The 72,089-nt window shown below is 42.2% G+C and overlaps 5 protein-coding genes and 1 non-coding gene across 6 annotated transcripts; 1 reads left to right on the top strand and 5 right to left on the bottom strand.

Annotated features, from left to right (window-relative positions):
• The first annotated feature begins 3,258 nt into the window (after nt 1-3,258).
• On the top strand, nt 3,259-4,292 carry LOC138360072 (uncharacterized protein DDB_G0287625-like). The gene has a single exon (XM_069320021.1). It carries the CDS (start codon nt 3,272-3,274, stop codon nt 3,707-3,709), a length of 438 nt encoding a protein of 145 aa, XP_069176122.1. The 5' UTR covers nt 3,259-3,271; the 3' UTR covers nt 3,710-4,292.
• Nucleotides 4,293-5,852: 1,560 nt separating this feature from the next.
• Nucleotides 5,853-29,158, bottom strand: LOC123747300 (probable serine/threonine-protein kinase samkC). Its single transcript, XM_045729395.2, has 5 exons — nt 29,006-29,158; nt 11,475-11,721; nt 9,591-9,695; nt 8,160-8,627; nt 5,853-7,232 (listed from the first exon to the last, which is right to left on the bottom strand). Exons 2-5 carry the CDS (start codon nt 11,703-11,705, stop codon nt 7,179-7,181), a joined length of 858 nt encoding a protein of 285 aa, XP_045585351.1. The 5' UTR covers nt 11,706-11,721; nt 29,006-29,158; the 3' UTR covers nt 5,853-7,178.
• LOC138359994 (ribosome-binding protein 1-like) lies at nt 21,813-22,412 on the bottom strand. Its single transcript, XM_069319873.1, has one exon. The coding sequence runs from the start codon at nt 22,410-22,412 to the stop codon at nt 21,813-21,815; it is 600 nt and encodes a 199-aa protein (XP_069175974.1).
• A 5,778-nt stretch (nt 29,159-34,936) lies between the features above and the next one.
• On the bottom strand, nt 34,937-35,008 carry TRNAE-UUC (transfer RNA glutamic acid (anticodon UUC)). Its single transcript has one exon. It is a non-coding gene; the product is annotated as a tRNA-Glu (tRNA).
• Nucleotides 35,009-41,927: 6,919 nt separating this feature from the next.
• On the bottom strand, nt 41,928-57,396 carry LOC123747301 (kynurenine aminotransferase). The gene is given in 12 exon segments (XM_045729397.2): nt 41,928-43,100; nt 44,401-44,564; nt 46,551-46,662; nt 46,665-46,739; nt 47,352-47,518; nt 47,887-48,007; nt 49,549-49,671; nt 50,552-50,661; nt 50,986-51,112; nt 53,091-53,244; nt 53,470-53,682; nt 57,371-57,396. Coding segments are annotated over 12 exon segments (1,452 nt in total). The 5' UTR covers nt 57,382-57,396; the 3' UTR covers nt 41,928-43,025.
• A 2,891-nt stretch (nt 57,397-60,287) lies between these two features.
• On the bottom strand, nt 60,288-71,082 carry LOC123747302 (LHFPL tetraspan subfamily member 2a protein). The gene is made up of 5 exons (XM_045729403.2): nt 70,951-71,082; nt 68,300-68,545; nt 64,363-64,499; nt 63,099-63,237; nt 60,288-61,246 (listed from the first exon to the last, which is right to left on the bottom strand). Exons 2-5 carry the CDS (start codon nt 68,517-68,519, stop codon nt 60,990-60,992), a joined length of 753 nt encoding a protein of 250 aa, XP_045585359.1. The 5' UTR covers nt 68,520-68,545; nt 70,951-71,082; the 3' UTR covers nt 60,288-60,989.
• Nucleotides 71,083-72,089: the final 1,007 nt, after the last annotated feature.

The following is a 72,089-nucleotide window of genomic DNA, read 5'->3' on the forward strand; positions in this document are numbered from 1 at the left end:
GGTAGGAGTGAGAGATGAGAGAGATACGAGTGAGAGATGGCAGACAAAATGAGAGATAAGAGATAGGAGTATAGCATGAGAAGTATCAATTTAATTTTTAATATTTAAATTATATAGACAGAAATGAGAGACAAGACGTAGGAAATGTGAGGAAATACAGGAATGAGATGCATGAGGTGAGGATGACAATGAACAAGAATACATTAGTAATAATAGGTTGAAATGAGAAGAGGGAATGATAAGTGACTGGTGGAGGTCAAATAGTGTGAGGATGAGGAAGAACAGTATGAGGATGAGGAAGAACAGTGTCAGGATGAGGAAGAACAGTGTCATGATGAGGAAGAACAGTGTCAGGATGAGGAAGAAAAGTGTGAGGATGAAGAAGAACAGTATGAGGAAGAACAGTGTTAGGATGAGGAAGAACTGTGTTAGGATAAGGAGGAACAGTGTGAGGATGAGGAAGAACAGTGTGAGGATGAGGGAGAACAGTGTGAGAATGAGGAAGAACAGTGTTAGGATGAGGAAGAACAGTGTTAGGATAAGGAAGAACAGTGTGAGGATGAGGAAGAACAGTGTTAGGATGAGGAAGAACAGTGTGAGAATGAACAGTGTTAGGATGAGGAAGAACAGTGTCAGGATGAACAGTGTTAGGATGAGGAAGAACAGTGTCAGGATGAGGAAGAACAGTGTCAGGATGAAGAAGAACTGTGTGAGGATGAGGAAGAACAGTATGAAGAAGAACAGTGTTAGGATGAGGAAGAACAGTATGAAGAAGAACAGTGTTAGGATGAGGAAGAACAGTGTGTGGATGAGGAAGAACAGTGTTAGGATAAGCAAGAACAGTGTGAGGATGAGGAAGAACAGTGTGAAGATGAGGAAGAACAGTGTAAGGATAAGGAAGAACAGTGTTAGGATGAGGAAGAACAGTGTCAGGACGAGGAAGAACAGTGTTAGGATCATGAAGAACAGTGTCAGGACGAGGAAGAAGAGTGTTAGGACGAGAAAAAACAGTGTGAGGAGGAGGAAGAACAGTGTTAGGATGAGGAAGAACAGTGTGAGGATGAGGAAGAACAGTGTGAGGATGAGGAAGAACAGTGTGAGGATGAGGAAGAACAGTGTTAGGATAAGGAAGAACAGTGTGAAGATGAGGAAGAACAGTGTTAGGATAAGGAAGAACAGTGTGAAGATGAGGAAGAACAGAGGGTGGGGATGAGGAAGAACAGTATTAGGATGAGGAAGAACAGTGTGAGGATGAGGAAGAACAGTGTGAGGATGAGGAAGAACAGTGTGAGGATGAGGAAGAATAGTATGTGGATGAGAGGGAACAGTGTGGGAATGAGGAAGAACAGTGTGAGGATAAGAAAGAACAGTGTGAGGTGAAAGTCTAACAAGAGAAGAAGAGGAAGAGGAACAAGAATAACAAGGATACTACGATAAGGGGGAACAAATACAATGAACAGAGCAACAATTACAATAGAATAAGCAAAAGAATAAGTAAAAAAATAAAAATTAAGAAGCATAAAAGAGAAACATTAAAAAATATAAGAAGCGAACAAGAGAAAATAGTAATACTGATAAAACCGAATACCAAAAGAAATGAGAAGTAGTGAAATGAGAAAATTAAGAAGATGAAAAATGAAATAAAAAAAACAGAGACAAGTAACAGGAGAGAAACCAAATGTAATGAAATAACAAGAGGAATAAGAATACGAAACAGAATAAAAGAAGAATGAGATGAGGACCATTAGAAAAATAATAAAAATTAGAAAACGCAAAAACAAGAAAAGAAAGAGGAAGAGGAAGAAAATGGGAAATAATTGGAAATTGGGACATGTCGAAGACGAACAGGGGAGAAGTAAAACAGGTGCGAAAAGGCATAAAAGAAAGAACGGAAAGGAAAGGAATGAGAAAAAACAGAAAGAACGAAGAAATAACAAAACAGAAGAAAAATAGAAAGAACAGGAACAAGAAGAGAAGCAGGAATAAAAGAAAGGAATGAAGAGCAATAAGATAAAGAGTGAGAATTAGCGGCAGAGAAAGAACGACATACAGGAGAAGAAAACTAAGAATTATAAGAGCAACATGAAAGAAAACAAGAAGCGTAACATGAAGGAAAACAAGAAGCGTAACATGAAGGAAAACAAGAAGCGTAACATGAAGGAAAACAAGAAGAGTAACATAAACAAGAATAGTCAAATGCATTACATAAAAGCTTCCTGAAGGCATCACTTGTTGCAACGAATACCTCACTCCAACGAATACCTCACTCCAACGAATACCTCACTCCAACGAATACCTCACTCCAACGAATACCTCACTCCAGCGAATACCTCACTCCAGCGAATACCTCACTATGGCAAGTACCTCACTCTGGTGAATGCCTCTCTATGGCAAATACCTCATTCCAGTGAATACCTCACTCCGATGAATACCTCTCCAGCGAATACCTCATTCCAGCTAATACCTCACTCCGGCGAATACCTCACTCCAGCGAATACCTCACTATGGCAAATACCTCATTCCAGCAAATACCTCACTCCGACGAATACCTCTCCAGCGAATACCTCACTCCAGTGAATGCCTCACTATGGCAAATACATCACTTCGGCAAATATCTCACTTCAATGAATACCTCACTCCAGCGAATCAAGAATGGTCACAAATACTTCACCAGATCCAAGAATAGGAAAGTGAAGAACAAGAAGAGCAACATGAAGAACAAGAAGAGCAATATGAAGAATAAAAGGAGTAACATGAAGAACAAGAAGATCAACATGAACAAGAGGAGGAACATGATGAACAAGAAGAGCAACATGAAAATCATGAAGAACAAGAAGAGTTACATGAAGAACAAGAAGAGCAACATGAAGAACGTGAAGAACAAGAAAAGTAACATGAAGAACAAGAAGATCAATATGTACAAGAAGAGCAACATGAAGAAATGAAGAGCAACATGAAGAACATGAAGAGGAACATGAAGAACAAGACGAGCAAGATGAAGAACAACAAGAGTAACATGAAGAACAAGAAGAGTTACATGAAGAACAAGAAAAAGAAGAGCAACATGAAGAACAAGAATAAAAAGAGCAACACGAAGAACAAGAGGAGTAACATGAAGAATATGAAGATCAACATGAAGAACAAGAAGAGAAACGTGACGTACAAGAAGAGCAACATGAAGAACATGAAGAGCATCATGAAGAGCAACATGAAGAACAAGACGAGCAAGATGAAGAACAACAAGTGTAACATGAAGAACTAGAAGAGTAACATGAAGAACAAGAAAAAGAAGAGCAACATGAAGAACATGAACAAGAAGAGCAACACGAAGAACAAGAAAAAGAAGAGTAACACGAAGAACAAGAAAAGTAACACGAAGAACAAGAACAAGAATAGCAACACGAAGAACAAGAACAAGAAGAGCAACACGAAGAACAAGAACAAGAAGAGCAACACGAAGAACAAGAACAAGAAGAGCAACACGAAGAACAAGAACAAGAAGAGCAACACGAAGAACAAGAAGAGCAACACGAAGAACAAGAAGAGTAACACGAAGAACAAGAAGAGCAACACGAAGAACAAGAAAATAAACAACAGCAGCATGAAGAAGATAAAGAATAAAACCAAGAACAAGAACAGCAACATGAAGAACAAAAATAATAGTAAAATCAAGAGAAAAAGAAGAACAAAACACGGATGGAGAACATAAGAACAAAACAAGAGAGAGGAGCACGACTGAGGAACAGAAGCAATTAGAGAAGATACAAGAACAGAAACAATAAAGAACGAGACATTGAATCCAAAGAGAAACGAGGAACAAAGTTAAAAGGAAGAACAAAACAACAATAAAACTATAAATAGGAGGCAGGGAAAGAAGATAGAAATGGAAGGAGCAATAACAACGAGAAGATAAACAAGGAGTAAGAAGAGAGAAAAAACATAGCAAAAGGAGAGGAATGGTGAGACGAAACTAAATAGAAGCAAAGGAACAAGTAAACTAACTGAAAAGAAATAGAGAGTAACAATGAGAGGAAGAGACGAGAAGGAGAAAAAAATGGTAAATAGACGAATAAGATAGTCAATAAGAAGATAAGAATATGCGAAAGAAGGAACAAGATAGGAATTGAAGAAAGATGATAAGAAAAGAAGGAAGAAGGAACAAGAATAGGAGGAAGAGGGGAACAAGAATAGGAAGAAGCAGGAACAAGATAACAATATGCGAAAGAAGGAAGAAAAAAGACAATCAAGAGAGGAAGAGGAACTAATAAAAAATCAGTCAATAAGGTTGCGGATAATTGAATAAAATGAAGATGTGAAACAAGGAAAAGATAATAAGACAAACATAAGAAGAGAGAAGCAATAGAAAATGAGGAGCAAAAAACAGAAAACAAGGGAAAGGGAGAAGCAAGAAGAGAAACAAGAACAAAGAGAAGATAACAAAATCATGTAAACAATAAGATAATTAAAAGGAGATGAAGATGATGAGAGAGTAGCTAAGACAGGATACCTGGATGATGACAGGTATACAGGTAATAACAGGTGTAGACAGGTATCCAAGTGTAATGACAGGTACACAGGTGTGGATAGGTGATGGCAGGTATCCAGGGGCCAGATTCACGAAAGTACTTACGCAAGCACTTACGAACCTATACATCTTTTCTCAATCTTTGGCGGCTTTGTTTCCAATTATTAAACAGTTAATGAGCTCCGAAGCACCAGGAGGCTGTTTATAACAATAACAACAGCTGATTGGGAAGTTTTCATGCTTGTAAACTGTTTAATAAATGTAACCAAAGCCTTCAAAGATTGAGGAAAGATGTACACGTTCGTAAGTATTTGCGTAAGTGCTTTCGTGAATCTGGCCCCAGGTACAGACAGTCAAACATGTGAAGACTAAGACGCGCACCAGCATGCACACACACACACACCACAGGACAAGAAGCACGTACCCCAAGACACAGGCCAGCAAAACTACTCCTCCGGTCTAACTGGCCACACGACCGGCCACGTTCCCCCGTCGTGTGGCCAGAGAGACGTCGAGCTACGCATTCAATCATCACAAGGAAGAGGAATTTGATTCTTTAATGGAAAGAGTTTGTTTTCGCTATCATTACCCCTTCTACTACTACTACTACTACTATTACTACGGCCCTGGGGATGGAAATCATGCTGGGAAAGCATTATGGGGTCATGAGAGATGTCAGAAGCATACCACAGGAGATGATCTGTAGGTACTGGAGAGCCACTCGCCATGCTCCGCTTGAGTGAGGGGTGACATCCTCTTCTGGGAAGGAAGAGGAGGAGGAGGACCTTGGAAGCTTTCGACTGAAACCATTGCATTGTAGGGAGGTAATTGGGAGAAATAAGATGTTTGCCACTTATTAGGTTTCTAAGCAGATAAGGAGACTTGCAGTTTTGGCAGTAAGGATCTTTTTTTTTTCTTGTGCTACATGTGAGACTGGATCTATTACTGTTTTACACAGTGACTTTTGGGGGAAAGCAGCGAAGGAATAGATTTTTTTGGGGGGTTGCTGGGGGTATATAAAGTTCATTTATGAAAGGAGTTTGGTCAACCTGATCCCCCAAAAGCCATATAAATATATATATATATATATACGGTCCTCACGAGCTTCATCAGTGGAAGGTTAGAGATGAAGGCAAGAGGTGATTGTTTCCACACACCACAGCAACTGGTAAGAGTTTCTTTTCTTTGACTGTTTGGCATGCAGATGAAGCACAAGTGGGCGGGTGGGTACTGTGTGGAGACCATAGCTAAACAAAACACAGGCGAGGGGGGGGGAATGATTAATAAAAGCGTGGAATGTGTGTTACAGGAAATGGAAATACAGAGAGGAATTATAGATGTTTATTATGACGACTTTCAGTTTGATAGTAGGAAGTTGCCAGACTGGAATGGCAAGAGGTTTGGGATGTGGCTGGTAGGAACGCCTCTCTGGGCTGGCAGGAATCACCACGAGTAACAGGTGGAAACAGATGACAACAGATGGAAACAGGAGATAACAATAGGTGGTTGGATAACGTGTTACGAAGAAAACATACAAGTAACAGAAGAGTACCAAGGGAAACTGTCACAGAATTCAACAGTCAAGAGGGAATAACTTTAAAAGACGAGACGGTGATGTTGGGGGGACCCTAGTCTTAGATGGTAACATAATACGCATGTTTAGTGGCTAGTGAAGTCTGGAGAAGCATCATATTAAGGTGTTCTCTGTAACATCAGGTGGTTTATGAAGATAGGGGCGTCATTAGCGTTACGTCGGAAGTGATAAGTCATATCAACATGTATCTTGGCCAGCAACTTCACTTGCAACTATCAAATGCCATTGTGTCACCATCTGTGGGTGACGCTGGAGAACCAATCTACGGAGGAACATTGATGAATTAAATTGATGAATTTGGCTGTCTGGTAAGATAGCCCCGAAAGGCAGAAATTTATATAAAGCCTCACAAGGACGTACAAACTCCTCAAAAACAGAGACAGGTAGTTATCCAGATGTTGATGATGCTATGTACACAATGTATGAGAGTAAATTAGAGTTCATGTCCAGAAAATCCTAGAGACGAATTTAGTTCAACATTATCAACGAAAATGGTGTATGACAACTATCGAGGTTTTACTGAAATATATAGCCAACAAACATTGAAATACTATACAAAAAAAATAATCTGTCTGGGATGAGTGCAGTTGTCTCTGAAAATATCATCACTGGAGGGAAGAGGCGAGTTGAGATGGACTTAAATCGAGATGAGAACTTTTGGTATCGAGACCGCTCGGATTGCTGGCGCGTTGATGAACATCTGGAATTAGAAAGCCAAGGGTCTGAGACCTGCAACTGGAAGGCTATGTAGAGCCACTTAGAACTTGGAGACCAGGGCAGTAAGAAGAGCCACCTAGAACTAAGAGGATGCGGAGGGCCTTCTTGAGCTAGGAGACCAGACTTGGTTGCTGAGAGAGAGAGAGAGGCCAGCTGGGCTCTAACGCAAGGTGGTTCAAGAAGTCCACTTTAGAATTAGAAGCCGGAGAGCTAGGAAGATGAACCCAATAGGGCCAGCTGAAGAGAGCCAGCGCGCTGAAGGCCAGCTTGGGCGAGAACTAGATGGGGATAGGAGAACCAGCTGGGCCGAGAGCCAGCTAGTCTTAGAAGTACCAGCTGGGACTAGGATATGACTCGCCCACGGGAGGTGATGCGACCTCGTCTGTCGCCCAGGTCCTGATGAAATCAAGAAACATCAGCTAATATTAAGACAAGTCCCTAAGAAAAGAAATATAAATATAACTTTGAATATTACTTTGTTATGAATATTACCATTATGCCAGTAAGTGTTAACATATTTAGTTATTTTCAATCTATATTTAAATGCAGCTATGTATATATATATATATATATATATATATATATATATATATATATATATATATATATATATATATATATATATATATATATATATATATATATATGCGAAAAGTCCACAGAGAAATATGAAATGAGGTGAACGTTTCGGCTTTGTTAAAGCCTTTGTCAACACCAGACTGACTCACTCTGATTCAGTCCATTTTAAGTTTAGGACTCCGGCTAAATCCGCCTCGCTAAACATCCCGACGGTGGCGGCCCCAGAATCAGACTGACTGATTCAGTCAGTCTGGTGTTGACAAAGGCTTTAACAAAGCCGAAACGTTCACCTCATTTCATATTTCTCTGTGGACTTTCCGCATAAAATGATCAGTGTTTTGTGATCGTCAATTGAATATATATATATATATATATATATATATATATATATATATATATATATATATATATAGAATATATATATATTTAATACCTTCGTTAGATGAGACTGAATAAGTTCAATAACTCTTACTAATGTCATTCATCCTCCTTAAATTAACTCAATTAATAAATTATTCTAATCAGGAGTTCCCTTTTCTATTTAAATTATTAGCAAATTTACTTATTCCTAGTGACAGAACTATGCATAACAAATACACTGCATACCAAGTGACAAATACTGTGTATAAAAATACTGGTGACTCTACATATGTTCGAATGTTTCACTCAGACTTCTCTCTCCTCCGCCAGGCGTCACGGGAAGCTGGGACTCTTGTGGAGACTTAATGTTTACAACATTCTTACCTGTGCTGGTCGACGGCCACCTTGCTGCCGCTGTCGAGGTCTGGGTTGAGCCCTGGCTTGTGGCGGAGCCTTCCTGCCGCGCTGAGCAGGAGCCTGGGACACCGGAGCCTGGGACACCGGAGCCTGGGACACCGGAGGTCGGGACACCGGAGGTCGGGAAACCGGGGGCTGGGAAAGTGCCGGCTTCACTACTTCTGGTTCGATTTCCGGGGGTTGAAACGCATCGAAGACGGCGGTGTCCTTGGCTTCGGATGCTGCTCCTTCGTTGTCGTGGAGCGTCGGGGAGAATTGACTCTTGGGCGCCCCTGGCTGTGAGACCTTGGCATTGTCTAGCGTCGCGGCACTCTGGCTCTTGGGCCTCCCTGGTTCCGAGGACTTCAGGCCCGGGAACCTCACCGGCTTCGGGGCCGCCACCGTCGGGATGTTTAGCGAGGCGGATTTAGCCGGAGTCCTCACCGGCTCAGGTGGCTGTCGGAAGAAGGTCGGTTACACACACAACACTGACGCGGCTCACTTGACATTAATTATCAACTTCACCCATCATTATTACCTTTATTATTATTATTATTATTATTATCTGTGAGTAATGTTGACATTTTCGTGTGTGTTCCAGGTGTGTTTGAGCAGCACATGTGTGCCTGTCTGCTACATGTGTGTGCATGTGTACCTGTGTGTACCTCACTTGGTGTAGCGTGTGCGAAGTGTCCCGCATTTCCAAACAACTCAAGACAACAACAACATTGGGTGTGTACGAATGAGCATCTAGTTCTATGATGCATCGTGGCGTCACTACAACACAGAGGATCCACTCACTAGTCACTTGTAATTAATGATTCAGGTGCAATTTACTGGTAATGGTGCGTGAGGGAGGGGGGGGGAGGACATGTATGTGCGCATGGCCATGTGTGCGTGTGGGTTCATGCATGTGTGAGAGTGACAGAGGGAGAGCGCATGCGTAACGTTCATGAATGGAGCCGCGTGTGTGTGTGTGTGTGTGTGTGTGTGTGTGTGTGTGTGTGTGTGTGTGTGTGTGTGTGTGTGTGTGTGCGTGCGTGTGATTATCTTCTAATCCGTCGACGCTCTAGTCATGTGGTGTTACGTCACTCCCTCATTGTATGCTTGTGTGTGTGTGTGTGTGTGTGTGTGTGTGTGTGTGTGTGTGTGTGTGTGTGTGTGTGTGTGTGTGCGCGCGCGCGCACACACAGTAGCCTCAAGCCAGTAGAAAGACACTTCAGATAGATTAACAGAAAAATAGATATACAAGTTAAAACGCATGTAATCAAATTGCATAAAAAATATACAACTCAAGTAGACACGCTGGAGAGTAAGTGGGAAGGTAGATGATTATGTAGATTAAGTGAGTGAGTAGATAGGTAGATCAGGACGAGGGGGGGGGGCGAAGCAGCAGGGGAAGCAGGGCAAGCAACTGACCTTAACCTGGGTGCTGAAGGTGGTAATAAGATGGCAGCAGTCGGTGAAGGAGGCGCAGCAGTACTCAGGGAAATATTGGTCTTTGGCTGTTATGCTCGAACATTTCTGAACCAACCCACCAACAGCAAAAATATAATAAAATAATGTGACGATTGAAATAAAGATAAAAATATGTCAAAATACTAATAATAATAATAATAATAATTGTAATAATAAAAATCATAGACAATGTATGCATGATTTATATGTGCATAACGAATATAATTTATATAGAAAGACACACACACACACACACACACACACACACACACACACACACACACACACACACACACACACACACAGCTTTCCAATCCTAGAAAGTAACAAGCACTCTCTCTCTCTCTCTCTCTCTCTCTCTCTCTCTCTCTCTCTCTCTCTCTCTCTCTCTCTCTCTCTCTCTCCCTCTCCCTTCTGTTAAGATCAATTTCCATCATGCGTGAGTAAGTTACATCACAGGTAAAACCCGGTAAGGTAGCTACAGACAGGAGCCACTGAAACTTACTGCTCAGCAGCTGGAGAGGACCGCTCTCACTGGAACGGTCCAGCTGTACTACTGTTGTGAGTTCCAACACCTCCACCACCAACAACAAGTCCCATTGTTCCCATATTCGTGGCAGTTGGCCTAAAGTGTTCTCCGAGTTATGGTGGTGTTCTGGGTGTTATGTGGAGGAGAGATCGTGTTCAGTCTGAGGAGGAGAAGAACATTTAGTTCATAACTCCTGGGTACAGCAACGGCCATGGCAATGTTTGTACAGGGACTCGACATGTAAAGAAGGAATATTTTTCGTTAAGAGTTTAAAGTTATATATTTTGCCTCGCATTTATTAATTGTACTGTATGTCTATTGGTAAATATATTTATTCGTGTACTTCTCTGTTATTAAGTATCTAAGTTGATGTATATCTGAGTTTTAGAAGGACTTGAGGAGAAGCGAAACCAACAGTCTCTAGGAGAGGTTACAGAAACAGTCTCGAGAAGAGGCTAAAGGAACAGTCTCTAGGATAGGCTAAATGAACAGTCTCTAGGATAGGCTAAAGGAACAGTCTCAAGGATAGGCTAAAGGAACAATCTCTAGGAGAGGTTACAGAAACAGTCTCGAGGAGAGGCTAAAGGAACAGTCTCTAGGATAGGCTAAAGGAACAGTCTCTAGGATAGGCTACAGAAACAGTCTCAAGGATAGGCTAAAGGAACAATCTCTAGGAGAGGTTACAGAAACAGTCTCGAGGAGAGGCTAAAGGAACAGTCTCTAGGATAGGCTAAAGGAACAGTCTCAAGGATAGGCTAAAGGAACAGTCTCAAGGATAGGCTAAAGGAACAGTCTCAAGGATAGGCTAAAGGAACAGTCTCAAGGAGAGGCTACAGGAAGCGCTTCTCCTTACACTTCACATTTATTTGAAGGAAAAAATGAGGATATACATATTTATATGTTTGCCGAGCGTTGGTCAACTGCTTGTGTTTAGAGTCTAGGGCGTTGGTTCAGTTATTTATTAGTTTACCTGGCGGCTTCTAACCATTCCACTCGTATGATATGCCAGTCTGTGATTGTGATTTAGTTTAGTAAAGACTGGTAAGTAAGTCTTGGTCACCTTGATTTGATTTCTTAGTTTTCTATTCTCTTTCTATTCTAAGAGTTAGTTAACCCAACAACATCACCTCACTTTGCTTGCCTCTAAAACTAATCATTCTAGACTTTATTCTAGGAGTTAGTGTACTAGATTACCCTTCGCTAGTAATTATTTGAAAAAAAGGATAATGTAATTATTATAAGTTAGTTTACCATAACAAACAAATAAAGCTTCGTTTTCTTTAGTTCCTCAGACGACACCCCCTCCGCCAACTCACCTTGCAGGCTTGGAAATACTCGTCGCAGCAGGTGTTGTAGGCTTCGCAACACTCTGGGAGAAGAGACACCTCCACGCTGCTGCATGACTTCGAGCACTTCTCGCACGAAATATCGCCAGGCTGGCACTGGGTCGCCTGACGTCGCTGACGGTTGATCTTGAGACCGGAGCCTAGCGTCCCGACCGCTAGCACCACCAGCAGCAGCAGCGGGAGACCGTCGCTACACCTCATGCTGTCTGTGTGCTTCCTGGAAGGAGATAAACACACGCCTTAGAGGTCTCTGTATCTTCAGCCGATGCTCCATCAACGGGAACCAAGTCATGGACCTTAGTGACAATATATAACAAGTTACAACCAATAATATAAGCGCCTTGCGAGCCATTTTGTCTGGGTTCGAATCCTGGCCAGAGAAAGTTAACTGGGCACCATTCCTTTCAATTGTTCTTCCCTGTTCACCCACCTGTAATTGAGGACCTGGTTGGAACCTCATAGTTCGTGGCGTTCCAAGGAAAACTAGTATGAGGTAAGGTTCGACCTCATACTAGTATGAGGTAAGACTTCGAGCTCATGAGCTCGAAGCCTACTAACAGGAGTCAAAACTCTCCTACTCCTATACAAAGCTGTGCAATAAAATAAAGAAGAGGCAAGACCCTTAGTGATAATATACAATATACTACAATATTCAGAATAAAATCAAGGGTTATATTTGTCTTAGAAACTATTTCTAGGGACAAATTTTTACTTGGGTTTTTTAGCAAGTAATTTGTTCGTAAATTATTACTTTGAATTAAGAGGTTGCAAATTATTTTGAAACTAGGTAGACAGAACATCGTAGAAGAAACCAAGTAGAAAGAGGTAATCGTATTCGAAACCTGCTAGACTGTAATTAGGACTCACGATTCTAAGATTAGGATTAAGATTATGATGTAATTAGGTTCTTATAAGTAACAAAACTAAACCACGAAGCAAACCAAACAAAAAAAAAGTCTCCTTAGCTCTCAATTAGTTCAGGGATTGTGTCAACAGAATGACCTAGCGAGAAATCCCCCAATAGAGGTCACAGATCATATAGCATTTTATTGTACGCTTTCCGCCTGCGCTCAGAGGTTACCCTGAGGTCATGATATTGTTCCCGGGGTCAGAATACAACATGAAGTGCTAGGTACCAGGTTACGAGTCGACGATCATACGTGCGAACAATGCCTTTGGCCTCCAGCCAGACAGTAAACAATGAGATTTATGTTGACCCCATTTTCAAGTATTAATTCCTATGTTTTCTTTTGTGTGGGGGAAGACAATTCCTCACACTTTTGCAGCTCCCTTTCACACCTGCATCTCCCTCACACACCTGTAGCTCACTCACACACACCTGTATACATATCATACCTGCAATGTGTTACTGTTCCATGCATTATCTTCCCCCACATTCTCCCTCTCTCTCTCTCTCTCGCGGTCTTCACTCTCTCTCTCTCGCTCTCTTTACCCTCTCTCTCTCTACCCCCATCCCACCACAACCTGTCCTTACTATCTGTTCTAACCAATCTTCTTCCCATTCTCTCTTCAACCTGTCCTCCTACAAAGAACGTCGCTTTTCCGCTCGTATGCGTTACATAAGGCCAAACATTGTCGTACTAGAAAATGAAAGCGACTCGCGAAAGTGACGTACTGACCCGTTTTCTGTTTTGGGTCCTCTGGTAGGTTAGGAGAGACTACTTTAAACTGACCATTTTCTTGACGTTGGGAAACCTTAGGAGGACGACGGGCTGGTTGATACATCCGTACATCAGGCCTGGTGATAACATCAGTTTAATATTAAACATGGCGGTTAATAAGGTGCGTCGACCAGCAGAGACTCTTAATATGTGACATTAACTACGTAACTAAACAAGATTGTTACTTAGCTAAATTTTGGGGGTTCAGTTCCCGAGCTCATTATGTACCTTTGTAACCTTTTCCGCTATCGCCCACGGGATGGGTATAGGGTCTGCTACTGCAGACGGAGGGTTATAGGGTGCATAATAGATCAAATGAGGCTTACAACCCTCTAATATTAACTTGTATGAACACCTGTAATGCAGTGTGTCGCAATTTGTTGTTATGGGTATATATTCAGCTCAAGTTAGCACCATCCGTTCTCCAAGATATGTTCATTCCATCCAACGGACGACCCCACAGGCGCATTCATAAATTTAAACATGCCGTGCATTCAAAATTTGAATTTTCTCAATTATAAATTATATAATATATTGGCATATTATGCATATAGACATAGGATAGGTTAGGTATTCAAGTTCCGTGGGTGAAGCATTTACTGAGTGGTCATTCGAACAATGTTCGAACGTCGTCAGTTGAGACTCGTATGTAAATAATTGTCCATTCATAAACAGGACGTTTAAAGGCTTCATGGAATAAACATTGGCCTTCGATGATGAGGACGGACTGGTTAGGGAGATCTTACAGTCCGTCCTCGTCAACAAATGCCAAATACTCGTTAATCCAACAGCCAAATCACCCTGTTTTTTATTATTAAAAAGGCGGTTTACACACACGACTCACGCCTGATGAGTTTTGAACATTTCTCGAACAATGCTTCGCTGACGACCTCTGTTCGAATCACAATTCTATAAATGTTTCACCCACCTACTTCAAGCACAAATAATCGCCACCAGAATTAAAACACCTTACCTTACTTACGTCTAACTATACACAGAACTTTAATATATAATAATATTAAAATAGAAATGAGAAGAAGCCTGTTTTTAATGCACAATGCGTTAACATTAATGGATGCGTCGTGGGAACCCCATCTTCCCAAGACGCCTCACTGGCCATGGATGTCGGGTTGTCTGAGGACGAGTTGTCTGAGGACGGGTTGTCTGAGGACGAGCTGTCTGAGGACGGGCTGTCTGAGGACGGGCTGTCTGAGGACGGGCTGTCTGAGGACGGGCTGTCTGAGGACGGGCTCTCTGAGGACGGGCTGTCTGAGGACGGGCTGTCTGAGGACGGGCTCTCTGAGGACAGGCTCTCTGAGGACAGGCTCTCTGAGGACGGGTTCAGATCTTAACAGCGTGTCATTGTCTTGTGATATTTCGAACCGACACAAGAGCATGACTGGCGATGCATACAGAGTACCCTGTGACGCACAAAAAACAAAAGGTGATAGATAATATGGGTGTGGCTAGTGAGCGAGAGGGAGGGTTGGGGGGGACGACGACCAGCTGACTGTCGATTACACAGTCGAGTTTCGCAACTTACTGAAGACTCTTGGATCCCAAGTTTGGTGGGTTTAATGACACATTTTGTCATTCTTTTGTTATTTTCCACCAACAGCTGACTCGTGATTATTGAATTACGGTTATGAAGGTGACTCGTAGACTAGTATTGAGGTGCTGAGTAATGATTTTATTATCGTAACCTACGTTCCACATGCAACCTATTTAGATAAGTAACGGGTCGGAAACATATGCGTTTTCTATCCATCGGACTCGATAGATTAGGTTGGTTCGTACCCTTCTGTTTAGGTTAAAAGGTTGTATTTCTAACGGAGTGGCAATCACGGGGATGGGGACATGCCGTGACTCCTATTAGGTCAGGCCATGTAGGACTGTTGTAGTATATTATAAACTCCAGCGTATCTGTATACGTGCAAGCCAAAGAACACTAAGAAATCTATATGACCCCGCCCAGGATTCGAACCCATGACCACCCCTAAACGTACACAATACCGAGACCACTGTATTTAGAGTTGTTAGTGATAATATATAGATATATATATATATATATATATATATATATATATATATATATATATATATATATATATATATATATATATAGCTCTGACAAGTTGTGGTGCCATCACTAACACGTTGTCAGAGCTGCTCTACAACAATCCACTGCTACCACAACACCTACCACCACCCCATCCAGCACAACCACCACCACCATAACCACCACCTCAACCACTGTCATCACCACTGCCTCTATCACCACTAACAATCAGTAAACACCATGCCGCCGGTGGTTTAAAGGCTGTTTTTGGTTGCTGAGTGGTCTTGTGGAGGGCGTGGCTCTCACACACGCACACACACACACACACACACACACACACACACACACACACACACACACACACACACACACACACACACAACCGTATGTGTATTTTCAAACTGCAACATATATTGAGGTGTGTTGAAAACAGACGCAAATACACTTGTATTCACAAGTGTGTCAAGGTTAGGTTATCGCCGGTAGGCAATTGGCATGTATGACTGAAGCGCTGCCTCTCTCTCTCTACCACCACCACCACCACCGGACAGCTGCCACCACCACGACCACCGGACAGCTACCACCTCCACAACCACCACCACCGGACAGCATCCACCTCCACACCTACGACCACCACCAGTGAAGAAATGTAACAATTGAGTGAGGCTAGCCCTGAACGTCTGTCCTCCAACCTCTGACAAACAGGCATTTTTTCTTATAGATACAGATGACTTGAATTGTTCCTTTGCTACGGAGAAGTCATGATCACAATATACAAGATACTAACCCACCTCGGGAGCAAATCTAGGCAACCTACGTCGAAATAACGTTGATCGAGTGCTGATTTAACGTTAAACAGGAATATTGTTATACAAAGCAGGTTGGTACAGTGGAAGCTGTACTGAGCCTGTAAAAAAGTTTTCCTGTAGTGAGCGAGTGATTGATAGGTGGAAGGAACGTACTTGAAGACGGAAGAAACGCACTTGAAGGCGGAAGGAACTCACTAAGCAGTTTATAAAGCAGATACGCAAAGCACTTTAAAGTTGGGAGAGGTTGCGCTAGAGAACCAAGAGTTACGAGGCGGGGTCCAAGAACTAAACCTCTTTTCCCCTGAAACATTCCTATGTATGTGCACATATACATGCACGGGTGAGAGAGAAGAGCCAGCAGAGACATGATAACAATGTAGAAGATACCGAAGGGGTAGAGACACATGGCAGAGACAGGTTTCCCCTCATGAACACATACACACACTGAGGGGAAGAAACAGGGCAACACATAAGTGGTATAGTCCAAAAGAATTAAATGCAGCTGGTGATATAAATGGACATTAGGAACATTTCTCACGTAAGGGTGATGATGTGTTCATACTGTGTGTGTGTGTGTGTGTGTGTGTGTGTGTGTGTGTGTGTGTGTGTGTGTGTGTGTGTGTGTGTAAACATACAAACATGTACCGAACAATACAGCCTGCCGGGAGTGTAGCAACAATACCGCCTCCCAGAGAGTGAAAGGCGTGAGGCAAGCCTGACGAAGGTGGAGGAGGGGGAGGGAAGGTGGGGGGGGAGAGAGAGAGAGAGGGGGGGGAGGGGTAATGGGGGGGCAAGGTCGTCCAGACCCGTTGCCTCCAACACCACAGCAAGAGGGGGAAGGGTGGTGGTGGAGAAGGAATTAAGGGGGGTGGTGGAAGTGGTTTTGGCCAAGGGTGGGTGTTTTGGACCGGTTAGAAAAGGTTGTTTTGAGGAGAATGTGAGGAGAGAAGTTGGTGAAGGGTGGGAGAAAGAGAGACAGAGAGGTGAGGGAGATATCAGAGAAAGGGTTAAAGAGGCAGGAAGAGGGAAGAAGAAAGAGGTGTGAAAGATTGGCAAGACAAGGAAGGAAAGAGGAACAGGTTTGAAGATAAACGGATAGGGAAGACTAAGTAAGGAAAAGGAGATTAGTGGCTAAACACAAAGGGAGAATAGAGATGTAGTAGAGGCATCAAGGAGACAGAGAGGAAGAAAGGAAGAGAGAAGTGTGGAAGAGAAACAGGAGGGAGGGTGGGAGATACAGTAATCCAGGCAGGAGAGGCAGGACACGGCGAGCTCCGCCTGAACATGGCGTCACCAGGGGCAGCAGGACAGACAAGTCCCCAGAGGCGCCAACTAACGGAACACCAGTTGATGCTGTCCTAACGGAGAGCCTCTCCCCCCTCATGTCCTTGAGCCTCCCCTCCCTCCTTGTCTCACACCCTCCCTGTCTCCCTCTCCCCCTCCGTCCCTCTCAATCCATTTGTCTCCCTAAATCAGTTCCTGTCTCCCTCCATCCGTCCCTGTCTCATCTCCCGTCCTCCATCATCATTGCGTGTGGAGATCCACGTCTCGTTAGCCTCATAGCCACGACCGTAAACGAGGTCAAGACTTACCAAGGTGCAGATTGGCTACCGTGATGGCTCAGGTGTGTCCGTGTGCTCACATAAATGCGGCTGCAGAGTCGAGTTTCAGCACATAAGCTCAGACGGCTCCAGCCTGTTAAAGCAATGATTCACTTTTTTCCTTCCTGCATCTTATCACCTACGTTGTTGAAGCTGTGTCGAGTCTGCTTCGGCAATATTCCCTTCAGATTCTGCACATGTTCAGGAGTCTCACGCCGGAGGCTCTTCCTTGAATCTCTGAGGCTCTTCTTCATCTTCTATTCCTTACTATAACTACTCTTTCTCTTCTTTCTCTTGGTCAACATCTTGTATTTGTTCACTTTACTAATTTCTCTTAGAATATTTGTTATATTGGGTGTTATTTCTCTGTTTTTGTGTCTGCGTGGATAGAGTTCCTGTTCTCGAGTCCCGCTTCTCAGTTATCGGTCATTTGGTGCAGTAATTCCGGAATATCTTGTATTCTGTCATATCTACTCCGGTCTTCCCCCTTCCCTTCACACGCCCCAGCGTCGTCAGTCTCATACTAAACAGACCATCCTTGTTCGCCTTGTTTATATCCTTCAGTATTTTACACGTTCTGATCAAGCCAAGCGATCTAAACCAATACAGGCGATGAGTCACAATAACGTGGCTAAAGTATGTTGCCCAGACCACACACTAGAAGGTGAAGGGACGACGACGTTTCGGTCCGTCCTGGACCATTTTCAAGTCGACAATAGACTTCAGAATGGTCCAGGACGGACCGAAACGTCGTCGTCCCTTCACCTTCTAGTGTGTGGTCTGGTCAACGATCTAAACCAGTGTAACACTACGATTTTAGCCTACCTTCCTGGGTCCCTGGGGTGCCCCCTGAACCCGGGATTCCGTATCCACGAGCCCTCCCCCTAGACTACAGGGTCTCTGACATAGGTAGTCTCTATGGGAAAACAGAATATAGTGATTGTCACGAGAAATTATTTCAAAAAGCCTTGACAATTTTCATCGGTGACGGTGCAGAGGAATTTGAGTTCCGTGAGCCATGACCTGCCACAGGTCAAATGAGAAAGTACTGCCAATTAATTGTATTTAACGTGATGTGGTTCAAGCATTTTATGTGATTCTCGAAAAAAATTTCGAGAAGATGTTCGAACGCAAGATTTAAGTTCAAATAACTGGCTAGTATTTGGGCCCAGGAGCTAGAGTCCCAATACAGACTACGTCCTTATTCGAGTCAAATGAGCAACCGAGGCAAAGTTTGATTGAATTGTACTTAACAATATCATTTATATAATGAACAGAACAATTTTTGTGCTTTGTTCTAATCATTATAACCCGTGTTTTTATCTATCTGTACCTGCAGAATACAGCTATTAGCTCTTGGGTCCCGCCTTTTTCTAACCGGCGCTTGTCTAATGTACTGACCCCCCGATGTAGCTTCCTCATATCTACTATATATATATATTTCTAAAACACACACACACATTTCCCAGGATACGGCCCGTACCAGCTGTCTAACTCTCAGATACCAATTTACTGTTAGATGAACAGAGGCATCAGATGAAAGAAACTCTGCCCATTTGTTTCTGCCTCCGCCAGGAGTGTGGGCAAGTGTGTGCATGTGTGTGTGTGTGTGTGTGTGTGTGTGTGTGTGTGTGTGTGTGTGTGTGTGTGTGTGTGTGTGTGTGTGTGTGTGTGTGTGTGTGTGTGTGTACTTACCTATTAGTAACGATGAGAGAGCGAGTTCTAGCTCTTCATACCCCGCCTACTAGCCATGTTGTACGTTTTCCTGTTGGTACCGCACCGTACCAACCAACAGGTACGGTGGTGGCTGTACCTGTTGTGTGATAACGGAATTACTCTGACACCAGAAGTCTTCTAACGAGCCTGGCTTTAGAGTTATGGATCGAGGTGGCCTCCACAACTTCTTTCCATGGATTCCATCTGTTGACTACCAATACAAAAGAACGAAAGTATTTCCTTATAGCTTTTCGGTTCAATTGTGTTTCCAGCGTCTACCTGTGTCCTCTTGTCTTTCTCTCGAGAAAACTAGCAAGTTTTACTTGGATGAAGTATGGCGTCACATAACTGAACGAAGCTCACGTTCATAGGAAGAGTTCAGAGGACCTTGGTATCCTTTTGCTGGTAGCCAAGACAAGCTTTGAAAGTCCACATTGCAGTCTGGTGGACGTGAGCCACAGGATAAAGTCCCTTTTATAAGAAGCAATTTGGTGGACGTGAGCACAGGATCAAGTTCCTTGAGAATGAACCAATAAACTGTTGTTTAATTACGTGTTGAAAGGACAACCTAACATTCATGAATACACTTTCTTCAATAACAAAGAAATTATGAAAACTTAAAGTAGCTTGAGAGCAGCTAAGAGGCTACCAAGCTAAAACACCACTAAACTAATACACCAGTAAGCTAAGACACAACTAAGCTAAGACACAACTAAGCTAAGACACAACTAAGCTAAGACACCAGTAAGCTAAGACACCAGTAAGCTAAGACACCAGTAAGCTAAGACACCAGTAAGCTAAGACACCAGAAAGCTAAGACACAACTAAGCTAAGACACAACTAAGCTAAGACACAACTAAGCTAAGACACCAGTAAGCTAAGACACCAGTAAGCTAAGACACCAGTAAGCTAAGACACAACTAAGCTAAGACACCAGAAAGCTAAGACACAACTAAGCTAAGACACATACCTTGTCCCTGGAAGGCGAGACGCCCTCACCGTGCGGACGCCGGCCGCCTACATGGTCAGGCCGAGGAGGAGGAGAGCGCGCCTCTAACACAGCGTCTGCAGGCCGCGAACACCAGAAGAGTTCTGGACTGTCAGACTCGCACGCACCTCCCAGCAGACACCAAGCCGAAGGCCTCCGCCTCGCCTCGCGCGTGACTCCAATCACTGCTGTCAAAATTGGCAACTCAACCCCGCTCCGAAAGAGGAAGGGAAGAGGCACCTGTGGGTGCCATGTAAGGGGAAAGGAACGGCAACTGGAACTGAAGAACTGGGGTGTCATGAGCGGAAGACCAACGGCAGCAGTCTAGTTGGAAGAGCAACGGCAACAGCGAGGATAATATCAAAAGGGATTGTGGTAGCGGGATCATTACCGTTAACACGGGCTAAAGGTCATGCCTGGATACCCGTGGTCTAGGCTGACCTTCCAAGACACACTAGCTCCCTCTGTCGCCTCCTGGAGATCCCCCTCTACCCCCCCGAGCCTCACATCCTGTTCCTCCAGCGCCGTAAAACTGCTCCGGAAAATGCAAGAGCTTTTGTTTGCCTCCTGATCTCCTGGAAATGCCAGGATAGAGCAGGCACCAGTCGTCATGGAGGGGTTCAGATGCCAGGATATAACCGGCGATAGGACCTCCTAAGCTGAAGAAACCCCTAAACCGTTGTTTTCTATCATTGAGGCTTCCAGATACATTTGTAATGTTAGAGAGAATCACAATAATAATATTACATATAAAGGGGAGGGTGGTGTTGGGGTGGCAAGACAATAGAACATAATTTATCGTTGGTGGGGAAGTTTATAATTCCCTCTAATGCTTTTTTGGGTTCTTTCCTCCGAGGCTATGAATCCCCGTTCCAAATAGTGGTGGTACCCTCCTTCACTCCCTCTCTCTCTCTCTCTCTCTCTCTCTCTCTCTCTCTCTCTCTCTCTCTCTCTCTCTCTCTTTGCTGTGTTTATCATCACCAGTTTACTGTGATGATCCTGAGTATAATTATCATCACCGAGCTTTGGATTCCCTGTTGCAGAACCTTTTTCAGTTCCAGCAAACATCACGAGAGCCGCATTACTGTTGACAGAGCTGCAACAGGAACCGCACTATCATCGACAAAGCCACAGCTAGAAGAGCCACAGTTCCGTCCGCAGCAAAAGGGATATTAAAACCCCTGTCTCCAGCCTGCATGTGGAAACCAAGTTAGACAAGTAGAAAACTGTCACGCCAAGAGAAAAAGACCAGAGCTAAGTGTCACCCTGCGAGATTGTATACATAACATGAAACAAATGACAACCATCATGGCGTCACCCTCCATCCCTTCACACACGGAGTCGCCAGCGGCCGGCCGGTACATCCCCCCCCCCATGCAACACTCCTCCTTTGGCTTCAGAAATTACAGTTATTAAACAATATATAAGTATAATTACGAACTGAAAACAAAAATTACAAAATCAGAAGAGCTGTCAGCCGTTCTCTCGACACATTATAAACAGGTTTTGTCTTGTTCTTCTTGAAGCCTTCGTCGTGAGCCATGTTCTTCTTGAAGCCTTCGTCGTGAGTAATGTTCTTCTTGAAGGCTTCGTCGTGAGCAATGTTCTTCTTGAAGCCTTCGTCGTGAGCCATGTTCTTCTTGAAGCCTTCGTCGTGAGCCATGTTCTTCTTGAAGCCTTCGTCTTGAGCCATGTTCTTCTTGAAGCCTTCGTCGTGAGCCATGTTCTTCTTGAAGCCTTCGTCGTGAGCAGTGTTCTTCTTGAAGCCTTCGTCGTGAGCCATGTTCTTCTTGAAGCCTTCGTCGTGAGCCATGTTCTTCTTGAAGCCTTCGTCGTGAGCCATGTTCTTCTTGAAGCCTTCGTCGTGAGCCATGTTCTTCTTGAAGCCTTCGTCGTGAGCCATGTTCTTCTTGAAGCCTTCGTCGTGAGCCATGTTCTTCTTGAAGCCTTCGTCGTGAGCAATGTTCTTCTTGAAGCCTTCGTCGTGAGTAATGTTCTTCTTGAAGCCTTCGTCTTGAGCCATGTTCTTCTTGAAGCCTTCGTCTTGAGCCATGTTCTTCTTGAAGCCTTCGTCGTGAATAGTGCCTTTCCCTCTCTGTCCAGGAGGCTTCAGAAGCAATACTTAGCGAACTCCCTAAGATAATATACATTTTTCTTTCTTGCCAGTTTCGCCTTATTTACTCATTATATATTTTCTCTTTTCGTATTTATCCATATAGTTATCAGATTATTATTTATTTTATTTCGTTTTCCAATTCCTTTTAATAAAAATTCAAATGTTAAATTTATTTGTGTTCTATTCTATTTGTTACGAGTTGGGGAATACAATGAAAGGTTAAAGATTGTGGATCCCTCAGCTTCTGAACAGGAACTGAGGACATTGTAGGCGTGTCCCCTCAAAAATCGCCAAACTGAGGCGCTGAAACAGAAAACCGACATCTCTAGAGGGGAAACCCGACATCACTAGAGGGGAAAACCGACATCTCTAGAGGGGAAAACCGACATCTCTAGAGGGGAAAACCGACATCTCTAGAGGGGGAAAACCGACATCTCTAGAGGGGAAAACCGACATCTCTAGAGGGGAAAACCGACATCTCTAGAGGGGAAAACCGACATCTCTAGAGGGGAAAACCGACATCTCTTGAGGGGAAACCCGACATCTCTAGAGGGGAAAACCGACATCTCTTGAGGGGAAACCCGACATCTCTAGAGGGGAAAACCGACATCTCTAGAGGGGAAAACCGACATCTGTTAGTGTCAATGAGCCTAGAACCTAATTTCTTGAGAAAGCTCACTGCACCCTTGCCCTAGGGAGGGGGAAGGAGACTAAGTGTCTCACGTCCTATGGTCGAACACATGTGTACTGAAGTTTCAGTTGCTTCTACGTCTTTGATTTTATTCCTGTCCTGAGGCTGGATATAGTCGTAAGGATTCCTTACGACTAAGGATATTGTAAAACGAGGTTCTCTCTGCTGGGCATTGGACTGTGGCTCCTCTTGATGTCTTGGCTGCCTCTTTGAGTCTTGCATACCAACCCTTGGAGCTTCTGTAGCGAGGACCATACAAGTCATATTGGTAGACTTCAGCCTTCTTGGAAAGGTACTTGTACTCAGCGTGAACTGGGGCACCAAGGCGGAGGGCCACTGTACTACAGAGGGAGAGGGGGGTCTCTGGATCTAGCTGTGTGGCTTTCCCAGACATGGGTACTGGCAAGAGAAGGTTCCCTGCAAGAGGCACCCACATCTCTAAGACAAGGGATGTGGGTGCACATCTCTTGCCTTAGAAGGATGTGCACCCCCACCTCCATCACCCACGTCTCTTGCTGTGAAGGGGCAGCAAGGAGGCAGGCTTCTGGCTTTTTTCTTCACTACTGGCCTTTTCCAGCTGAACTTTGTTTTTGTTTTTGGTGGGGGGGGGGGGTCTAGTCTGGGTGCTGGGACTGCAAGAGCATCTCATTTATTTTTTGTTTTGTTAACAAGGACATTTATATTAAATGAACATTTGATGTAGAGGAAATGAAGGTTGTCAGCGCACTCTGGGAGGCTGTGTGGACACCACGGCCTCCATATCTGATGGGAAGAGTTGGTTCTCTTTCCACTAAGTCACGAAGAGGAAGGTTGAGGAATTTTTCTAGCGTGGCCTTCAAAAAGGTGTCACACACTTCCTTTGACGCTACTGTAGGACCGGAGACCAACTCAAAAAGATGTTTTATCTTCGGTACAGATAAGCATCTTGTGAGAAGATAGAAAGCATCTCAAGCATCGATTTTTGTCAATTCGATCACGTATATCACTTGGGTCGGTGATTCTTGCATCGAGTATCTTCTTAATTGCATGCAAAGTAAAGATGAGGGGGGGGGGAAGAACCTAGTAGGGTACATTCCACTGGTTCAATTATCTAGACATATGGAAGGACATCTTTTAGTAGTTTCATACTTCGATGTTATATATACATACACATATATATATATACATGTTTATTATAGATTATATATATTATATAATATATATATATATATATATATATATATATATATATATATATATATATATATATATATATATATATATATATATATATATATATAATTGTATTTCGTTGAAACAAAGAGAATGTCAACTTGATGAGAATCATTTAACCTGTTCCCCCTTCCCCCCACCCCCACCCTGTCACAAAATGGGTGGGGGGAGCGAGAGAGAGGGGGGGGGACTTGACAAACTAAACATGGCTGACAGACCATTGTGGTGGCGCTGGTGTGTCGCTATTACCGTGACACGAGACGGGAGAGACGTGCTGCTGCCGTGACGAGGGAAAGTGATTTGCCTGTGACTCACTCACGCCGGGAGAGAAGGAGGGGCAGAGAGAGAGAGAGAGAGAGAGAGAGAGAGAGAGAGAGAGAGAGAGAGAGAGAGAGAGAGAGAGAGAGAGAGAGAGAGAGAGAGAGAGAGAGAGAGAGAGAGTGTGTGTGTGTGGGGCACCACAACAATGGTTTCCTCTCTGCTAGTCAGGCTCTAACTGACCTTCGCTCAAAATTATTACCCAACTCTCTCTTTTTTACCCGCTTGTATTCTTGTCTCTCTTCATTGTTGGTCGTGTGTGTGTGTACTCACCTATATGTACTCACCTATATGTGCTTGCAGGATCGAGCATTGCTTCTCCTGTCCCATTTTGTGTGTGTGTGTGTGTGTGTGTGTGTGTGTGTGTGTGTGTGTGTGTGTGTGTGTGTGTGTGTGTGTGTGTGTGTGTGTGTGTGTGTGTGTGTGTGGGTTTTACAAGTTGAGGCTTCCACCTGCGGCCTCCTCGTTTCATTTCTCCTTATCAGGAATAGACTTATCCAGCTCATCTGTTTCCCTAAAACACATTATAATCATATCCTCTCTGGCCCTCCACTCTTATAATAGCGTTAGACCGAGTTCTCTCGACCTGTCTTCAGAGTTTAGACTCTTACTCCTAACACCAGTTTTGTGTTAGAAGTAAGAGTGTGTGTAGAACTCCTGCTTAGGTTACTGTATTCCTCCCGTGTGTTCTCCCAGTTTGGACAATGTTGTCATTATATCTTGTTCGTGTACACCTTCATTGTTGTGAACACCTGCTGTTGATGTACACCTGCTCTGGTGTTGTGTCCACCTCAAAATGACTATTTTTGTCTTTCCTTGTTCTTGTAACCCCGATTCTCTATTATGTTTAAGTGCCCTTTTTGGCCATTTTCTTTGGAGGAGACGGTAGAGTGAAGGTCTCGCTTCATGTAGGTCAGCGTTCAATCCCCGACCATCCATGTTGTCGGGCACCATTCCTTCCTTCCGTCCCATCCCAAAATCTTATCCTGACCCTTACCCAGTGATATATAGTCGTAATGGCTTGGCGCTTTCTCCTGCCTACCTTGCCTACTCCCCATTGTGTGTTACATTGATGGACATTGAACACAGGTTGCTATTTCCGCCCAATTCTTCAGCTGGTTTACCTCCAGCTGTGTGTTTACTCAGTCCACGCCCTTCTCACCAGCTTTGCGGCGTCCGTAAACAATGACATGCATAGGTTTGCTTCCACGGCGGTCATTCACATAGAGCAGGAACAGCTGGGAGTGAAAGACTGAGCTCTGAGGGGGAAACCTCTCACGATTTCACTCCTGTATGAGTACTTTCCATCTCATCCGGCCCTCTGTCTCTCTCTTCCACGCACTCATGCACTCATTCATACACACACACTCACACAGACACACTCACACAGACACACTCACACAGACACGCTCCTTCCCTTTCTGTACACTATTCATTATCCAGGAACTAAAGTTACTGCCCATTCACGTTAATTCCTCGTCACCGCAGTCAATAGACAGCCACAATCGACTTGAGAATGGTCCAGGACGGACCGAAACGTCGTCGTCCCTTCACCTTCTAGTGTGTGGTCTGGTTATCCATGCTGTGGTCCAACTCCAGTTACTTCAATCACAATCCATCTACAGCAATCAACGTCTATATCCAACCCAGTCACACCTCTCACCTTTCAATGACCCTATTTAACAATCAGTCAACCCCAATTAACAACAACTCGCTCAACAATCATTTGTATTGTATTGCAACAATCAATTACTCCAATTAACATTCAAGCAGGCCAGTTAATTGTCAGCTTCTCTGATCAACACTTCTGGCCACACCCAGTCTGCGGCCAATCAGACTCGCACCAGCTTGAAGCAGTTGCTACACCGCACAATGATTACGTGCGGCCTTAACCTATATTGTTAGGCGCTGGTGTTTCAAGACACGAGTGTTCCTTCCTGGACGGTGGAAGGTGTGTTTCAAGACACAACTGCTCATTTCTGAACAATAGTCAAGGTGTTCGTGACGCGAATGCTGCTGCCTGAGCAACGGGAGTTGTTCAGGACGCTATTGTGCCACGTGGGAAGGTGGCAAGGGGTGGCCCTCACTCGAGGATTGGACGCCTCGCATGCAACAGGTGTGTAGCCTGTTCTTTGGTGATGACTTTGGTGATAACTGTGGTGAATGGAAGTAATCACACTCTCTCGTACACAAACTACGAAAATATCGTTGAAAACACATTGAACAGTACTGCATAAAGTGTACATTCTCTCTCTTCCTCTTCCCCCATTCGGGTTCTGAGAGTGGAAAGTAATCGTGTAAATATTAGTCTTGGTCGCCACGGGCCGGGAAAGGACCGCCTGAGCAGGACAGAAAGGGACCAGTGAATGCAAGAGTTTTTATGGTCCGGATCGGGAACTTTGTACCGGGAGCCGCCACCTGCACACGTCCATACCGGAAGCAGCCACCCGCACACGTCCGTACCGGGAGCAACCACCCGCACACGTCCGTACCGGGAGCAACCACAACCCCCACACGTCCGTACCGGGAGCCGCCACCCGCACACGTCCGTACCGGGGGCAGCCACCCCCCACACGTCCGTACCGGGAGCAGCCACCCCCCACACGTCCGTACCGGGAGCAGCCACCCGCACACGTCCGTACCGGGAGCAGCCACCCGCACACGTCCGTACCGGGAGCAGCCACCCGCACACGTCCGTACCGGGAGCAGCCACAACCCCCACACGTCCGTACCGGGAGCAGCCACCCCCCCCCCCCCACACGTCCGTACCGGGAGCAGCCACCTCCCACACGTCCGTACTGGGAGCAGCCACACGCACACATCCGTACCGGGAGCAGCCACCCGCACACGTCCGTACCGGGAGCAGCCACCCGCACACGTCCGTACCGGGAGCAGCCACCCGCACACGTCCGTACCGGGAGCAGCCACCCCCCACACGTCCGTACCAGGAGCAGCCACCCACACCCTTCACTTTCTCATCTCCCAGAGCGAGAGAAACGCGTTACTAAGACACTCACGGATATGTTCAACACTGAAATAAACCGGGCAATCTGCCGCTTTGGAGAGGTCGTAGTTGTTTAAAAAGTCTTCTTTTTGACGCCTTAAACCCATCCCACGAGGACACAAAAGCTCCAGCAGCTGGAGCTTTTGTGGTAACGAACTAGCCACAAAAATTCAACTGAGTTTGGAGTATTTGATTATGCTATTTTGATGTCATAGCAACTTCAGTATTTTTACATTTATGTGCAAGAACTATCCAAAAGTTCTTATATCACATATCCGTGCATAATGATGGTAGGTGAGAATGATTCCGCAGGCAGAGTTGCAGATTGGTCAGCAGTACTCTGCAGCGAGTGCGTCCACTCGCAGCGACATGGTGAATAAACTGACTGGAGTTCATCTCTCCAAATACTGTTAAAGATGGGAGCCAAGTGGCTCCCTCCCTTCTCTAGGGCTCGAACCCGGGCCAAATCTCTGGCGAGATACGGACACTATATATTTCCCTCACCTCAAGCTCCATGTAGAAACGCAGGCGATGAGTCACAATAACGTGGCTAAATTATGTTGACCAGATCACACACTGGTCTGGACGGACCGAAACGTCGTCGTCCCTTCACCTTCTAGTGTGTGGTCTGGTCAACATAATTTAGCCACGTTATTGTGACTCCTCGCCTGCAGTGGTTTAGCACATTGTGCTCTGTCCTGGCATCACCGAGAGATGGTGTTTGTAGCGCCTGAACGGTAATTAAAAATGTATATTGTGACTGGCAGTCTGGCTAGACGGCTGCTTAACCTTACACGAGATATCTAGAGAGTGATGCTGTTAACAACGCTACTGCTGGAAGACCCTCTGGGAGGCTCTTGTACTACTATACTTACATTACAGCTACGTCCAAAGTAAAGTTTGTGGTCAGCCTGGGTAGAGAGAGCCACTCAAGGAATCGAGAAGCAGGGAATTTTTTTTAAATTTTGCACCGAGGGGCGAGTTTATTGGGCAGCGCCACTCATCTTGTGAGTGGACATACCGCCATAGCAGCATGTGCAACACTCCCCAATAGGAAGAAAACCCGCTGGGTTGTTCATCCTGTGAGAAGCAGGGAAGTACCCAACGCTCCGTCCACTGACACAAATGGTCATTAATGCGACCCTTGCCTTCACCCCAACAACACTCTCCTAATATCCATGTCCTTTCACTTGGCGAAGCGCCGTGACTCGTCCAACCCGGTACCTGGCACCCCCTACTTCGCTAAATTGCACCTCGAATGATTTAGTTGCTGTACCAGGGGAGTACACACATACCCGCACTTACCTTGTGTTATGGTGAGGGTGATGGAGGGGATGAAGGGGTGAGTGTAGCTGTGGCGAGGCGATGGGCTTGTGCCTCCACCGAGTCCTGACCAGGTCTGCCTCGCACAGCTCACTCCTGTCGACTGAACAGATAAACTTTGAACTTTCGCGGGCTAGAGGTGGCCATGGAGGCGGGCCGCTCGCCGTAGCCTCTCCAGTTGCCCCGCAGCTCTACGACTTGTTCTATATTGCTTCGTCTGTTCTGTCCGTTCTAAACTTGTGTTACTCTGAGGCATTACTAATCATTCAGGAAGCCGCTTATGGTTCGTATGCTCCAGAAAGCGCAAGGGCTAGTCCTGAATGGCATAAAAACGAGGTAACCTTTCGATAGTTAGTCGCCCCTTAAGAAGGACGTAGAGTGCATAGCTACATAAGGGCGGTGTTTCCTTCCTCGACGGAGTTAAGTCTAGAAAAAAAAACAGATTTCCTCCCTCTGTTAGAGTATTGCTGAATAAAGACACAGGTAGTCAGCCTTGAAGGAGCGCCTCAAGGCATAAACGGGTCCCACTTGAGGGCCCCGTTCTCCTCGAGCATGAGGAGTGGAAACTTGCCGTCCAGACACTCCCCCCCCCCACTCCCCCCCTTGCTCACCTTGGCCTCCGGGCTGCTATGTCACACACTTCGCTACCACTGGGCCATAGAAATACATAAAACTTAAAAAAAAACTTATATAAGACATTGTACTTGAGTGACAAGTCATATCACTTCGAACTTTGTAACTATTTATATATACAACAAATTTCCACCTGGAGAACTGTTAATGGAGCTGTATCTTCACATGAGCTTTCTGCCAGTTGTCATTTGTAGCTGTAACCAATTTTTGTATTTGTACCTGAACGCGCTCTGCTAATATACATTTCTTGATCTGAATCCGAAAGTGCATCTTTGGCTGGTACTCACCTTGTTGTGCTAGCAACCTAGCAGGTTGAGCTTCGGCTCTTTAAGGTGATTCCAGATTGGCTCCAGGGAGTTTGTGTGTGTGTGTTGAGACCCAAGCATGTATTGTGCGTTGAGATAAGTCAATAAAGAGCTGCGCTCTTTAGTGCAATACAACGTAGCAATGAAATATAATTATATAAATGCAGGGAATAAATCCCAATAGCGCGGATGAAGAAAAATATGCACTCTTTAGGCTATATAAAATTGTTTATTTAAATACATTCGAATGCGAAAAATAACAATCAATGACGTTCGAAAGTGAAAAATCAATGACGTTCGAAAGTGAAAAATAACAATCAATGACGTTCGAATGCGAAAACTAACAATCAATGACGTTCGAATGCGAAAACTAACAATCAATGACGTTCGAATGCGAAAACTAACAATCAATGACGTTCGAATGCGAAAAATAACAATCAATGACGTTCGAAAGCGAAAAATAACAATCAATGACGTTCGAATGCGAAAAATAACAATCAATGATGTTCGAAAGTGAAAAATAACAATCAATGATGTTCGAATGCGAAAAATAACAATCAATGACGTTCGAATGCGAAAAATAACAATCAATGATGTTCGAAAGTGAAAAATAACAATCAATGATGTTCGAAAGTGAAAAATAACAATCAATGATGTTCGAATGCGAAAAATAACAATCAATGATGTTCGAAAGTGAAAAATAACAATCAATGATGTTCGAAAGTGAAAAATAACAATCAATGACGTTCGAATGCGAAAAATAACAATCAATGATGTTCGAAAGTGAAAAATAACAATCAATGATGTTCGAATGCGAAAAATAACAATCAATGACGTTCGAAAGTGAAAAATAACAATCAATGATGTTCGAAAGTGAAAAATAACAATCAATGACGTTCGAAAGTGAAAAATAACAATCAATGACGTTCGAAAGTGAAAAATAACAATCAATGACGTTCGAAAGTGAAAAATAACAATCAATGACGTTCGAAAGTGAAAAATAACAATCAATGACGTTCAAGAAGCGTGTAAGCACGTCATGCAAGCTGATGTACTACCAGAAATCTTAGCCAAGTATCCAAAGCTTGCTTACCATAGGCGCAGCCTGAGCTTGACTGAGGCTAGGTGTGGAGCAGGAGTAGCAACTAGATAACTAACTCACCGCAGATGCAGTTCAGACGGGGAGACATCTCCCGTCCACGAGGCTAACCATAGCCCGTGCTTCTTGCCCCGCTCCTGTGCCAAGTAAGTTACGGGCTCACCATAGCCCGTGCTACTTGGAACTTGTTCCGAGTAGCTTAATCTATAACAACAACAGATGCAGTTTGTCTTGTTTAAGCTTAATTTGTAAATTTCTTGAAATTATGTTTTAGAGCAGTACAATCATTAAATAGTAGTATATTTCAGAGTTCCAAACTTGTAGATGGGAAAATGGTATAGATTTGCACAGTGGAAGAGTTGTTGTAGACTTCTGAGACGTGACTGTGTGCTGTGTGGCGCTGTGGCACGCGACTCTTGGCTGTGTGGCGCTGTGGCACGCGACTCTTGGCTGTGTGGCGCTGTGGCACGCGACTCTTGGCTGTGTGGCGCTGTGACATGTGACTCTTTGCTGTGTGGCGCTGTGGCGCGCGACTCTTGGCGCTGTGACATGCGACTCTTGGCGCTGTGACACGCGACTCTTGGCGCTGTGGCACGCGACTCTTGGCTGTGTGGCGCTGTGAGAGGGAAAGCCCAAGCGTTGCGTCACAAACGGGTCTGGCGCTGGCGTGGTGAGGAGGAGCAGCACGATTCCTGATTTAATGAAGCGATTTCCCAACGGGATTAATGCGGATACAGAATGAAATATAATGTAATAGAAGTAGGATCCCTTGATTTGTTTCAAGCGTAGGTTAGACATATATATGAATGAGATTGGGTGGTTATAAATAGGAGCTGCCTAGTATGATGTTAATGATGATAATAATGGTGTTTGGAAGTAGCTTAATGAGTTTAGTAATTTATTATGCACCCCATACTCATCCCATTGGGTAAGGGTTACAGAGGAACATAATGCGTTCAGAAATTGAACCCCACAGTTCGTTTAGCTAAGCAAGTGATAATTAATCTTGTGGAGCTAGTTAAAAAAATCTTTATAAATACATACATACATTCTGCATATATGCATATATACATATTTATATATATATATATATATATATATATATATATATATATATATATATATATATATATATATATATATATATATAACCCACAACACCTGTAGAGTTACAACACTCCCACAACACTCACGACCAGGGGTGTAAATGCCCCAGTTTCAAGCCTCCCCCCCTTCCCCTGAACATCTGAAGGACTCCAAGCTCTCCCAATAACCACACACTCTTCCTGACCTGGTAACACTCATTTCTGACCGCAAGGTTCAAATCCTCACGTTTCCGATAAGCTGTAAGTTACATGTTAGAGAAGCCACAAGCCCCTCTACTGCCATCAACCCAGACGTCTCTCCTCTCGTGTCAGAGGAGAAAGACTCACGGCTGTCCACAGGGCCTCCTGTGTTCATTCTGCTAGGGCCAGCCAGCGTTTGTGAAACAAATAAAAATCCTCAACTCCTTTCAATGTCCGTTACGTTTTCACAGAATATTTTTTTTTAAGGGGGGACATAAATATAGTGTTATTTATGCAGCTTCTCTAGATTATATTTATCTGAGTGTTACCATCTGGCTTGTGGCCTCGATCGGGACAGGAAGTCGATCAATGGGCTGGATTTGTGAAAGTTTCCCCCGGTATTTCTGTCGATTTTTTTTTTTCCATTTTGCTATATGAGAAAAGATGGTTGGGCATACAGGCCCATGTGCTCAGTAGCCCTTACTGGCAGATTTTGGGTGCATGAGGATGTCCTGAAGAACACGAGAGTGGATAAAATCATTGCAAAGCTCCAGGGGCCAGATTCACGAAAGGACTTACGCAAGCACATACGAACCTGTACATCTTTTCTCAATCTTTGGCGACTTTGTTTCCAAATATTAAACAGTTAATGAGTTCCGAAGCACCAGGAGGCTGTTTATAACAATAACAACAGTTGATTGGCAAGTTTTCATGCTTGTAAACTGTTTAATAAATGTAACCAAAGCCGTCAAAGATTGAGGAAAGATGTACACGTTCGTAAGTATTTGCGTAAGTGCTTTCGTGAATCCGGCCCCTGGTACCTCATACCAGCGGGTCTGAAGGCCCTAATGACTGGATATCCAGTAATATAGTGCTTGAGATCATGACCCAGTTCCTGTTCAGACTATATATTATGCTACATAGTGTTCAAGAGGGTCGGATTTCATCACCTGCAGTCAGCTACTAGTTAAAGACAGCCTATTCCATGTGGTCATTCTGCCCGAAACGCTTTGCGTAATAGTGGCTTTAGGCATTGTATGTACTAGCTCTTATCTATAAAGCCAACAAACTTTGTAAAATCTCTTTATGTATGTACCTTTGCCTAAATAAAAATTATTATTATTATTATTATTATTATTTGCTCCTAGAGATTATCGATGTGTGTATTTGTGTGGGTGATTAGATATGTATATGTATATATGTATACGTATATATATATATGTACATGTCTGTATGAGAGTGTGTACATGTATATATAACATTAATAATTTTGTAACTAGCGTCAAAAAATTGTTATTTGCTTAGCTAAACGAACTAGAGGGTTCAGTTCCTGAACCGATTATGTGCCTCTGTATTCCTTTACACCACCGCCCATGGGATGGGTATGGGGTGCATAATAAAGAAAGAAATTGAAGCCAGTTGTTCAACAAAATTTTCGTGGGGGAGAAGACAACAAATCCACAAGGGCCGTGACGAGGATTCGAACCTACGTCCGAGATGTTCTTGTAAGAGAACAGGCCCGACATGACAACCAGCAACAAGTTCCTGGACACCTGACTTGTCAGCGCCTCCCTTCCCCCACCCCTTCTCCCACTCTCCCACCGCCCACTTGAAGGACGATCAACCTCCCTCACCCCTTTCCCTCCCTTGGAGAGGTCTGTCTACCCAAGCGGCTGCACTTTCCTCTGCCCCCGCTCACCTTCCGACGCAGTAAGGGTTAAAGGTCCCGTTCCCTGCCTCTCCACCACACTAACCACTCTACCTATGTTTCCTACCTTATTACTTATTTTTGGCACGTATTTTCCGCCCAACCCTTCCCCCTTTAGGTTAAAATAGCATATATATAGTGTTGATGCCACTAAGAGGCTCCCAGAACTGAAGGACAAGAGCTATATTATATGTGTATTTATATAAGCTGTTGTAATTGCTGAAGCAATCTCGGAGAAAATGCTCAGTTTCAGAGCCAGACACTGACTTTATATATCTTTGGACATTATGATATATTTTTCAACTCTTGTCGCTTTCCCTTCCAGCTGAGATGGTAGCCGACATGGCGGCCATGTTGCACGAATTACTGTTATAATAATAATTAATAATAATAATTTTTATTTAGGCAAAGGTACATACATAAAGAGATTTTACAAAGTTTGTTGGCTTTATAGATAGGAGCTAGTACATACAATGCCTAAAGCCACTATTACGCAAAGCGTGTTATATCATTAGTTAGGTGAGAAGGTGGTGGAGGCCAAGACCGTCAGTAGTTTCAAAGCGTTAGATGATAAAGAGTGTTGGGAAGACGGGACACCACGAGCGTAGCTCTCATCCTTTAACTACACTTAGGTAATTACTAGTTTGCCTGTAGGCTTGACTCTGGATTTAGTACATTTCTGGGATCTATAAAAGAAAAAGCTAATATTTTCTCAGAGCCAAAATGCCTAAAAATGCTATTTATCCCTCTAGCCAAGGGCGAGGCTATGTCTATATGGTCACCCGTCCAGCTTACTGGCCATATCTAATGTTTTTACTTGATATGACTAAACGATGAGAAGTAGACCTAAACTTCACAGCGGTTCGACATGAACAAAACTCATTCCCATGCCGGGAATCGAACCCGGGCCTCCTGGGTGAAAGCCAGGTATCCTAGCCACTAGACCACATGGGATATATTAGCGTAGACTTAAGTAAAATATAAAGTCTACTAAATACGATGACTGTCGATAATAATACAATTATAATTATAGGTTTATATGATAATATGGATGTCATTAAGATTATGCAATAGTTGAGATAATCTATTAGCAAAGTCTTCAATATATATTTCTAAATGTTAAGTAATTGTGACTTGTGACCTAAGATTTAAGAGGTTGAGTAATTATGTTTTCTTGGCACTAAAACTCACACTCGAGGTTGTGTGAGGCTGTCTTTTGGGGTCACGAGGCTGCCTCTTGGGGGTCACGAGGCTGCCTCTTGGGGTCACGAGGCTGCCTCTTGGGGGTCACGAGGCTACCTCTTGGGGTCACGACTCACAGTGACTCAAAGTTTGATAAACTGTGAGTCGCTTGTTTGTTTGATTTGTTTGTTTGAGATATATACAAGAGTTGTTACATTCTTGTACAGCCACTAGTACGCGTAGCGTTTCGGGCAAGTCCTTAATCCTATGGTCCTTGGAATACGATCCCCTGCCGCGAAGAATCGTTTTTTCATCCAAGTTCACATTTTACTGTTGATATATGTTAACAAAACTATACGTAAGAACCTCATCAAGGCTGTAACTTAGCTAAAAAATATCAAATAATAATTGGGGGGGTTCATTTGCTGAACCCCCAACCTTTTCAGTAACCCTTTTTTTATCTGAACCCTCTGTAGCGCTGAACCATAGGTAAGGCACGATGCATATAACAGATGAACTAACCAATATAACTAACTTAATTAAACCGACTGGATAAAGTAAAAGAGAGAGAGAGAGAGAGAGAGAGAGAGAGAGAGAGAGAGAGAGAGAGAGAGAGAGAGAGAGAGAGAGAGAGAGAGAGAGAGAGAGAGAGAGAGAGAGACACAGACAGACAGACAGACAGACAGACAGACAGACAGACAGACAGACAGACAGACAGACAGACAGACAGACAGACAGACAGACAGACATTAATACAAGCAACATATTTGCAGTCATAAAACACTGATAAAAAAATTACTTTCATTTTACAGACATGATAGCTGAAAACCAATCTTTGTCTTCAAACATAAAACACCTCGCCTTTCACCCACTTCACCCACCTAAAAATATATTTATAATTAAACATTATATAATATATATAATATATATATATATATATATATATATATATATATATATATATATATATATATATATATATATATATATATATATATATATATATATATATATATATATAATGTGTGTGTGTGTGCAGAATTAGTAATTAATTATATTATTATTATAATAATAATTATAATAATAATTGTTGTCCTTAATAATTATTCCTCTTCCTTCTGTTGGGTCATGAAGGAAGCGGGCCTCGGGTGAAAGAGGGCTGTGACGATCATCTGTCAGGAACCCGTAGGTGCGGGACCGGGCCGTCCACCTCCCGGGCCTCGTGCGGCCCCCAGGCTCTGCTTCAGGAAGGCTGGGGTCGTTCCTGCCCTTGCAGGGGTGGTTCCTCTCCGGCCCCGACCACGGTGGTCTCCGGGTTGGGAGTCCCGGTGCCTTCTTTTACCAACTTCGAGGTTAATTCCAGGGTTGGAGCCTCTAGGGGCAGTTCGTTGTTGCCTTCAACATCGTTCTGACAGTTCCTGCGACGGCGCTGGAACCAATTGTATTGGCGTTTGGTTTTCCATTGTAGACTTCCGGCGCCGTGGTGAGGGGGGGGGGGACCTGCTGCATGGGTGACAGCTTCTCCCCCGTATCAACCTGGCTTTGCGCCTGGAGAGGCCACTCCTGACCAACAACCAGAGCGCAACTTCATAGTCTCCTGAGACTGATGGAAGCCTACTGCTACTATATATGTGCAACTGCTAGGTGAACAGTAGCATTAGATGATAGAAAATGTCCCCCAACCATTTCTGTTCCGCCTATTTTAAGTGCTATATAGTCATCTGGCTTAGGATGTACATTTCTTCCGTCCCACCCGAGTATCGAACCTGGAATCTTCTATTGTGAGTCGATAACCAAGCCAACTGTACTGCAAGACAAACGTATTTACGTTATAAACCCCTCGGCTGGTTCCGGTTAGGTTAGGTTAGGTTAGGTTAGATAAGTTAGGTCATATAACGTGGCCAAATGGCCATGTTCTCACGATCAAACGTAATCCATTATGTAAAAGTGGAATAATAATTAGTTTTAGCATATTTAATACATTATACACCCTTGTATACTAATATATCGTTAGTGCTACAAAGCTGCAGACACACTAAAAGCTCGGGAACTGTTAACAGCCTCGATGAACTAGGTACATAATGTGTTAACATATAATGAACAGTTTGTTCACAAGTACGAGATTTACAGGTATTGTATATGCCCGCACACCAGCCTTGACACCCTTCAACATTAATAGTCTGACTTGAGATACCTGACAAGCTTCTGGGTAATATGACAGTACGAAAGCGACAACCAGTCCTGATACTCCAGTTACAGCACCGCTCCTGTGTCAGGTCAGTCCACTACGGGCTCACCATAACCCGTGCTACTTGCCCCGCTCCTGTGCCAGGTAAGTCCACTACGGGCTCACCACAGCCCGTGCTACTTGCCCAGATCCTGCGCCAGGTAAGTCCACTACGGGCTCACAACAGTCCGTGCTGCTAGCCCCGCTCCTGTGCCAGGTAAGTCCACTACGGGCTCACAACAGTCCGTGCTGCTTGCCCCGCTCCTGTGCCAGGTAAGTCCACTACGGGCTCACCATAGCCCGTGCTACTTGCCCCGCTCCTGTGCCAGGTAAGTCCACTACGGGCTCACCACAGCCCGTGCTACTTGCCCCGCTCCTGTGTCAGGTAAGTCCACTACGGGCTCACAACAGCCCGTGCTGCTAGCCGCGCTCCTGTGCCAGGTAAGTCCACTACGGGCTCACCATAGCCCGTGCTACTTGCCCCGCTCCTGTGCCAGGTAAGTCCACTACGGGCTCACCACAGCCCGTGCTACTTGCCCCGCTCCTGTGCCAGGTAAGTCCACTACGGGCTCACCATAGCCCGTGCTACTTGCCCCGCTCCTGTGCCAGGTAAGTCCACTACGGGCTCACCACAGCCCGTGCTACTTGCCCCGCTCCTGTGCCAGGTAAGTCCACTACGGGCTCACCACAGCCCGTGCTACTTGCCCCGCTCCTGTGCCAGGTAAGTCCACTACGGGCTCACCACAGCCCGTGCTACTTGCCCCGCTCCTGTGCCAGGTAAGTCCACTACGGGCTCACCATAGCCCGTGCTACTTGCACCGCTCCTGTGCCAGGTAAGTCCACTACGGGCTCACCACAGCCCGTGCTACTTGCCCCGCTCCTGTGCCAGGTAAGTCCACTACGGGCTCACCACAGCCCGTGCTACTTGCCCCGCTCCTGTGCCAGGTAAGTCCACTACGGGCTCACCATAGCCCGTGCTACTTGCCCCGCTCCTGTGCCAGGCAAGTCCACTACGGGCTCACCACAGCCCGTGCTACTTGCAACTTTTTGTTACGAGTAGCGGAATCTAAAACAACAACAACCTGACACTCAACAGACGCGTGCCAGATAGCAACCAGCCCTCAGGTCAATCATCAACCTACTTACAGTAGCAGCAGAACATGCATGCAAGTTGACGGCCGCTATGATCCAGTCGTGTGAAGATGGAGGCAGGTAGGCAGGTCACCTCTGTAAAGCAGGCCACGGAGCAACCAGTGAAGGTCACTGGTATGACCTAACCCGTGGAGAGAGTAATAAATGGCATATAGCCTCTCTTTTGCCGGCTAAGGGTCGATCGCCGCGTTCTCAAAATGTTTCCAGAGGACTTGGAAATTGGGAACTATTTTTTTTCTAAGACAAAGTCGTGTAGTGAAGTACTTCTAAGGTAACATATATATATATATACATCAATAACTATCAATATATAAACGATGTGACCTCTCGAAGATTCGAACCTGGGCGATCAGGGATCACCTCATTGGCTATCCACCCCACCTATCGATTACTTGAAAAAGTTTGAATTCTCGAAGGGGTCATACACAGTTTATAGTGATGTATAGCATGGGGATCATTCAAACTTTATCTCACTCATAACACGACGCTCATAACAGGGCTGATCTCATGAGAAATTTTATAATACTGGACAGTTTGGAGGATACTGATTCAGACAACTTCTTGAAAGTTACGGGCTATTCATGCCCGTGCCACCTCTTGGGTAGACTTAATCTTTCATCATCAATTCTGGAAAGGTTAGATGTACCGCGGACAACGAGCAACGATTTTAAGCTTAACAAGCAACAATGCAGGATGGAAAACAGATTTATTTTTTACCCATAGTTATGAGTCAATAGAACCGCCTACCCGCCATAGACGTCCATGCCAAAACATTGCTGAATTTCAACATCCAGCTCGACAAATCCATCCCATCCCAAATCCTTAAGACGAATGAGCGGGGATGGGGGTAGAGAGAGACCTTCGACAATCCACTGGCTTCCTGTCCTCGTCGAGGCTATTAGAGAGACAGTTACCCACAGGTAAATACACTCATAATTGTGTAGTTCCCTCTCAGCACTCGAGCCTGGTGTTGCAAGCGCCCTCTCTTGGCGCTTAAGCCAGTTAGTGAAAGTTCCCCCATTCATTTAAACGGAATTGATCGATTAGTAATAAACTATTTATTTATTTATTTACATATAAAAAGTTCTTTCATTCTTGTACAGCCACTAGCACGCATAGCATTCCGGGCAGGTCCTTACTCCTAATTTTTTCCCACAAATACGACCCGCCATATCGTTTAACAACGAGGTACCCATTCACTGCTGGGTGAACAGAGGCTACAGTTCAGGGATTGCAGCCCAGTCGATCCTCCCCGGCCGTAGGATACGAGCCTAGGAAAAAAAGCGCCGAGCGAGCGTTTTACCCCTGCGCCCACATAGGTAACAAAGGTAAAGCATTGGCCTCATATCATTTAGTACCATTTGACAACATGTGTAATTAACACGTGAACAAAGAAAATCACTAATGGTTATATTGGCTCAAATAACTAAATATTTCAGAATCTTTCTCGGTATTTTTTGGCATTCATCTCATTGTTTTCAATTTCAGCAAATGTTTTGATTGCAGTTTTGTTTTAAAAGTTTATTTCTGGCAAATAACTAAAATATGTTTTAATGTTTGAGCTTCGTGGCGCTGGAGCGTTCTTTAGTAGGTGGTTAAGGAGACACGTCAGCTGGTTAATGGGACATGTCAGCTGTTAAGAAGACATGTCAGGTGGTTAAGGAGACACGTCAGCTATTAAGGAGACACGTCAGCTGGTTAAGGAGACATATCACACTAAAATGATTTTTAATAGATCATGTAGGTGGTTAGCAGACAAGTTTCACACAGGGAAAACTAAGGGTGATCTTCAGTAGATGGTCATTGATAATATAAGGCCTTTTTGTATTTAGTCTTATTTGGACTGTCTTGTATCTATATACTGTTGAGTATAGTTAAGATGACGTGTTCTTCTATAGTAGTGTTGAGAAGATAAGCATGGGATTATGTTGGTCTATTTTTTTGTCACAAGAATATTTTATTTAAATTGTCAGTTATTTATAACTCTGAACTGCATTATGGTCATAAGAGCTAAACAAAAAGCAATTGTTGGTGCAAACGTATGCTAGATGAATGTTATTGTTTTCATTACTTTTATTAAAACACAAAATATATTTTTACTTCTGGGTACCTATTTTATTGCTAGGTAAACTGAGGAATCAGGTGAAAAAGTGTGCTAAACTAGATTTTTGTCCAGCCTAGGAATCGAGCCTGGGTCCCCTCAGTTGTAAGCCAAGGATATCATTTAAAATTTGTTCCATTAGTTTGACTAACCAGCTAATAATACTAATAACCCATCCTGATGGTCTCGCATCATGCAGGTTGGAATTAAATCCCTGACCATCCAAGTTATTGGACACCATTCCTTACCCCCATCCCATCCCAAATCCTTATCCTTTTCTTAGTGCTAGTCGTTGTAGTCCATGAGCTGGGTGTGATTCCACAGATACACACACGTATCAGGATGTCTCACCATCTGTCTGCACTTTTCTTTCTTAAATCGGGGATGTTTGGCCCAAGTTCTCTGATATACTATGTTTTGGCTGAAGAGCTGTTGGTGCTAAACCTATAACAACAGCTACAATTCACTGCACAACTTAATCAAAATTACGTAAACACTATTTAAGAAGTATAATAATTAATTATTAAATTATTATTAAGTCATTATGTGAGCAGAATATAAGGTTACTAGATATCTAAACTAAAGTACAGTAATCTGATTTAGCAAGAATATCTAGTGATAAGCTGTCATAAAGGAATAGTGAAGAGTCAATCTGAAAATCAGAGCATTCACCTAAATACACACACAAAATCACACTAACATGAATATATATATCAATGAGAAAATCCACTAGGGCTCTGAGGTGACACAAACAAGTGGCAGTGGTACAGCAGTAGAATATGCAGCTGGCAGTGCCAAGGTCATGGGTTTGCTTCACCTCAGAGCCCCAGTGGATTTTCTCTTTCAACTAAATGATATACTACCATAAGTGGGACAATATAATTGTGATGGACAGGGGTTTGCTCCATCAAATACCCAATGCAGACTGATGGAACATGGATGAATTGTCTGTTTGGCCACCAAATCATCAAGTTCATTAAATAGAAAACCTACATGACTAGGGAGCAGCAAAATTTCATTGTTCTATTTTACCAAAACGATACAACCAACACTAACTCTATAGGATAATTGGAATAATGATTTAAAACATATAGTCACAGGAAAATTTTTAAGAATAAACAGCAACTAAAAGCGATTGCTAGCTCAATAACAAATAACATCAGATTTTCATGAAGAGAATAGCAGAGACGGCCACAGTAAAAATACTTGCCTCAAAAGGATAGCCACAAATATTTATTTAAAAATCTATACATCAGCAGGTTATCCCCATATACAACATTATACAAACATTCATTCTCCACCAGATCACAAGTATAGGTAGTATAGTATTGCCAACAATGGACAATTATATAAGGAAATATCATTTAATTAGCATGTTTAACCATTTAAAAAATACATGCACATGTACTTTCAATATAGACCAGTTATTGAGCAGCTACAAATGTTGTGCACTTTTCCCAGTAAATATACATGTGAAAATACAATACAATGGTTTCCTTAAAGTCAGATAGTTTCTCAATATCATTCATGGTATACAATTATCACTATATTTTTGTTAAAAAAAAAAATACTTTTAATAGCTTTAGCAAATATTATACATCAAGATAAGAATATTAAACTGCCTTAGCAATTACTGTCCAAAAGGTATATTATAGTCCCCCAACAAGTGTGCTGTACACCCAATACATGTACAATACACTAATTATATCAATAGCATACCCAGTTTGCAAAAATAATGCAATTAGGATAATAGTAATGACATTATCTGAAAAATCAAAAATATTATGGAACTGGTCAAAAGACACACATGGCATGTTGCTGATTAATCTAGAGAACATGAGGATAAGCTTGCTGTAAAACCATTCACGGCTTTTTCTAACAGATAATTTGATCGAAAATAATTTCTGTACAATGCAGATGCAGCTGTAAGGCAGTGGAAAGACTTTAAAGCAAGACCATAATGTTTCATATGAATAGGTCATGTTATCAATTCTCATATCATCTGACCTTTTTGAGCAAAGTTATGAGGCAGAGTGAACACATCACAAAACTTTGAAGAGATTATTATTTCAGTGCCTCCTTTGAAGTGTTTATTTATATAACTTTCCTTTCGTAACTTAATTCCAATGCAATATTATTAATAAATTCCATATTCTATTTTTTATATAAGAAAAGTATTTTTAATTTAAAGACTTTATTGCAGTATAGGTTTATTCCATAAATTATCCACTCAATTTTTAAATGGGCTCGACCACCACTATAAACCAAAACATTTGTGCAAAGCCTGATTTGTTAAATGTTCCCGTTGTTCAAACTCTCTTCTCATCAATATCCTTCTTAAGAACTCTCAAGATCTCTCCAGCTTTCTCCAAATTTTCATCTTCCTGTAAATAGACAAATAAAACTTTATGGGATAAGCCTTTGAGTTAAAGGCAATAACTAATGCTACAAATTTATTTTAACATCTGGCAATATTTTTCCCCTCTTTTTTGACATATATATATACATATACCTTCTGATACCATGACAATTTTTCTGGTACTATTCTGAGGCCTTTGCAACTATAAACACACAATTTATACTTGAGCTAAAGCTTAAATTCATCTCGCCAATTCAAAAGTAAACCGGCTCATTGTAATGTCATATCACATACATAACTTCAGTGGCAACTCATAAACCAAAGAAGAAAGCTTTTGGAGACGGGCAACTCAATCCACAAAAATGCGACACGATACAAAGAATCCAGGACGAGCCTAAATATCATTGCTTTCTTTTCATGCATACGGGATAGGTTATTCGTTACATTATCACATTATTGTGACTTGCACTGAATAAAGTCTGCTGCCATCAAACACCACCAACACCGTCAAACAGAAAGAAGGAAAACTCAACATTGCAACCCCTCCCACAAACTTATAATTTACAACTATAAATTTTAAAAACAATCTCCCGCGTCTCTCATGTTCACCCTCACTGATCTTAAATACTTCCCCTTTTCTCCACTTTGTATGTACTAGCCCTTTCTATCTTAAATTTGATAAGAGCTCTTACAGGGCAAATATTAAGTACAAATAAAGTTTGCTCTATCTTTCTGTTTCTCTGCACACCAACATTTAGGACAACAATTAGAAAAAATTATTCATAAATAAACAAAATGATCATAGAAAATATATCCATAGGTAAAGTTAGAAACAGCAGTGCTAGAGTCATGTAAGTAAATGTTTGTATGCACTGAGAAGGGTCAACAAATGGAAACGGAAGCAGCCACCATTCACAGCTTGAAAGGCAAATATGACAGTACTGTACCGAACTACAACAGCTAAGGTATAAATTCACACAATACGACAACTCTAGAGCTACCTCTTAAAAATACAGTAGAGTATGCAAGGATTGTATATCAAATGTAACAATAATAAAGGAAGTTATACAAAATATCACTTAAACAAAATAGAAACAAAACATTAACAAGATCATACAGCTTTTCCCTTATGAGAGACCTCCAGCAAAGTGTTCCAAACAAACTTAGGCAATATATTTCATTCACGATTATAAAGGAACAAATGTGTAACTTATTAATGTCATAAAACAAAAGTTATAGTATCATTTTATGCTCATAATATAAAGATTATACAAATGAATTCTATAAAAAAAAAAGTCTTAAAAATCTTCACAAACAATACTGACCTTTATAAAACAGAAGCGAATGTAGTTCTCGCCAATATCACCATGTTCCGGAGAGTAGAAGGCTGAAGGGGGAATACCCTGAAGCTTGCGGTTACGTGACAACCACTTAACAAAACGGAAATCTTTGCGCTCATTGGTATCACCCCCAACATCAATCTTGCTTGCTATATTAAGAAAAAATATTTAATATAAAAATTACATTAAAAATGTTTGAGTCAATACATAAGCCACTATTTTGAGCAGACATTCAATTGCTTCATAAAGAAAGTCTGCTGTTGTCAGATGGACTTCATGAGAAATCAAATAAACAACCCTTGCTTAGAATTCCAAACACAACTGAAAAAAAAATATGTAACAACCCTATCAGTAAAATAACATAGAACACAGAGTAAATTCAACCCCCTTTAATATGTATATATGCTAAACACACTATATTTGTAAGTGAAACAGCTCTCTTTCATCAAGCTCTATACAATAACTAAGATACAGTAATGTATCAGCTCATAAAGCATAAATCCATGCATATTTCCTCATTCCCTTCTACCTTTGTGCAAAGAGAAAGTTCACAAGTCATAATCTGAGGAATGTATCACATTTCTACCACCATCCTTTGAGTGCAAGTGACCTCAGCTATGTATGTCCAGGTGTTCTTTTACTTTAAAGACAGCTATTACAATGCCAACCAAGAGTTTGATATGCATGTCTTTTGATATAGGAACCTCTGTATCAAGATGGTGAGCTGTACATGAGCAAAACAGGAAAATTAATTAAAAATCATTCAAACTACCTTACTTTCTTGCTCAACATCTGAAGAAAAAAATATGACAAGTGGGAAGGAAAGCTGCATAAGGTCCACATAGACCCTGGAAAATTCCCGAGGGCCTAACCCAAAAAACATGAGAGAACACCGCTGTTCAAGAATAACTGAAACGCTTATTCCCCATCCTGAACACCATCACTGGGGCCCACTACAAAAAACACACAAAAAAGACCAAGATTGGTTCTTGCATTACTTCCAGAAGTGGGTGGTTCCTGCCCACCAGAACCTTTCCCTCGAACAGGAGACTGCAAAAAAACCTCCTGCCAAACCATTCCTAAAAGGAACAGATACCTACTTCAACAGCGGTCCAAACAAACTCTAGAAACTGTCAAAACACATATAGCAAGGAAATCTGCCAGATGTATCCTGCAGCACTAGAGCAGCCAACTTCAGAAAAGTCTGACCCGCTGCTACTGTCTTGACAAAGAGAAAGTAGGCACCGAGTGCAAATCAACTACTGTACATGGCAAATTATCCCTGAAGCAGGGAGGTAAAGAGTTCCTGGCAGGTCACCAGCCTGAGGATATACAGAAAGCAGATATGCACTCTAAAATTAACCTAAATGAGATGCTGCAAATATAAAGAGTAAACCTAGATAAGTTATCAACAGTTTGCACTCACTGTATAAACAGGAGCAGAGAGAGACTACTTCCGAAAGTGCAATTACTCTCTGCCAGAACAATGTGAAAAGAGGAAGTGCACCCTTCCACTCAAGTGCTTGAGAAAGGCAGTAAACATCAGTTGCCATTTTCCCATGGAAAGCAAAGTATGTATTTTTTTTGCAAGCCAGCCAAGAGGAATTAGGGACGGACCCTGTACTATAACAGTAAATTGACCATTGACCATTTAAAGTGACCAGTAATGTGACAAGTAGCAGTAACTAGAAACACAAATGAGTAGAAGAAACAGGAGGAAATATGTTTTCAGTGCAAGTGGGGAACAAATAGAATACACTTTAATTAGAAGTCATGCAAACTACCTTGAATCAAACTCTAGAAACTAGTATGACAGCATTAGAATGTCAAAGTATAAATGCACCTATAGAAGCAATGGAGCACTGTCCTAAGGCTAGATTTCATTCCCAACAGACTTGAGTAATACATGCATTACACACACACGAACTATCAACCCCCAACCCTTTCCCTAAAGTACAAGTGTAACCTGGAGACACAGAAATACAAGTGTAACCGAGACAAGAACTGACATTGACAGAAGGAGTATCTATATTATTTACTCAAAAGACAGCATTGTGGTTCTAGTGTAACCCATTCCAACCTGTACAGTGCCATGCTAAACATTATCTCTTGGTATCAAACCCAGCACAACTTACCAATGTCCCGCACATCAGCCAAGATGAAATAGCCACCCTCTGGAATTATTGGATTGAGTCCAGAATCTGAGAGAATCTTGACAATTTTATCACGTTTCAGTTTCCAGCTCATGCAGGTAGTGACTGGAAGTAGCAATCTGGTGTTCCAAATCGTTGCATTTCTATCTCAAACCCTATAGCTACAGCCTCCTGAATAAAAGCAAAATAATTTATTAACAAATTTACTGTAGAATAAAATAGCAACATCAAATTTAGAAATTATCCAACATATTTTAAATTATGATAGGTGTGCTTAGCTTTCGTATTTTTTCAATCAAATTTAGGTAACAAAATTTGCACTAAGGTGTGATGGAAATTCGTAAAACTTAAAGATGTCATCAAATATCAATCAGTGGTGTACGTTGTTGCTAAGAAGTAAATAATATTCATATATATTTTTCTCATTGTTAGGGATATTAAGCCTAATAGGTTTATCAAGGTTTCACAGGGCCAACTGACATTCCCCAGGATGCAATCCATAACCCTTGATTAATTCTCTATTTACTGCTAGATGAACAGAATAATCAAACGAAAAGAAATGCCCAATATCTCTGTCGTGTTGCAGGAATTGAACCCGGAACCTTTTAATAATGACTCCTAGCTCATGACATTAGTTTATCACTTAACTACTAAAACAGCCAATATGAATTGAAAGGTCAAAACCAAATTTATAAGTTCAATCTCTTTGAAAGCACAACAAAGTTACTGTTCTAACTTTTCATATACATACCAAACTTCTCAGCAAGGCTAACACCAGCTCACCTGCACAGGTGTGGTGCAAGTGTACACAGAGTGCTGGTGAATTACTTGAGCTCCTTTCAGCAGGTTATTAGGTCCATACGCCCATCCAGTCTTCCAGCCAGTCACAGAGAAGGTTTTCCCTGCTGAACCAATGGAGACTGTGCGTTCCCACATTCCTGGTAATGTGGCTGAGGGAAAGATTGCAAGTTAATGGTTTGTAAAACCCTAAAATGTATGTATCCACAAGCTTATTTTCATGTCTGTTACTAGTACAGCACTTCATAAAAGGCAAAAATTAATTAGATTCAGGGAAGCAAAGATTGTCCTTTACAATGTGGTTGAAACGAACATGGATAAACATTGAAACCTTTGTATGTAGAATCTGTAAACTTTTAATATAATTACCCCTAAGCATTTTGATGTTACAAAATATAACATTACAGGTATGACCAAACCCTAAGTAATGTTAATCTAATTCAAATTTTAAAAACTTAAATTCATAAAAAATACTACAAGTAATTATCAAGCGAAGGTTGATAGTACATTATACACTAACCCATTCGGATGTGCTTGCACCCACTGTAGGTGATCCACTCATAAACTTCGTCCATAATAGCAATACTGTTGTGTTTTTTGCACAGGTCTGCAATCATTGTTAACTCCTCATGAGAGTACACCTGTTGGAAAACAACCCCCATACCATTTATGAATTTTTCCTTAGGCCTTTTCCTGCTAAAGGATTATAACTAATGATATTTCTATTAATAATATGGTATGTAGAACATTAAAAGTAAATTGTGCAGTTATGTGTAAGCTAGTAATTTCACAAAGAATACAGAGTTAACAATAACATAATTCCGATATATACATTTTAGTTTAGATTATATCATTGGCTACTAGTACCCAATGCATAATTTGTAAATGTTCAACAAAGTTTATTGTTTACATCAGAAAAAATCCAGCACTGAATGCAACGAAAAATCTCTTTCTGGTATCTCCCCAGTGGCTTCTAAAAGCTGTATCACTGAGACTGCTCCATTTTAATGAGTCACATCAATTACATAAGTTCTGTTTAGCCTACTAGTGACCAGAGTCATAACCTAGCTCCCCTCTCACAGAGGTGCAGGGAGCAAGTGATAATCTGCCACCACATCAGGATAGCATCTAGAAAAAGAAAGGGGATAGAAATTCTCCTCCCTGAAGCAAAAGTCCCATGTACTGAACAGCAATATTGCTGAAAGTATATGACTGGTGAACAAATCCACAAGGGGCGTGACGAGGGTTCGAACCTACGTCCAAGAGGATCCCAGACGCTACCTTAATCGACTGAGCTACAACATGGTCAAAAAGAGTTGAAACCAGAAGTTCTACTGAACTTACTTGGATCCTGTAGCCTCTCTGAAACACAAACCAGGGCCTATTGACATAGCTCAAGTACATGGGGAAATTGTGTAAAACTCTGGTTTGTGTCTCAGAGAGGCTGCAGGATCCAAGTAAGTTCAGTAGAACTTCTGGTTTCAACTCTATTAACCATGTTGTAGCTCAGTTGATTAAGGCAGCATCTGGGATGCTCTTGGACGTAGGTTCAAATCCTCGTCATGGCCCTTGTGGATTTGTTCAAACTCCTGAAATCACCAGAAAAGCAACTCAGTCGGTGCAATGGCAGCACTAGCAAGCACCCATCCATATAATAATAATTATAATATTATAATAATAATCCAGATAATTTGGGCGCCTGACAACTAGGTGGACAGCGCTTGGGATTCGTAGTCTTGAGGTTCCGGGTTTGATTCCCAGTGGAGGTGGAGACAAATGGGCAAAATGTTTCTTTCACCCTGATGCCCCTTTACCTAGCAATAAACAGGTACCTGGTAGTAAGACAGCTGCTACAGGCTGCTTCCTGGGGGTGTGTAACAAAAAGGAGGCCTGGTCGAGGACCGGGCTGCGAGGATACTAAGCCCCAAAATCATCTCAAGATAAAAGAGATAATACAGTATTTTAAATTAATGCATGATTAAAACATTAACCCATGAATCAACTAACGATAATTGCATTTTAAAAAGATTAGGAATAGTTTTGTATTTTTCAAAAGAAGTCAATTAATTGAGAGATTCAAAAGACAAAAGAATAGTTAAGCATATATTATGATGCAAACTGTTATCAATTTCACCAACCAAACACTCAAAAAAAAGGGACAATATATATATACAGTATATACCTTTCCTAGTGGATTATTTGGGGTGTTAACTATAATTGCCTTCGTCTTATCAGTGAACGCATTCGCCAATTCCACAGGATCCAACACCCAGTCTCCTGATGATGTTACTCCTTCAGTTTTCTTCTGCTCAAAAAGAAAATGAATAATGAAAACTTGTAAAAGAATTTTCTGACATTATAACACTGATGATGTACTGTATCATACTAATTTTCTTGGTTAAATTGTATATTCATACATATATTTTTAATAATTACTGGTCTCCTATTTCCTACTTTAATGGGATGAAGACACATCAGCCAAGAAAACAAAAAGAGAACATTTGTAAAGGAAAGATAACAAAAGGCCTTAGAAATTACACCTGCCATTCACAAAATCAAACACTACACAGCATCACAGATAACAAAATCACCCACAGTTAATTAGTTGTATACGGTAGTATCCTATTGCTTCATGATGCCAGGTGTAACATGCGCCTTGTGAGCTGGCAAAGGGTATACAAATAAAAATAACCTTTACTCTCTACTAACTGCTGCTACATAGCTCCATATGGTCCTTGCCACATCTTGCTTGTTGCTCAACACTCAATGCACCATTTTTTAACACACACTCGGCAGATCCGACCAGCTCTTAGCCCTCTCCTCCTCCTCCTCCTCCTCCTACTCTTCATCCTACATTCAAATTCAATTTAATACACTTTCTTTCACAAGCTTCTCATCACTCATTTGTTCAACATGACCAAACTACCAGTAACACACTTTATTCCTGGAATTTATAAACTTTTTAGTCATACATCTTTCCACATTTTACTTCCTTACGCAATATATCCTCCTAACAAACACACAAGATGTGTCTGTATACAGTATTAATAGTTTGGTAATTAGACAGAGCTCATATCGCAGTGGAGAAAAGTTCATAATGTTTATGTACAGTAATATCTATATTCCTAATATAATTTTATTTCTAAAAATACTTGCTTACAAAAGTTTTCATACACAGTACTTACAGGACGCAGAGGAACAAAGACAGGAATTCCACCAGCCAATTTGACTTGAGGAACATAGCAGTCAAAGAATGGTTCAATGATGATGACCTCATCACCTTGATCGACCAGTCCTGAAAAATAAAAGGTCATATGACACCCAATTTGTCATTATCAATACTGTATACCCAAGCATATCTATGGACCTGGACTGACCCACTTTTACTCTCACCTATGTCAAAAAGATGGAACAAGTGTACAAACTCTGATAAGATTTTGCATTGAGAGATGCCTGCTAAAGGGAACTGGTGACACCTTCCTGAAGTGGCTGCAACTGATATAGACTTACAGGTAAAACATCACTTTCAGGAAACTCTGTCTAGCTGCATATTTTGTGTTATAATGCACAAGCCTAATATGAGGTATAAATCACTCGAGGACAAAGCAAACCTACGAACCCATAATGGTAGAAAAGAGTGCCTCATACGCTCCTGCTGTGACCAGAACTTCAGTAAGGGGGTTGAGTTCTCTTCCTACCAATTTAGAATAAAGCTTTGCTATAGCTGCCACCAAACGAGGGTGACCCTGAAACACAATAACAGGTACAGTATCATACAAAACCTACTAAAGCTACAGCAATTAATAAATTGTTCTACTCCATTTATGTGATCCTCAAGGTTCATATGCACAAAGGTTAATTTTGGACTGTATATCATATACCATATTCCCTCTCTCAATAAATGTTGTTCTCATTCTTCAAAAGGTAATGGATACACACAAATTTATTTTAACACAAATTTATGATATTCCTTCAATAAATAACAATAAATAAGCATCAAAAACATTCATAGAAGAATTCCATTAAAATAAAAAGGGAAGCAGTCATCACTTTCCCTCATGGAGCAACATAAATATGTGAACACAAAAACTCATATCCATTCAGGAAGGAAAAAATGAGCAAAGCCAAAATAGGAAAGCAAGCAAACATTGAAAAAACAGCATTTACTAAAAATATATAAAATAGTGCTAAGTTGTACTGTCATATGAATGTTGCACAAATTGGCATTGTTGCATGGATAATGTTGCAAAATGTGGCACTGGCATGCGAATGCTGTTGTATGTGTTACATTAGTAACACCACTGTTTATGTTGCAAATGTAACACTACTGTATTGTGCGTGTTGCAAAATAGTGTCACTGCTGTGCAAGTGATGCAAATGTGGCACCATTGTGCATGTTGCAAAAGGTGGCACCATTGTGCATGTTGCAAAATATGGCACTGTTAAGCAAGTGTAACAAAAGGTGCCACTGATGAGCAAGTGTAACAAAAGGAAGCACTGTTGTGTAAATGTTGCAAAAGGACAGTACCATCACTTTAAAAAGGGGGTACCAAAAACAGCTGACCTATAGCATTCAATTTACCTACATTTTTCCCCCCCTTTTTTTTTTTACTGTAAATAATGCAAACAAATAGATAATAATTCCACAATTGCAAGAACATCAACATATTATACACTCACCCTAAGTAAAATACTTCAACTAATTTACTCCTACTTTTCTAGTCTCGCATAAGTATGACCGTAATTTAATAATGATCCAACATTAACGTTTAGGGTCCCGGGTTCATTAACGTTTACAGTCGGGTTCGTTCTCAACGCATAATCGAGAATTCCGGGTTCAAATCCTGGGTGGGACAAAAATGATTGGGCATATTTCCTTTCACCTAATGCACCTATTCACCTAGCAATAAGTAGGTACAGTACTCAAGAGTTAGTCAGTTTATTGTGGGGGTTGCATCCTCCTGGGCGGGGTCAGTAATTTGAACCGGGGAGAAGGGGACCTCGATGAAATCGTAATGTGTATGAATACACTCTTGCTTCCTGTCCCCCGATACAATGAATTATTAGACTATTATTAATGACACAATAAACAAATATTTCTTTAGCTAGGTCTTACCAAACATGCCGTTTTTGTACCATATGTACGAACTCATCTTCAGTATACAAAGAGCAAATGTGATTACAATTTTGACAAGCTTTATGAAATTATTTCATGTTTATGAAATATGACAAGTAATTATGAAAATACATAATGCAGTACATTCAAGATTTGTTATAACAACTTTTGAATGAATTATTATACTTACTACTTATATATTTTCCTAGGATTGTCCTGAAAGCATGAGCATCATTCCAGTAATGGGTAATCACAGTAACGCTAGCTATTATATCAAGCTAGAAGCAATAGCTGTGGTGCCAAGCAAGCTACACACTAGTTATAACACACTCATATTGAATGCAATGACTAAAAGATATAATTGTTATTGTACAGGATGGGTTTAGCATAAGTAAAGCTTTTTTATAACATTCTGTACCAAAGGTGAAACCCATAAGTCAAGATGAAAGGATGAAAAGTGCCTTCACAACAGACAGTAATGAATAAAACACTGAAGACATGAATTCAAGCATTAAGTATGCTTATTTGAAGAAAACCAAGAGATTGTGAAATTTAAAAGCTCAACAAAATCTAGAAATAAAAGCACAAACATATAATGTATATCTTACAAAGCCACGAGTGTACTGATTGAGTAGAACATTGGTTTCACTTGTAGAAGCTTCAGCAAGGGCTTTCCTAACAGTTTCTGGGGCAGCAAAATCAGGGAAGCCCTGCCCAAGGTTCAGGGGCTTCACCTCTAATGCCAACTGAATGAATTCAACCCTGGAAAATAAAAATATTTCAATTAAAGAGCATAATTCCTTTATAAGTAGTTAATAAATGGTATACACTAGGCAGAGATGATGTGGAGGAAGACTCCATACAAAGTTTCAAATATAGATATGATAGAGCCCAATAGGCTCTGGAACTTGTATACCTCAACTGTTATTAGCAACTAATCTACACAAAAATTAATTTTCATAATACAACCCATAAGGCCTGCCTTACCAAACACTTTTCTCAATGCCCTGTGTCTTAGTTGCTACTGCTGGAGGAGATGTCATTGTGGACATGGTGTAGGACTGTTGTTTATGGCTGGTAGAAGATGGAGGTGTTATCAGGGATAAGCCACAGCAATGGTTCACTGCCGGAATGAAGTTATACGGGTGAATGCTTGTACTTCTTACAGCTACCTGCCGTATCAAGCTCAACATTACACTCCTGAAAAACATTTACAATAAGTATATTTTTATTTTCAAAACATTTCATATCATCTCATCTTCACATCAGAACCCCACCCCTTTATACAACTAGATGTAGTGTATTTTGTGTGATCTATAAATTTTAAAATACAAAAAAAATAATATCTCCAAACCCTGAAAGTGGGGTCAATGTGTGTTGATCATCTAGTGTAATGTGGTCATCATGATATAATAATTAATAATTCATTGTGTCGGGGACAAGAAGCCAGAGTGTATTCATACATGTTTTGGCTTTTTATTGATGTCCCAAGGCCTAATTACTGACCCCGCCCAGGATGCAACCCCAAGCTGACTAACTCCTGAGTACCTACTCACTGCTAAGTGAACAGAGCCATTAGTTGTAAGGAAATGTGCCCAACCATTTCTGTCCCGCCCGGGATTCGAACCCGGAATTCTCGACTGTGTGTCAGGAACGAACCCAGCTGTACTACCGGGATATGAAGATCAATGTTTTGTATCAATCTTTGAATACTAATATTGACCCTATTTATCCGATTTACCCGAGTTATTTACCTAAATAACTATCTCCCCGGTGCCCTCGACAGGGTCAGGGAGCTAGTGGCTGACAAATGACAGAAGAAATGTTGATCACTACCCAGGCCAAAATAAGAGTAGATATTATATGATTTTTTTGTGTGTGTATTTTCTAAACTTTCTGCCAGTCTCCACATTTATTCCATTACCTTATGTTCACTATAATAATTATTTCTACATAAACTCCATCGGTACCAACAGCATTCATGTTTTTTTTTATTGCTTATACACTAAAAAGAATATTTATACAGTATTACAGAATTCCACTATGCATTCTTTTCAAACCTTAAAACCAATAATGTTCACATTTTCATTTTTCAGTAATTTCAGCCTTCATACTTTTAAAGTACAGTACTTAGTTAGCCTACTTCTAATTTTTTCTTCACCAATTAATACATTCATGTTTATTTACATTAACAAAACCAAAAATTTGTGTCTGTCCTCCATGTTTTTAAACGCTAATGAATGGAATTTCACCACACTTTGCAACAATTATCAATTTAGTCATGAAAGGTTATAGGCTATATGGCAGTGGTTTCCAACCGTTTTAGAAACAGCCCAATTTTCCAATACTGTACATGAAAGGCTCAAAAGGGGATTATGACAATGATTGAGAACCCCTCCTTATATATGGGGCTTCTGCTCCTACTTATGAATGTTCAAAGTGCCCCACTTATTATGTTTCAACCACATTCTGTAAATACTGTATAAATAAATAGCAGTGTTTCTCGGTTTGACCCAAGGAACATCGCTGATATGGGGTTTTAGCTCCTGGGCTCAGCTCTTCAGTGATGATTGTTGTATACGCATACATAACAATAACTTTGGTCACAGCTTTTGTAACCATTTCTCACGAAATGATTACCACTTTCTGCTTTCAAAACATAATTCTCGAGACTACAAATTCAAGAAGGATTGTAAGAGACACTAGGAGGCCATCATAACCCAAAATATGTGGGTTTGACATTGGCCCAGTGTTCATAGGGGTCGGTAGAAAGTCAAGATCCTACAATGGAGACAAATTTAACAAAATAATGCAGTGCAATTTCTTGTCAATATTAGAGTATTAATTAATATAACTGTAATATTAAATGTTAGTAAATAGAGCAAAGGTGTAACAATAATGATCATGTACAGTATAGTGAAGATGTGGCCTCTTCTTCACCCCAGGTAATATTGAGTGCCTTAACTAGTTAATACAATATTCTAATTGACTTTTCTACACTTTCTAAATCAAATGTATTACCTGGACTTACCGGGATAAGGTCCTGGGAGTTCTTCTACTCCCCAAGTCTACCCCGGGGCCAGGTGTAACTATTGAGAGCTTGGTCTAACTCAATAATCAAATTGAGTTCTGAACTTTTAATGCACAGTTCTATCAAGTGAGAGATGTCAAAAAGATGCATACTCTTCTCACACAATCATTAAGTTAGGCTAAAGGGGATAGGTTATTTGGTGCTTACGTTGACTATACATACCATATACAATACTGTACTGTGTACACACAATCATTAAAGAAAATGTGCAGCACTTTGACCAGAAAGTGCAACGAGTTTGAATGCACACACATGGTCGTGAAGTGAGCTGACTAACCTTTTGGATACAACATAAGCAGGGCAATAATAACTATATAATAACAATAATAATAATAATAATAATGATAATAAAAATAATAATAATAATTGTATTTACAAGAAGATACAATGGGTTTGTGAGATTACACAAGATTTATATTTCTACGTTCTTGCAAAGTCACTAAAACGCATAATGTTTCAGGCAGTTTCGGGCATTTCCGTTTTATCCTGTATTCACATAACACCCATGAAGCCTGTATCCATCATATCCACAATCATTTAGGTTAGGTAAGTATTCGTTATTCAGCTGATTACGGGATCACTCGTCAGAAAGAATGGCAAGTTTTCCATTATGGCTCGGTGTTCAAAATAACATGAAACACACACATTAGATATAAGCCCATGAGGAACAGGACTTGTACTCTTTGGGTATAGGCCCACAGGAGAGCTACAGTTTTGATTCAGTACCATAAAATTTAAATAAATGCTTTCTAATAAAAAAAAAATCACATATCAACAAGCATTGTAATGACATGGACATCTGCCGTTATAAGGCAGATTCCATATTGTACTCAATTCCTATCACAAAACAATTTATTTAACTTCGTACCCTTAATAGTTTGCCAATTTATTTTAAAACCTACCTTACTCATCGTAACCTAACCTTATCTACCACAGCCTAACTTAATGATATACAGTATTGTATATGACTTTCAACAAGTAGAAAACAAGCTGTATCATAATGCCTCTGTACTATTTGACCATATTGCCAGGTGTTATTCAGCCAAGAAAATACACTAGAACTTGCGTTAGTTAAGGTGGAGTCCAGTTTAACAAGAATCGAAATCACATAAAGGTTACAGAACAGTGTCTTCCCTTTGATACAGAAATTTCTGCTGGAGTAAATTAGGTCAAAACAATTTAATTATTAATGTATACAAGCACCTAGGTCATTCTTATGGAAGGGTCTAGCACGCATCTTCAGGTAATTCTGACAGGAATTAATTAAGAGACGTGCAAAATAAGAACCACAATAAAGAGTAAAATCTTGTCTAGCCAGTCACTCTTAAGAGGCAAAATGAGCCAGCCCATCATGCATGCTGTCAACACTGGCTAGTTAAGAAATAAACTAATTAAAGGTCCATAATAATAGGTTTGCTAACCTTTAGTAAGACCCTTGAGAAGAGAGAGACAGAGAGATATACCAGAGGCCCGAGTCAGAAGGAGCTCCAGATGGAGGATCTTACCGGTGTGGCGCCTGAACCTATCAATGGCGGTACAAGGCACCCGGGGAAACATATATTTTATTTTAACCCACACCACCATGTAATAATAATGATAATCCATAAATAATTCAATAATAATCTATAACACTTGTATTATCTAAATTAATACATCACAGTTCCATAGCTTGGAAATCATTCATGTACACGGAAAATCTAACTTCGTTCACGCACATTTAACACTTACATTATAAATCACGTCCACGATAAAATAGTAAATATATATATATGTGTGGTCTGTCGTTCAAGTACATACACACTAGACATCCCCTTGCACCAGAATGAGGCGAGTGTGGTGTATCACAGTCTTCCAGCTAATGTGGTAGAATGAATTACTTTAATATTCAGTGAATGCCACAGCATAATAGACGGGGGGGGGGGGGTGTTTTCTCCCAGGAAGGTGTGAGCACGGTCGCGTTCAGCGCCAGGCTTAGTAGGCCAACCATAATTATTATTATTATTGACATCTTTATTGACAAAATGAATTACAATTTGGCCTAATCTGAGGATTTCAATTAAGTCTTATTAAAGTGGGGTTAATGCTGGTATTCACTGTCACGCAGGACAGAGGGTCATACACAAGACAATAGGTCTAACCAACCATAATTAGTGCCTTATATTACAAGAACGTTAAGGGTCTCAGTTGGATTCGTTCTCGATTCACAATGTTTAAATAAGGGGTTAGAGTCTCGGACGGGACAGAAATGCATGATTGGGGCACATTTCCAATCACCTAATGTCCCTGTGTACCTAGCAGTAAGTAGGTACACACGAGTTAGTCAGCTTATTATGGGGTTGTATCCTGGGTGGGGTATGTAATTCGACCCTTGAAGGGGGATGGGAAGGACCTCGATATAAGCCTTGCGTTTATGAATATACTCTGGCTGCCTGACCCCTGACACAATGAATTATTAATCTTTTTTTAAGGTTTTTGCAGGTAAGTGACTTGTTTCCTCCTGTGCAATATATGTAAAAGACCCCAGTTAAAAAGGTAAACAGGAGAGATAATTTTATTCTTCCATGTTTGATGTTATAATATTTAATAACAATTCATTTATGTCGGGAACAGGCAGGCAGCCTGTCCCTCACAGACTTGTATCAAGGTTCCCCCCAAGGTCGAATCACTAGCTGGCTCTTCCCAGCATGCAATCCCACAAGCAGTTGCCCAACTCTCAGGTACCTGTTCACTGCTATGTGAACAAAGGCTAATAGGAATCGTGCCCAACGACTATAATGTCCCACTCGAGATTCGAACCGGGAATTCCCGATTGTGGGTCGAAAACGAACCCAACTGTCTGTCGCATGGGCGAACAGACCCACTTGAGCTCCTTTACTTCCTATATTCTAGTAGTGGTTCGGGCAGTGTGTTAGGTGTTCTGTCCTAGTCTTGAAGAGGGTAGAATGTAACTGTGTTATCTGGCTGTTGATAGTTAGGCGAGTTTGCTTGCATCCCGTCCTCAGACCAAGTCTATTCCACCCAGCGGTCGACCCCAAAGACGCATTCATCAATTTTAACACGATGTTCATTCAAAATAGACCTTTTCTCAAATATAAATTAATATTGATATATATTAGCATACTGTGTATATCAAGGCAAATGGGGGACCGTCGGCGACAAGCCGCCAGCTTCATGTCTTCGTCGAGGCTACTAGGGTTAGTGGCCCTCAGGTAAATTACTCTAAAGTAAATCAGGTAAATTTAGGCATTGATTAGGTTAGATGTTTAGGTTCTGGTGGTGATTATTTGTACGTGGGTGAAGCATTTACAGCGTTATGGTTCGAACAGAAGTCATCAACGAAGCACTTGTTCAAGAAGTGTTCAAACGTCATCAAGTTGTGGGTCGTGTGTAAACCGTTTTTCATTTATTAAACGGGGTTTGGCGGGTGCATGGAATGGCGTCTGGCCTTCGTTTATGAGGACGGGCTGTTGCTTGATATGTAGTGCTTTGCCGATGTCATCATCTCCTATTGTCACTTGTATCTGTTGATTATTTCACTGTTGTATGTCAGGATAATAATAATACGACAATTGGAGCTTAGACATCAGCGAAGCACTACATAGAGCTCAGTAGGCTCAGGAGTCTGTACACCAGTTGATTGACAGTTGAGAGGCGGGACCAAAGAGCCAAAGCTCAACCCCCGCAAGCACAATTAGGGGTGAGTACATATCAAACTCAACCAACATAAAGAGCCAGCCAACATTCAGTTACATTCTTATTTTGCCTTCATTGTTGATCAATGTAATCCTTTATTCTAGCCCATTATTCTTTACCTCAAGATCCATTGCGCAGTTGGACTTGCCATTATCAATTGAATTTAAAGTGAGCACTATTTTAGAGCTTTACAAATGTGTTTATTACAGCTCTATATATTAGTGGTGTTTACACTAGTATCAAGATCTATGTTTATTACGATCAACAAGGGTGCCGGGACAGAGCCTTGCGGCACTCCACTTATAACCATTCCCACCTTCATTTTACTGTGTATCTATGTATTTACGTATGTAGGTTAGCTTAGCATTTTAAAAGCACCGAATCACTTTCTGTGGTTGAGTGTTCAATAAACCCTTGAACTATATATTTAACACTTCTCTAACCCTGTCCATGGAGGACAGAAGAAAATGTATATATGCTGATTAGCATTGTAAATGTGTGGCCACGTCTGTGGTAGAAAACAAAAATTACACCCCTCTATGTTGCCTGTGCTTCCTTTCCACCAAGACTTGTTTTACCGGGTAACATAATGGACTTGGGATGGCTGTGTTGTTTCTAGCGTAGGTTAGACATATGAATGATTTTTGATGGATGTAAACATAGAAGCTGCCTTGTATAGGCCAATAGGCCTTCTGCATTTCCCCGATTCTTAAGTTCTTAATTCCATATACTCTAATTCTTCACTTTCATCTTTCCTTGTCAGTCTTCCATGTCGAATATCAAATGCTTTGCTATAATGCAAGATAAAGAATATTGTAATCTTTACCAATGGAGATTTTTACCTCCCTTTACGGAGTCGTTGGTGTAAGATTGTGTGTTCTGATATTCTGTGGTGTGAATTTGAATCCTACTTGAATATAGAACACGACACACAAGATAAGAAAAGTAGAAAAAGTCTGTGTTTGAAATGGTACCAAAAAGATTAGGTATGTTTTATTTACATAGGACAGTGAAATAAATCTTGAAATTGGAATACTTTATTTTGAACAGATAATACACAGTAGTAAAATTCCTCTTTGAAATACTGTCTATCTCAAGGTGTGACCATAAGCTAGAAACTAAGAAACGTCTTCTCAAATATGTTTAAGAATCTACACATTGACACGAAGTTTGAATCAGAGACATATCCACATATATATGATACATATTAAACTCTAAAAAGCCAAGTTAATCATATTACAAGCTAAATAGCTCTGGGTGATTATTGTTACCGCGATAAAAAATCCTTTATATAATACATTTCCAAACACTGTTACATGTACTGAACAGCAATATTGCTGAAAGTATATGACTGGTATTCCTTTAAATATGTTAAGTTGTATTTCAGAGGAAATTGAAGGAACAAACTTATGCTATTAATACAACTGGATGAGCACCTATCGGCTCATGTGTCAGTCAGTTTATCAACGTGTTCTAGAGGCCTGAGGCCTCTAGAACTTTTAGTAATGATTTTAGGTAACGTTTCCCTTAAACCAACCTCTAGAACTTTAAGTGAAGTCATGGACATCAATAGCTGTCTCACCAGTCACCACCCATAGTGATAAAAAACGATCAATAAATATCCTTACATGACCCAAATTGAGTAATGGTCAGTTTTCCTGAGAAATGAGAATGCTAAGACCAAATCACACAAAACTCAGAATAAGCAAGTGTGGGTTTCTCGCTATATGAGACATATGACATTGTTGCCCTTGCTTACTTCGTCGGCGACGTCTTCAGTGGTGGTCGACTTAGCGGCAAAGGAGGAGAGGCAGGTACAGAGCAGGAGACCGATGCTGGCGGCCAGGGTGATGTAGGTGGCCCAGCCTACAGTACACCTGCTGGAGTAATACACACCTGCGTCGGCCCCGCACAGGTTCTGCACCCGAGGCGAGTCCCAAGCCCCAGGGAAGGCTGCCACACCTGCCAAGCTCAAGACACCTGTCAACAGCGTGGGGGGCAATGTTAGTGGTGATAGCAATTACGCCATTTGTTGAATTGGAGGGAACAGTGATGGTAGTGGTAGTTAGTAGTAGTGGTGGTAGCAGCATAGGGAGAGGGACGATGAGAGTGAGTAGGCCTATCAGATAAGTATGCATGTTTTACATATGGAGTGAAACCAAAATTCATGTGTGCTCGTGCTAAACACAATTATTAATGTAGAAATCTGTTTATTTTAAATAAACATGAATGTTAGGAATGCCTGTTTATATATAGGCCTACATCATTTTAAAGCTATACCATAGTCCGAGCAGAAAATTTAATTATAAATAAATGTCATTATACAACACTAACACCAAAATAAAACTGAATGCAATTTTTAACCTTGAGCTGGAGACTAACATCAATTGGCACCTTTGGGTCCACAGAATCAGGATCGAAACCAATTTCAGTTGATCATTTTTTTAGGTTAATGGGATTAGGCTGAGACTAACATCAATTGGCATTTAGTACTAGAAAACATAATTGAAATTTGATTATTAATCTCTAAAATTAATAATAACTGACATATCATAATTAATGAATAATTATTTGACCAACATTACAATAGGAAGCTAAAACTTTTATATAGAAGCTAAAACTTTTATAGAAAATAAGTTAATTAAAATAATGTAGGAGCTTGTTGCATCATCCTGCACGATAAGAGATTAATGCACAGGAGCGTGACATCACGTTTCGTAATTTTCTTGATTTACCCCTAATTATACCGCATTTTCTATCACTATTTCTTGAACAGTTCTTTAGGAAGACACAAATGCATATACTAAAAGAAAACTTCGAGGGTATATTGTTTTGAAACAAGACAACTGGAATCATCCTCTGGCATCAGGACATATGTATAGAAATGTTTAGAAAAGTTATACACGCTGTTGACCAGACCACACACTAGAAGATAAAGGGACGACGACGTTTCGGTCCGTCCTGGACCATTCTCAAGTCGATTATGTTACTATACACGTTATATTACTTATCGACTATACACGTTAGTTTTCGAAACTGCGCCCAATTTCAACCTCTTCCCTCTGATTTTTAAACCTGTTCCAAAATCTACCACAAGGCTACATGGCTCATTAACATTGCCCGAAACTCTATGCGTACTAGTGGCTTTAGGTATTGTATGTACTACCTCTATCTTTAAATCTAACAGAATGTTTGTACTGTAACGCTGCAACTATGTATGTACTGTTCATAAATAAATTATTATTATTATTATTATAACAAGGAGCCTATTCGCACCACAGGGATTATACCTACACCCATGAGGCCGGATTAAGACTTTCATAAGTCTTAAGCACCTCGACAAGATACAGGGCCAGATTTGGTAGCATATTCACTAATAACACACGCTACCACAAGTATGTATTAGACAACTTTGCAGTCTCCGTGGCACAGTGGTAAGACACTTGCCAACAAACTGTACAATATTATTGGATTAGACGTTGAGACGTAATTAAGTCTCGTCCTAATCACACATTCCGACTTTGATAATTCACTCAGAAGAGTGCGAAAGACTTTGTGTAAATTCCTTACATAAATTTCACCAAAACACAAGTGTGGGTTTTTATCCTAAATCGTCTGACTCTTAACCCCAATACCCGACAGCACTCTTGACTATTTTGGGCACAGATATTTCATCAAATCACTTCAGCATGCTGGGGCCGCATGTGCCGTCATTTGTGCGTCAAGCTTGAATGGTCCCCAAGCCAACATGCATAAGAAAATTTAAATTAAATAACTGACCTCCCTCTCCGCGTCTTCCTCAAACTTTCTGGCCTCTCCCCCCTCCACTTACCAGCTGTGGCCTGCATGGTGCTGATGATGGTGAACCAATTGCTGCCATTGATGAGGCGAAGACATGCTGAACTGCAGATGGCTAAACAGGACACCACCGTCAGTACCGTCGCTGACACCACCCCCACCAACGCCACCACCTGTAAGATAACCTGGCTGACAACTGTCGCTGACACCACCCCCACCAACGCCACCACCTGTAAGATAACCTGGCTGACAACTGTCGCTGACACCATCCCCACCAACGCCACCACCTGTAAGATAACCTGGCTGACAACTGTCGCTGACACCACCCCCACCAACGCCACCACCTGTAAGATAACCTGGCTGACAACTGTCGCTGACACCACCCCCACCAACGCCACCACCTGTAAGATAACCTGGCTGACAACTGTCGCTGACACCACCCCCACCAACGCCACCACCTGTAAGATAACCTGGCTGACAACTGTCGCTGACACCACCCCCACCAACGCCACCACCTGTAAGATAACCTGGCTGACAACTGTCGCTGACACCATCCCACAAATGTCACCTTCTATAAGATAACTTGACTGACACCATACACAGCTTCAGATGTAGATATGATGGTTAATTAAATTCCGCCTCTAAACTTCGAAACTTCTGTACAACAGGAGATTGGAAATTAAGAGGCGGAACCAAAGAGCCAAAGCTCAACCCCCACAAGCACAATTAGGTGCCTGTAGCGTAAGAGTAATAAATAAATTTAAACCAGAAGAAGGAAGTCATTGAAGCGCAATACAGTACACTAATTTCTATGAAAATAATATTAAGGAAAAAATAATCACTGACTTAAACTACTGAAGGTTCAGAAAGAGGGGCTTAGGAGCTGACGCTCGACCTTACAGGCCCACCTATGGAAGTACACATCAATGGTACCAATTACTCGGGGATACCAATCCTTCCGAGGACAAAATATTAGATACTTTTTTGCAAAATTGCCAATATGGCTAGCTCCAAAAGATTGTTGCTAATTATACAGAAGTTCTAAAGGTAACTGGGTTAAAAATCACGCACACACACACACACACAAAACTGTCCGCTTTTGGCTCCGTAACGCGCAAACCTGTCGACCACAATGCCATGTTGTAGATAATTGTCTGAGGATCCAGTGGTTTCAAACAGCCAGACAGTAGGCTTCCAGTAGGTCCACTGAACGTTACACACCTGGAGACAACTCTGGCTCTAATACACTGCACTGTACACACCTGGGTTGGAGGCAAGTCTGATTTTACGGAACACACCTGAGCTGCAGGCAGGTCTGGTACATTGGTGACGTAGACGCCACAGTGTAGTGCGGTGCGGGGTTCGGAGCCCATTAGGGCACATCGGAGCCAGAGACCCAATGAGGCTCGCTGCTCCACCAGCGGCCCTCCTCGCCCTGATGGAGATGCGTTAATTATCAATTATTAATTTAAAAAATCTAATTGATTATCTTGTTCTGTGTAACTTTGCATTGATCATAGGTTTGCAACGTAAAAGAACAATACATCACGAGAATAAATTTGATATCTTCTTTAGCTATTTCTTCGACTATCTTAGGCTACCAAAGTGGGAATATTTGTGTTCATGCAGTCTGATAAACAGACAGAAGTAATACTTCATTGCTACGTTAGACTACAAGTACATTGAGAGTTTACACGGAGCAAAACTGATCGAGTGTATATTGTGTTATAGAAACTTCTCAAATACCCAACATTACTATATGTGATTAAAAAAAAATTAAGTTCCAAGTATCTAGAGACGACTCATTCACGTCCAAATATTTCACAGAAAATGGTTTCTTAAATGTTTGCCCCCCCCCCCATCCCCGACCCTTCCAAGAGTAGGTAAGCTACGTCATTGCTACACTTATAATATTCTAACGAATCCTATCTTAGCCTAACGAAACATGACGAAAAATATCAGAAATTTGTGTTTATATATAAATATCTGCTGTGTGAGATGTGACGTCATTCTGACGTAATCGGGTTGCATCCTGGGATCTTTTTGGGTACCATTACACAGCACATACAACTATGTATGTGTTGTGTAGTGTGCTACCACACTACATTCCATTCCCGCTCTGCTCGTCAAGCGGAAGAATTATCATCCCGAATTTGGTAAGTACGACCGTTACGGTGGACGGGCCGAAGGGTTGGCAAGGGACCAATGGGTACAAGGATGCCCCTCCAAGAGGGCGAAGACTTATGCCCCTCACGGTGGGGGCATCAAAATAAGTTGAAGGCTACGCCCAGTGTGTGAACCCTGAGGAAGGACGCCGTCAGGTTCCCTGCCTCACGGGCAGCCTAGCGGAGACCGGGCGGGTGTGGGGGGTCATGGCATGTATCACCGGGTTAAGGCCATCTTCCCAGGACTGTGTGTGCTCACACTGCCTTCCCAGATTCCTTCTCCTTTCCCTTTTCTCGTGTTCTCTCTCACAGCCATTATTCAGCATTCCTTAGTCTTTAAACCTAAATCAATATACCTTATTTTGAGGGAACTATGAAATTAAATTAAATTAAGTTTAATTACATTGATTTGTATAGTTTTTGGAGAGGGAGAGAGAGAGAGAGAGAGAGAGAGAGAGAGAGAGAGAGAGAGAGAGAGAGAGAGAGAGAGAGAGAGAGAGAGAGAGAGAGAGAGAGAGAGAGAGAGAGAGAGAGAGAGAGAGAGAGAGAGAGAGACAGAGAGAGAGACAGAGAGAGAGACAGAGAGAGAGAGAGAGAGACAGAGAGAGACAGAGAGAGAGAGAGAGACAGAGACAGAGACAGAGACAGAGAGAAAGAGAGAGAGAGAGAGGGGGGGGGACAGGGACAGCCAGGGGGGGGGGGAAGGGAGGAGGGGCGAGATATGCCTTGCAAACAATTCCAACCAGGTTCGACCCCCGTCGTTTCTGGGTACCTCAATGACTAGGTCCGCTCTTGTTCACTGAGCAGTAATTGGGGACCCGGCTGTGAGCCGGGTCGTATTTCAGAGAAAATTAATTTTTTATACGAGCTCTGTGAAGGCTAAGTTCTAGCCTACCAACAAGTCAGAAACAATAAAAAAAACAAGGAAAGAGGAAATGGGAAGGAGTGTTCAAAAGAAGGTAAAAGTGGGAGGGGAATGAGAAGTAAACGGGATGGGAGGGGAAGAGAAGGAAAGAGAGGGCAGGGGAAGGCTGCTGACGCTGCTAATGAAAGAGCGGATAAACACGACTTAGAGGGAGGGAGTGGAAGAGGTCGACGGGTCAGGAAGGAGGGTGATGGGAGAGGGCCGGACAGGCACGCTGAGTCAGGGGGAAGGGGGAGTTGCCTCCCGGTGTGTACCAGAGGTGAGGGTGGGTAAGGGATGGCTGGGTAAGAAAGGAATGGCACGAGGGTCGAGGTAGGGAAGCAGATGTTCTAAGAATGGGGAGCCGAGGCTGAACTAAACAGGTGTACAGCAGTGCAAGTTTCATCTACCCTGCCGCACACCTGTGCACTCCAGCCGGAATCGTAACGATTTCTATAAAGTGTTACGAATAAAGCCTCTAAATCTATATCTAACATAGGTGAGGGAGGAAACAGCGACCAAGCTGAGGCATGAGAGCGTGTACAGATGGGCGGAGATAGCCTCAACTAACCGTCCTCATAAACAAGTCGGCTTTTTGAAGCCTAAAAGACCGTCTGACTCTCAGAGCAACACACGGCCTGTGTAGGGCCACACCTTCAGCACTGGTTGTTATTTGTCAACTGTTTAGCGAGTCAAATATAATTGAGATAATTTAATATGTACCCCATACCAATCCTGCGGGGTAAAAAAAAATAAAAAAAAAACTCTAAAAAGCCTCTCTCTAAAACCTCTAAAAAGGTTAGAGGTACATATAATGGGCTCTGGAACTGAACCCCAAAATTCATTTAGCTAAATTACAGTTTAATTATTTATAATGAATTATTGTAATCAACAATGGGTTCGAAAACGACCTCAAGTACAATCTCTAAGCTGCATATGTAAGCTCAGCAACTTACATATGCGGTGAGCACAAAAGGCCCACCAGACAGTGCGACACAGTGGTTGCCAGGATCAGGTTGGGATTACCTTTACCTGTGGCAGGTGGCGACCCTCCCAATCCTGAGCACTCCAGGTGCAAACTCTGCGAGCAGGAAATTAGTCATGATCTCACACACCACATTACTGAATGCCAATTCAAAGACCTTTCAGACCTGCCGGCATGAGGTAACTGGAGCTTTGCAAAGTACTATATTAATTCCTGAGGATATATCTTCATCAGTTACAGCCCCGCTCCTGTGCCAGGTAAGTCCACTACGGGCTCACCATAGCCCGTGCTGTGGTTACCTTGCGATGATTTCATGGCTCAACGTCTCTGAGGGCTCGGTCCTCGACCAGGACAGTAGAGCTACTTTGAACTTTTGTTCCGAGTTGGTGAATCTAACACAACTGAGGATATCCTCAAATGCATCCAAAGTTTGCCAGTGCAGACTATACTTAACACAAGGCCCTGTATATAAACATTGTGTGTGATGGGATCTTTTAGCATCACGTAGCTAAATACACTATGTATCTAGGGGAGCATTTAGTTCATTTATTATGCACCCCATACCCTCTAGGACAGCTGCATCATTACTGTTATATTCCAGGACAGCTGTATCATTAGTCATATTCTAGGATAGCTGCATAATTACTGTTATAGTCTAGGGCAGCTGCATAAATGCAGATGTACCTAAATTCTGCAGATGTTCCTGCCCGAAACGCTGCGCGTACTAGTGGTTTTACAAGAGTGTAAATACTGTACTATGCTATGTATTCTCACAAACCCAATGTACCTTCTTGTATATAAATAAATAAATAAATAAATAAATAAAAAAGTGTTAATTAAAAAGTGCATATGTAAGTTACGTTACGTCAAGATAAATATTTGATTAAAGTTGACACATAATTTACGATACACGTAACTAGCTGGCTAAAATATGTAGCAAGAAATATTATCAACTTATTCAAATTACTAAATTATTTGTAAACAGTGTACATAGATACAGAGCTATAAATGAAAACAAAAATAAAATTTGTAATCTTTCAAATACAAAATAGTTCAAAGAGGAGCAGGCCATTGGATAATTAACTGTAACGAGAACTGTTAGCTTAAGAAAAAAAATATTATCATAAGACATTATACACACAGGTTTATAGAACAGATGGCTATACCTCTACCACCCTTACCGGAAGCCTGTTCCTGCAGGCTGTTTGTGAAGGTGTGGTGGTGTTGCCCATACGGGGTGTCAAGAGCCAGGGGTCGAGGCGTCGTCGGGGCGGTGGCCTGGGGCGCCAGGAGCCACGAGGGGGAGAGGTTGGCGCCCAGGAGAGCCATGACACACGCCACAGTCCAGAGCAGCCACGCCAGCCACCAGCGGGTCACGATCACCACCACGCCTCCACACATGGCCACTCACACACGTCTGCCCGTGCCTGGCAGGATGCGTTATGTAAATTAGTACAGCGCTCTGAACACGGTGGGAGGGCAGGTTAGGTACTGGTGATACGATAACACTTGACCAGCCGTCTATGTAGAGAAATGATCTGTATCTCGACAAACTCTATGTCTGGCTCTTGACTTCACTAGTATAGTGGTGTTAAGATAGGCATAGGTCAACCTGATAGTCGTGTCTAGTTCACCCCCCACCACCACTCCATTCCCCCGTCCCTCCGCGCTACAGTGGTCGTCCCCCGCTACGCTGATGACTCCTTCCCCCTCCTCTCGCTACAGTGGTCGTCTCCCGCTACACTGATGACCCCTTCCCCCTCCGCGCTAGTGGTCGTCCCCCGCTACACTGATGACCCCTTCCCCCTCCGCGCTACAGTGATCGTCTCCCGCTACACTGATGACCCCTTCCCCCTCCGCGCTACAGTGATCGTCTCCCGCTACACTGATGACCCCTTCCCCCTCCGCGCTACAGTGGTCGTCCCCCGCTACACTGATGACTCCTTCCCCCTCCTCCCGCTACAGTGGTCGTCCCCCGCTACACTGATGACTCCTTCCCCCTCCTCCCGCTACAGTGGTCGTCCCCCGCTACACTGATGACTCCTTCCCCCTCCCGCTACAGTGAGCTGCACCAGGAGAGCGAGAGACAAGGCCAAGACTGAGGCAGGATACAATGTAATTATGACGCATCACCAGACTTGAAGACCTTCTCTCATTGTTCTGTTTACATTTTGGCCGCCCGGAGCTAGGCTTCTGAGCCCTTAGTGTTGCTGCCTGCTCTTACTAATCAAGTGTTTCTTCCTCTCTCTTACTTTCTCTCAAGGTTTCTTCCTCTTTCTTACTTTCTCTCAAGGTTTCTTCCTCTCTCTTACTTTCTCTCAAGGTTTCTTCCTCTTTCTTACTTTCTCTCAAGGTTTCTTCCTCTCTCTTACTTTCTCTCAAGGTTTCTTTCTCTTAGTGTCGCTAGTTTCGTCTAAATTTTATTCCACTGTCAGATTCGCTATCTATCAGATTCTCTGTCTGTCTGCACAGTCCAGAGAAAAAGTTTGATTCCACCACCCACATGTACAGCTAAATTTCCAAAAAATATAAACAGTATGATTTGAATGTCCTAGACCAGGGAGGACGGGGGGACTGGCTGCCTTTTTGGTGACTCAGTGAAGCCTTTGAAAGTAATTTAAATTAATATTTCCCCTCTGATGCCCTCTCGACAAATTCAAATAGGCCTATAGCCCTATTTTTACTTATGTTTTTTGCTTTTATTGCCTATAATTGATTTATTAGTGCGCTGTGATAAGTGATAGGAATAGTGAGTGATGGATGACTGTGGTAGTTTACTTGGTGACGGGTGACAGTGGTGGTCTACCTGGTGATGGATGACAGTGGTAGTCTATCTGGTGACGGGTGACTGTGGTAGTCTACCTGGTGACGGGTGACAGTGGTAGTCTACCTGGTGACGGGTGACAGTGGTAGTCTACCTGGTGACGGGTGACAGTGGTAGTCTACCTGGTGATGGGTGACAGTGGTGGTCTACCTGGTGATGGATGACAGTGGTAGTCTACCTGGTGACGGGTGACAGTGGTAGTCTACCTGGTGATGGGTGACAGTGGCAGTCTACCTGGTGATGGGTGACAGTGGTAGTCTACCTGGTGATGGGTGACAGTGGTAGTCTACCTGGTGATGGGTGACAGTGGTAGTCTACCTGGTGATGGGTGACAGTGGTAGTCTACCTGGTGATGGGTGACAGTGGTAGTCTACCTGGTGATGGGTGACAGTGGTAGTCTACCTGGTGACGGGTGACATTGGTAGTCTACCTGGTGATGGGTGACAGCGGTAGTCTACCTGGTGACGGGTGACTGTTGCCAACCATGTGACGGGTGACAGTGTTGCCAACCATGTGATGGGTGACAGTGTTGCCAACCATGTGATGGGTGACAGTGTTGCCAATCATGTGATGGGTGACAGTGTTGCCAACCATGTGATGGGTGACAGTGTTGCCAACCATGTGATGGGTGACAGTGTTGCCAACCATGTGATGGGTGACAGTGTTGCCAATCATGTGATGGGTGACAGTGTTGCCAACCATGTGATGGGTGACAGTGTTGCCAACCATGTGATGGGTGACAGTGGTGCCAATCAAGTGTGGTAAACAATCACAAGACAACAATTCCACAAACAATTAAGTGACGTCAACTCATGACATTTTTCAGAATATTGTTAATAACAAACTCATTTCACTAACGCGCTTGAATACATCACACAAACTTCTCTCCCAACAACATGCATCTGAATGACATTTATTCTTCGAGTATTGGACTTAAATATCTATAAAATAACATACAAAACAATAATAAGTGAACACAAAGCGGAGAACACAAAATAACACCCTCACCCTCGGCTTCCCAGGGAGAGACTGGGGACCTCCAGGCTAGGAAATATCAGGTTGCGTCTCGGGGTAAGGATGGAGTGCGTCGACCATGACGTCATCATCGACACATCACGTTGGGAACATTATGCGCCCAGATGTAAACATTAATCTTCGCTTGAAGGGGATAAACAGGAGGCAATTAAAACATGTTAATTAAAGGAGTGACGAGAGAGGTTTCTTGAATGGAGATGTGTGTGTGTGTGTGGGGTGATGGAGGGGGAACACGCAATGACTTGTAGTCAATACACACGCCTCCTTCCCTTCCTTACCTTGCTGTTTCAGGAAAAATTTGAGTGGCTGAAAAAAAAGATCTGATTTTGTTTGCTGGATGGGTGATTCCTTTCACACACACAAAAGGATATCTTTCATTTGTGAATTATATCTTCAAGTGTTGGCGTGGGCGTCAGAGAAGGTAGGAGATTGCAATACGTCTTACTCATTTCCTGCATTTAAGAAGCTGAATGCTAAGCTTGCAATTAGGATAGCCAGAGATCCCCATTACAATGATATTGCTAAGAAAAAACTGAGTTCTGTGCTACTTTCAGGGGGAAACAGGAGAAGCAAAAAATGGCATCACAGATCAGTCTGCTACCTCGAAGAGCTTCACCTGCTTGAGCAAGCCCGTGAGCTCCTGCCTGTAGAGAGGTTACCTCTCTGGGAGGATGACTCATGCAAGATTATCATCAATGAAATGGCAATGAAAAAATCCAACATGATACCACAAGAAATGAGGCACAAGTATTTCGAGGAAATTTATAAAGAAGCCGGAGATGAACTAGATCAAATCTACACTGACGCGTCATCTAATCCTGTCAGTGGCAGGGCCGGTGCAGCATTCACGGTAATCAAGGATAATACTTTCCAACGCAGAAATGAAGAAAAAGCACGTATTGAGAACTATGCTTCTTCAACGCAAGCAGAGCTAACTGCCATTGTTATGGCGTTAAGGTTTCTTGAAAGGAACACTAATGGTGCAGTGATTTGCACTGAGTCAAAAGGAGCACTGCAAAGCCTAAGTAAAAATCGGGCAGAAAATCTTGCAATAGTCGCTGAAATTAAGAGAGCTGTGAGAGTACTTACCAATCAGGGAAGAGTCATCAAGT

This window comes from Procambarus clarkii, chromosome 94 (genome assembly GCF_040958095.1).
Source record: "Procambarus clarkii isolate CNS0578487 chromosome 94, FALCON_Pclarkii_2.0, whole genome shotgun sequence".
Classification (NCBI taxonomy): Eukaryota; Metazoa; Arthropoda; class Malacostraca; order Decapoda; family Cambaridae; genus Procambarus; species Procambarus clarkii.

Bases quoted from the DNA above. Each gene is read 5' to 3' on its own strand.
- LOC138360072 (XM_069320021.1), top strand. From the start codon at position 3,272: ATGAAGAACAAGAAAAAGAAGAGCAACATGAAGAACATGAACAAGAAG.
- LOC123747300 (XM_045729395.2), bottom strand. From the start codon at position 11,705: ATGAGGTGTAGCGACGGTCTCCCGCTGCTGCTGCTGGTGGTGCTAGCG. The intron at 9,696-11,474 runs GTGAGTTGGCGG...GGGTTGGTTCAG, and splicing joins AGTATTTCCAAGCCTGCAAG to AAATGTTCGAGCATAACAGC. The intron at 8,628-9,590 runs GTCAGTTGCTTG...TTCTTCCGACAG, and splicing joins CCTTCAGCACCCAGGTTAAG to CCACCTGAGCCGGTGAGGAC.
- LOC138359994 (XM_069319873.1), bottom strand. From the start codon at position 22,412: ATGGCTCAAGACGAAGGCTTCAAGAAGAACATGGCTCAAGACGAAGGC.
- LOC123747302 (XM_045729403.2), bottom strand. From the start codon at position 68,519: ATGTGTGGAGGCGTGGTGGTGATCGTGACCCGCTGGTGGCTGGCGTGG. The intron at 64,500-68,299 runs GTAAGGGTGGTA...CATCTCCATCAG, and splicing joins CCTGCAGGAACAGGCTTCCG to GGCGAGGAGGGCCGCTGGTG. The intron at 63,238-64,362 runs GTGTGTTCCGTA...GTTATCTTACAG, and splicing joins CAGACCTGCCTGCAGCTCAG to GTGGTGGCGTTGGTGGGGGT.